The sequence below is a fragment of the Balaenoptera ricei genome, chromosome 1 (genome assembly GCF_028023285.1).
Source record: "Balaenoptera ricei isolate mBalRic1 chromosome 1, mBalRic1.hap2, whole genome shotgun sequence".
NCBI lineage: Eukaryota > Metazoa > Chordata > Mammalia > Artiodactyla > Balaenopteridae > Balaenoptera > Balaenoptera ricei.
Genome location: NC_082639.1, coordinates 96,652,886 through 96,718,904, shown reverse-complemented (window position 1 = coordinate 96,718,904; position 66,019 = coordinate 96,652,886). Strand labels below are relative to the sequence as shown.

The window sequence follows — 66,019 nt, the reverse complement described above, 5'->3', positions numbered from 1 at the left end:
TGTTTTCTTAATTTCACTTTCAGATTTTTCATCATTAGTGTATAGGAATGCAAGAGATTTCTGTGCATTAATTTTGTATCCTGCTACTTTACCAAATTCATTGATTAGCTCTAGTAGTTTTCTAGTGGCAGTTTTAGGATTCTCTATGTATAGTATCATGTCATCTGCAAACAGTGACAGCTTTACTTCTTCTTTTCTGATTTAGATTCCTTTTATTTCTTTTTCTTCTTTGATTGCTGTGGCTAACACTACCAAAACTATGTTGAATAATAGTGGTGAGAGTGGGCAACCTTGTCTTGTTCCTGATCTTAGTGGAAATGGTTTCAGTTTTTCACCATTGAGGACAATGTTGGCTGTGGGTTTGTCATATATGGCCTTTATTATGTTGAGGAAAGTTCCCTCTATGCCTACTTTCTGCAGGGCTTTTATCATAAATGGGTGTTGAATTTTGTCAAAAGCTTTCTCTGCATCTATTGAGATGATCATATGGTTTTTCTCCTTCAGTTTGTTAATATGATGTATCATGTTGATTGATTTGCATATATTGAAGAATCCTTGCATTCCTGGAATAAACCCCACTTGATCATGGTGTATAATCCTTTTAATGTGCTGTTGGATTCTGTTTGCTAGTATTTTGTTGAGGATTTTTGCATCTATGTTCATCAGTGATATTGGCCTGTAGTTTTCTTTCTTTGTGACATCTTTGTCTGGTTTTGGTATCAGGGTGATGGTGGCCTCGTAGAATGAGCTGGGGAGTGTTCCTCCCTCTGCAATATTTTGGAAGAGTTTGAGAAGGATAGGTGTTAGCTCTTCTCTAAATGTTTGATAGAATTCGCCAGTGAAGCCATCTGGTCCTGGGCTTTTGTTTGTTGGAAGATTTTTAATCACAGTTTCAATTTCAGTGCTTGTGATTGGTCTGTTCATATTTTCTATTTCTTCCTGGTTCAGTCTCAGGAGGTTGTGCATTTCTAAGAATCTGTCCATTTCTTCCAAGTTGTCCATTTTATTGGCATAGAGTTGCTTGTAGTAATCTCTCATGATCGTTTGTATTTCTGCAGTGTCAGTGGTTACTTCTCCTTTTTCATTTCTAATTCTATTGATTTGAGTCTTCTCCCTTTTTCTCTTGATGAGTCTGGCTAATGGTTTGTCAATTTTGTTTATCTTCTCGAAGAACCAGCTTTTAGTTTCATTGATTTTTGCTATTGTTTCCTTCATTTCTTTTTCATTTATTTCTGATCTGATCTTTATGATTTCTTTCCTTCTGCTAGCTTTGGGGTTTTTTTGTTCTTCTTTCTCTAATTGCTTTAGGTGCAAGGTTAGGTTGTTTATTCGAGATGTTTCCTGTTTCTTGATGTAGGCTTGTATTGTTATAAACTTCCCTCTCAGAACTGCTTTTGCTGCATCCCATAGGTTTTGTGTCGTCGTGTCTCCATTGTCATTTGTTTCTAGGTATTTTTTGATTTCCCCTTTGATTTCTTCAATGATCACTTCGTTATTAAGTAGTGTATTGTGTAGCCTCCATGTGTTTGTATTTTTTACAGATCTTTTCCTGTAATTGATATCTAGTCTCATACCGTTGTGGTCGGAAAAGATACTTGATACGATTTCAATTTTCTTAAATTTACCAAGGCTTGATTTGTGACCCAAGATATGATCTATCCTGGAGAATGTTCCATGAGCACTTGAGAAAAATGTGTATTCTGTTGTTTTTGGGTGGAATGTCCTATAAATATCAATTAAGTCCATCTTGTTTAATGTATCATTTAAAGCTTGTGTTTCCTTATTTATTTTCATTTTGGATGATCTGTCCATTGGTGAAAGTGGGGTGTTAACGTCCCCTACTATGATTGTGTTACTGTCGATTTCCCCTTTTATGGCTGTTAGTATTTGCCTTATGTATTGAGGTGCTCCTATGTTGGGTGCATAAATACTTACAATTGTTATATCTTCCTCTTGGATCGATTCTTGACTCATTTTTAATAAAATGATGTTCTACCTGTACTGCTAAGCCTTTATCTTAGTAAGTCTTATCTCTTTAATGATGCAGTCATCAGAGTGAATTTTTGTTAATAAAAGTTTTCAGCATTTTAAATTCTTCCACACAAACTTTTTGTCTTCAGCATACTAATTTGATAAAGATCTTTCTCATTTTAATAAGTTGTATGGACTAATTGTCAATAACAAATTATAGCTAATTATCTCTTTGTATTTTAAATATATTATAAAAGGAAGGTGACATAAGTACTTTTCCAGAATAGAACCAAGAATGTGAAATTGGAGGAAAAATTTTATGCTTGGAAAATATATTGAAAATGAATGACTTGAGAACTTCTGAGTGTACTTTCTAAGCACTCTCACCATTAAAGCATTTGGCATGCAACCTATCCCCCTCCTGCAAACATCTTTAATTTTGTGATAATAACTCAAATTTTGTAGTAAGAAAAATGGAAAATAGGACCCATTTTACATGGCTTTTCTAAAATCTCTAAAATTTTAGAGAGAATTTATGTCTTACAAACATTTAAGAGGATTTTTAATGGCTTATAATATTAACATAAAAGAGGACAATTTGAAGATAAAAGCAAAAACATAGATTACCTGAAATGTGTAGAACCAACATTTTCATTTTTCTTTCATCACAGTGAAAATACTCCAAATTCATTTTCAGAGAAAAACTTTCCAGAAGTGACTTCAAGAATTTTTTGTGGTTGGCCTCAGTTCATTTCCATTTGAGGTGTAGTTTTAATAACTTTTTCCAGGCTTTCCACTTTTATTTCCCCATCAGTGGTGTTTTTTAATTTCCTTTTCGTCGTTTTTTTGTTTGTTTTGTTAGGCTCCCTTAGAGCAGGATTCAAGTGGGCTGTGTAAGAAAAGCCATTGAAGACGTAAAAATAAAATTTTAGAATGTTTATTTATGTTTATTTTTAACCTTATTGTTTCAGATCCTAATTTTATTTATGTTACATGGAGTACATAAAATTATATGTATCTAATTCATAAATAAATGCATTACAAGTTTGGAGTAAAAAAAAACAACAACAACATTGTAGTTTTTCCAGCTGGGCTCTGTAGAAGGAAACTGGCATATACTGTGTGTCTATAGGGTGTCAGGTACTGGGCAAGATGCTTCACATCCATCCACCCCTAAATGCATGATGGGAGGCAAAGTGAGCCTATTTCTAGCAATTTCCATCTTAGCTCTGGCCAAGATATTGCTAGTCACTGAAGTGCTCAATGTTAAAGTCATGACCCCTGGAGCAGCTATGGGCCAGGTCTTAACCTCTAGTTGCAGTGCCACATGGAGTTCTCTTCATTAATGGCTATGAGAAGAGGAAAAGATTAATAATGTTTTAGTTAGTTAGTAAATTAATAAATAAGGCAAATAATATTAATCCTGTCTTCCAAAGGAAACAGCCTAACTCTGTCTCAGGTCAGATTAATTTATAATCTCCTAGCCTCTTACATACAGTATGGCTTGGTCAGAAGAGGATCCAAACATACATCAAAGGGCTGATTTGACATCTCACTTGGATGTCCATTAGCATTTCAAACTTAACATGTTACAAACAGAACTCTGGATTCTCCCTTTCTTGCCCCAAGCCTGCTGTTCTCCTGTTTTTCCTTATCTAAATCAATGGTATTACCAACCACCCATTTTTTCCTCAAGCCAAAACCAAGGAGACATCTTTTTTTTTTAATTAATTAATTTATTTTTGGCTACGTTGGGTCTTCGTTGCTGCACGCAGGCTTTCTCTAGCTGCGGCCAGCAGGGGCTACTCTTCGTTGCAGTGCGTGCGCTTCTCACAACGTTGCGGTTGTGGTCAGTGACTTCTTTTGTTGCCAAGCACGGGCTCTAGGCAAGTGGGCTTCAGTAGTTGTGGCACGCGGGCTCAGTAGTTGTGGTGCACGGGGTTAGTTGCTCCGCAGCATGTGGGATCTTCCCAGACCAGGGATAGAACCCGTGTCCCCTGCATTGGCAGGCAGATTCTTATCCACTGCACCACGAGGGAAGTCCCCAAGAAGACATCCTTAATTCCTCTCTTCTTCACCCCTCACATCTAGTCCACCCATGACTCTCCTACCAAAACATATTCTGGAGCGCCCTATTCATGATCATTGTCACGCTAGCCTTCCTCACTTACCCTCCTGCTGCCCTATAACTGGTTATCCCTGAAGCCAGAGCTTTTAGGGCCACGGACCAACTCATGTCACTCACTTGCTCTCAATCTGCCGTGGTTTCCCACCTCACTTAGATTTAAATCCTAACTCTTTACCCTAACATGCAAGGCCCACATGGGGCCAACAGGGATCTGCCTTCTTCTCTGACCTCATCTCCTACCACTCTTCTCCTTTAGCCTCATGCCCTCCATCCTATCTCCCTAGCATGCCAAGCTTGCTACTGCCTCACAACCTTTGCACCTACTGGTTTTCTGAGGGTGACAGCAGGGGTGGGGGAAGGAGAAGCCTGGAATGTCTTTGTATAGATAGTAATAATAACAGCATGCACACATATTTATGTGTGCTTACTGTATGGCAGGAACCATGCCAAGGACTTAAACTCATTGAATCCTCACAACAACCCTATAGGATGGACACTGGTATTTCTCCCATTTGGAGATGAAGAAACCAACACACGTAGAGTTAAAGTATTTGCTCCAGGTCACATAGTGTCTTGGGTCAGGGTCCCCAGAAAGCAGGCTCTCAGGCAGAGATCTGCAGTTCGGAGATGTTTTGGAGACTGTCCCTGTGCTCCTGGTAATAACATCTACCAGGAGGTGAAAGAAACAGGACTAGGTGGAGGGAGAAGTTGAACTGTGACACAGCTGCAACAGAGGTCTCAGTGTGGCCTTCAGGGCACTCTAGAACTGAGATGATCCCTCAGAGTTGTCCCACACTGGAGGCTAAGGGGCCAGGCTTTTAAATACCTGCACGGACAGATTCATGGATGGCAGACTGTCCCTAGGGAAGGGGCATGCATATCTTTATACATGGTAGCTTTCTTTACCAAGGGCAATAACTGGAGAAGGACTTAGCTGTGAACTACCAGCATCCAGCTTTCCTGGCAGTAGAAGAATGAGAGCCCCAGCCCTGGACGGGGAATTTGAGCAGTGCATCACAGTATCCAGGATACATCATGCATTTGTTTCTACTTTGTGGAGCAAATTACCCTAATACTTAGAGGATTAAAAAAACAAACATTTATTAGGACTTCCCTGGTGGCACAGTGGTTAAGAACCCGCCTACCAATGCAGGGGACACGGGTTTGAGCCCTGGTCCCGGAGGATCCCACATGCTGCGGAGCAACAGAGCCCATGTGCCACAACTACTGAGACTGCGCTCTGAGAAGCCCACGCACCACAACGAAGAGTAGCCCCTGCTCTCTACAACTAGAGAAAGCCCGCACGCAGCAATGAAGACCCAACACAGCCAATAAATAAATCAATAAATAATAAAAAAATAAAAACACTTGGAGCTTTCTTTTTTAATAAAAACCAAACATTTATTATGTCAGAGTTTCTATGGGTCAAAAATCTGGGGATGGCTTAGCTGGGTGCCTCTAGCTCAAGGCTGTTAAAGAAAAAATTATTCTGACACTTGTTAAAATGGTAAGGAAGACTTTATTCAGGACAATTGCAATAGGTGTCAATGCTATCGCAATAGGTGAGAGAGATTGGGTTCAACTCCAAATACGACAAAGACAGCTGGAAATTTGTAGCCAACAAGTGGAATGAAGGGGTCAGTGGATGAAAAATTACTTAAGAGGAGACATCAAGGGAAGGGGGATTCTTGCTAAGCTGACTTAATAGGATTCTTGCTGAAGGCAGGCCAGGATGATCAGATATCATGGGTAGGGGATGAGGAATATGATCAGATATCAAGGGTAAGGGGATTCTTGCTAAAGTGACTTAGCAGGATTCTTGCTACAACTAGGCTATGCAGGCCCAGCAAGGATGGGGGCCAAGGTCAAGGCCTAGACAAGAAGAAGGGTCAGAGAGCCTGACTAGAGTTTGGTTAAGTGGAGAGTTTTTGTCAAGGCCTCTCCTGAAGTTACAGTCTAGCTATTGGCCAAGGCTGCGGTCTTCTCTGGAGGCTTGACTTGGGAAGGGGGGAGATGGTGGAACATATTCAAATGATATTTAAGTGGTAAAATGGTAGGAATTGTGGGAGAGGATTCTGGGAAGATACAGTGGAGTAGGAAGACCCAGGAATCTGGCTCCCCACCTAGACAACATTTGCACTGGCAGAATAGTCTGATGTAATTATTTTGGAACGCTGGAGTCTGTTGAACGCTTACAACTTCCAAGGGAAAACTTGGAAGGTAAATTGTGGTGTATGCATGAGCGAAATATGGTACATACATACAATGGGATAGTATTCAGTCTTAAAAAGGAAGGAAATTCTGGGCTTCCCTGGTGGTGCAGTGGTTAAGAATCCGCCTGCCAATGCAGGGGACATGGGTTCGAGCCCTGGTCTGGGAAGATCCCACATGCCGCGGAGCAACTAAGCCCGTGCACTACAACTACTGAGCCTGTGCTCTAGAGTCCGCAAGCCACAACTACTGAGCCTGTGTGCCACAACTACTGAAGCCCACGCGCCAGAGCCGGTGTTCTGCAACAAGAGAAGCCACCGCAATGAGAAGCCTGTGCACCGCAAAGAAGAGTAGCCCCTGCTCGCCGCAACTAGAGAAAGCCTGTGCGCAACAGCGAAGACCCAACACAGCCAAAAATAAATAAATAAGATAAATAAATTTTTTAAAAAAAGGAAGGAAATTCTGATACATGTTACTACATGGATGAACCTTGAAGACATTATGATAAGTGAAATAAGCCAATCACAAAAAGGCAAATACGTATTATTACACTTATATGAGGTACTTAGAGCAGTCTAATTCTTAGAGACAGAAGTATAATGGTGGTTTCCAGGGGCTGGGGAGAGGCGGGAATGGGGAATTATTGTTTAATAGGTATAGAGTTTCAGTTTCACAAGATGAAGAGTTATGGGTATGAATGGTGGTGATGGTTCCACAACAATGTGAATATATATACCACTGAACTGGGCACTTAAAAATGGTTAAGGTGGTAAACTTTGTTATGTGTATTTTTCCACAATGAAAAAGGAAGACTTCAATTAAAATATCAGTTGAGGGAAAAATGGTAGGGGTTGCAGCATCTTCATTTTCATATTATTTAGTGAAACTTTCATCTGATTTTTTTAAGGTGCTTCTTTTATTTTTAATTTTTAAAATTTATTTATTTATTTATTTGGCTGTGCCAGGTCTTAGTTGCAGCATGTGGGATCTTTTAGTTGTGGCATGTGGAATCTTTAGTTGCAGCATGTGAACTCTTACTTGCGGCATGTGGGATCTAGTTCCCTGACCAGGGATCAAACCCAGGCGTCCTGCATTGGGAACGTGGAGTCTTAGCTACTGGACCAGCAGGGAAGTCCCTGTTTCATTTGATTTTGAGAGGAAAATTCGAAAAGAGCAAAGAGCTTGTTTGCTGGACATTAGGAAACCCACAGCACAGATAGGAAAAAGCCGCAAGTGCTGGTTTGCTCCCCATTGTATGTGTGAGAGTTTTCTCCTTCTCATATCTTACCATTAGATTTGAGATAAATTAGTCTTTCCTTGAAAACAAGTTTACACAAACCAATCCCCTCTGTTGACAAATTTGCGTAAAGCAAGCAGTGAGAGCTAGTGCACCTCAGAGGCGACTTTGCTCAGTTGACCTTCAGCTCCGTATTACACTTCCACTGACTAAAAAACACTTCTAAATGGCCCTTGGGAAGTAATTTGCCCAGACAGAAATACAAAGGCAAGAGAATCATTGAAGAGAAGGGCATTTTGTTTGGTGTTTAAGAGCTGAAATAGAGGAATCAGTAATGAAATGTGTGGTAACTTTCGTGATTTAAAAACAACCAGAGCACAAGGGCCCAACTGCTCATCAATGAATCTTTGGGGCCCCAAGAGTAGGTAACTCTGCCCCAATTTGGCTCTAGCTTCGAGAAGCAGAGGCTGGTGCACTAGGATGCAGCAGGTTCCTTAGGTGGTCGGGGCTTGCATTCAGGAAGTATTAGGAAAGTCATGGCACCTGCAGTTTGGGTCTTCATGCCCATGCTAAATTTCTTCTGCTTAGATATGAGTACCAGGGGATTACTGCCTGAAAGTACCCTTGGGGAGTCCCACGGTGACTTCAGAGAAGGGCCACAGGAAGCCAGAGAGACCAGGGTCAAATCCTAGCTCTACCTATCAACTGCACTTTGACTCTGGAGAGATATTTGACTTCCTTATAGCCCTGAGAGTTTGTTTCAGTAGGTCTGAGACAGGATCTAGGAATCTCTATTTTCAACCAGCCCAGCATATGACTCTGATACTAGAATCCTGGTTTGGGGCTGTTTCCTAGAATTGGTAGTACCTAGAGTCAAGCATGAACCCTGGAGCCAGACTGCCTGGGTTAATTCCAGCTCCACCAATTTAGGAGTTGTATACTCTTGGGCAAGTTACTTCACCTCACCGTCTCAATTTCCTTATCCGTAAAATGGTGATAAAGGTCGTACCTATCCCATGGGGTTATTGTGAGGTGATCTCAAGTATGCTAATTGTGTAAAGCATTTAAAATGAAGCCACTTACACAGCAAACACTGTGTTATTCTTATTCTAGAGCTACAAACCTTTATCTACAACTCCAAAATTAAAAGAATACTAAAAATCAAAAAGTCTTCCCCTAAAGTTTGGCACAAATTAATTTGGCAGCAAAACCTGATCTGAACTGACGGGAGGCTATTGTTAGTCTGTATTTATCCCTTATTCTGTATTAATAAACTTAAGAAATATCAACATGTTTGATTATGGAATGCTGCTCCACAGCCCCAGAATAGGTGTAACATAATAACTTGTATATTTGTGTATTTCCTAAAAATCTGAAATAGTCTCAATTTCAAAACACAGGAGTTTCAGAGAAGGGAGTGTGAACCTATATTTCATTATCCTTTGTTGGCCAGAGACCCCGTGTGACAACCATTGTGAGAAAACTCGACATCTGGTGGTTGCAGTGGAGAACAAACAAAAACAGAATAAAACAAATAAACAAAACGCCATTATTAAAAGTTCCAATAGTGTAGAGCTTCCAATACTGTATATATACAAAAAATTGATTGTAACTTAAAATTGATTACTAAGTCTAAATTGATTACAGACTCTAAATTGGAATCATAAATTTTAAAATATTTTAAAATTGCTTTATCAGTTTGCTGAGGTTTCCTGACCCCAGAGTGACTCCTAGCCAGGATGCAGGTGGATTTAGCATGTGCTACTTAGACTAGAATACTCTTTGTTTGATAGTCTTTACTTTCCAATGCTTTCATTCTCACTTTCTGCTCTGAGACTTTCTCTTCTTACCTAATAGAATGCAAATCAAATGCCTTTGGACACCTTTCCCTTTATACCTAACACAACCTTTATGCCTGGGGTCAGCAAACTTTTTCTGTTAAGGGCCAGTTTGGACTTTGTGGGTCATTTGGTTGCACCTACTCAACTCTGCCATTGTGGAATGAAAGCAGTCATAGACATTACATAAATAAATCAGGGTGGCTTGTGTACAAAACTTCATTTATGGACACTGAAATTTAAATTTCTTATAATTTTCACAAGTCACAAATATTAGTCATGATTTTTAAAAACCATTTTAAAATGTAAAAAATATTTTTAGCTTGTGAGATGTGCAAACACAGGCAGTGGGCCAGATTTGGCTCATGGTGTAACAGGGAAGAGCCAATTCTGACTCCATGTTGGATCTGTTTCTTTTACTTTAAGCTTTGCTTTTTGTTGCTTTTGATATTGTAATCAGATTACAGTCTATAGCTGTAAGCATACATAATGGCCTGCCACAGGGAACCCTGCCCCTCTGCCTGTTAAACTAAAAGGCTTTTGTTCAGCTCACAGACATTCTGACCCTGCCCACCTGTGAATGGCTGCAGAAAAGAAGAAATTAACACATCCCCTCCTATTTTTTTGTTTTTTTTAAAAGATTTATTATTTATTTATTTATTTATTTTTGGCTGTGTCAGGTCTTAGTTGCGGCACGCGGGCTTCTCTCTAGTTGTGGTACACAGGCTCCAGAGCGCATGGGCTCTATAGTTTGTGGCACACAGGCTCTCTAGTCGAGGCGCGTGAGCTCAGTAGTTGTGGCACACAGGCTTAGTTGCCCTGCAGCATGTGGGATCTTAGTTCCCTGAGCAGGGATCGAACCGGAGTCTCTTGCATTGTAAGGCAGATTCTTTACCACTGGACCACCAGGGAAGTCCCCATCCCCTCCTATTTTGCAAGATAAATGGTCTTTTTACTTTACTTCCTCACCTCCTCCCCCCTGTCCTACAAAAGAAACTGGCATCGAGAGGCCGATAAGATGGTTTTTTGGGGACCGTAGTCCGCCATCTTCTTGGTCTGCTGGATTTCCAAATAAAGTCGCTATTCCTTGCCTCAACACCTTGTCTCTCGATTTACTGGCCTGTCGTGTGGCGAGCAGAGTGAGCTTGGACTTGGTAACAATGGGAGGGCTATGGTTTGCTGACGCCTGCTCTAACTCAGGGTTTCACAACCAGTTAAGCAGGGATGTCAATTCTTATTGTACATTCTTTTAAAATTCAGACTTCCCTGGAATTTCCCACATTCAGAAGTTATTTGGCAGGGAAGATTCTGTTCAGGGAGCACTTTGGAGTGGAGCCGCAACCCTTATCCCCACCTTCCTGTTGAACCATCCAGGTCTACGTATTACTTTCATTGAGCTTGTCAAGTGAAATACTTTGTTTTGTGCAGGTGTGTAAAATATTGTTTTTCTGTTGCTTTCTTTTCCTTTGCTAACCCAGAAGGCTTAATACCTTTATTATTACTATCTGGTCTAAGACGTTCCTAAATGGAGCAAACAGATTTTTTAAATTTCCTAAATCGATAAAGCCAAAGTCTGATTTTTTTTTTTTTGGTTTTGGAACTATCATTAAAAAATTTTTAAAAAAAACTTTGCAATAATCAAACTTACAAAAACGTAAGTAGTACATTATAGATAATCTTCTCCTGACCCATCTCAGAGTCGTTGACCTGATGACCCACCACCCCCTAATACTTCATCAGGAAATTAACACTGATGTTACTACCACATAGTCCTCAGACTCGTTTCAACAACTGTTCTAATAACGTTCTTGATAGCAAAATGATCCAGTTCAGTTCGTTCAGTTAATGTACGTGTCTTCAGTTCTTTGGTTATTCTTTGACCTTGGTAGCCTTGGCACTTTTGAAGATTATAGGCCCGTTATTTTGTAAAATAACAATTTTCAATGTGCATTTATCTTATACTTCCTCATGATTACATTCAGGTTTTGCATCTTTGGCAGAAATATCACAGAAGGGATGCTGTGTTCTTCTCAATGCATCCTATCAAGTGGTGGAAGACTTAGATTTCTCCCATTTTGTTCACTTAAGGTGAACTCTGCCAGGCTTCTCCATTTTAAAACTCCTCTTTTTCCCATTGTACTTAAAAAATATTTTATGGAGAGGTACTTTGAAATTACTTACATATCCCATTCTTCATTAAACTATTCATTCATTCATATCAGTATAGACTCATAGTTTTCTCTTTTACTCAGTGATTTATAAGTCATTATTTGGATGCTCAGATTGTTCCAGATTTGCCCAGTAAGTCCCTTAAGGCTGGTTTCTGTGCCCTTTTGACATGCAATTATTTTTTTTTGAGTACTTCCTTGCTTTCTTGCTCATCTTGTACTTTTCCTGCCCAGCCATGGAATCAGCCATTTCTCCAAAGACTCCTGGCTCCTTTAAGTGGAGGATGTAGTGCCTGAATCTGGATTCTAGGTGTATGCACTGCACTGGAGGAAGAGAGGAACTGCTGCCCCACGGCTCACTTAGTAGACAGTGCTCCCCTATATATATATATATATATATTTTTTTTTTTAAAACAACAGCTCCTGTTTATTTTTTTATTTTTATTTATTTTTTTAATTTTTATTTATTTTATTTATGGCTGTGTTGGGTCTTCGTTTCTGTGCGAGGGCTTTCTCTAGTTGCGGCAAGCGGGGGCCACTCTTCATCGTCGTGCACAGGCCTCTCACTATCGCGGCCTCTCTTGTTGCGGAGCACAGGCTCCACACGCGCAGGCTCAGCAATTGCGGCTCACAGGCCTAGTCGCTCCGCGGCATGTGGGACCTTCCCAGACCAGGGCTCGAACCCGTGTCCCCTGCATTGGCAGGCAGACTCTCAACCACTGCACCACCAGGGAAGCCCTCCCGTATATTTCTTTATGTTGAAATTCATGAGTTCACACCAAAACCCAATACCCCCTATATTCAAACCCAATACCAGAGTTTATTCTAGTCTTTTCCCTTTCTGATGTGTAACATCTCCTCTAAAAATGAGAAAGCTGGCTTCCATTATCCTTAATATTTCTGCTCATTTAATCAAGTTCCCTGTTCCTACCCAATCCACCATTGCCATCCCTCCCCTGCATAGATGCCCTCCCCATCCCAAGTGTAGGATGACTTCCAGCACTAGGCCACACCCCCAGCTCCTACCCCCACACACCAGGCTGGGAACCCATGGGGATGCCTGCCCCACCTAATGGTGGAATTGTGGGTAAAGGAAAAAGGGGAAGGGGAAGGCTGAGTCTTGTTGAGGTTTTATGTAAATTCCACAAAGGAAGAGATCTTGGTTTTCACTGATGTATCCCAAATACCTAAAACAGATCCTAGCACATGGTAGGCAATAAAAAACACCTTGAAAAATTTATAAAACTATAGGGTCAACAGTTCATTTAAATTCTTTATATTCATTTAACTTCAAGATATTTCCCCATCATAATAGATTAACTTTTTATAACTATAAAGTTATTAGATTCAGGAAACAGTTAAAAAAAAAGGTTAAATCTCTGATTAGGCAATGTGAAATTTATCTTAAATTTGGATTTATGTGCATGGATAAAACCTCACAGAACTGCACTGAAAACATCAACATTGTTTGGGACCAATTTAACAAAATAGAAAAGGTATTACTTCTGAACAATATTAACAGATACATTGTTAAATCAGAACACATGGAGACAACTTCAGAGATGGATACAGGTATGGGGGGGGCTGAAGCTCACATAACTTTGGAGGCATTTTTTAAGGAAAAGAATTAGGTACAGGGTCTTCTAAGAGGACTGTGTAAGTGAGGAGCCCTGCATTTTAGGCAGCAAGTCTGCTCCTTGAAGGAAGTCAGAGTGAAAGTGTCCAGGCCCAATGCTCAGCACAGAGCAGGCATACAAAATTTTAAGATATTACTGAAGAACTCTGCATGAAGCCTGTTCTTCTACATATTAGGTCCTAAACAAATCTCTCTTAGATACTGCTAACTGACCCCTGACTTGTCCCTTCTTAGAAAACAGGTTGTAATGAAAGTTTTGCTGTTCAACCAGGAATGACACAGGATTCCAGTAAGATCTTATCATTTTAATTGATTTTAATGATTATTGCTCATCTGCAAGGATTAATATTGCATTCATTAAAAATCATTCAATACAAAATAAACTTGTTCCTCCCAAGTTGCTCTCTACATGCTCCCTCTGATGCCAGACATTTCCCCACAGTGTCCTTTGTTACATGGCTTGACAGAGACGGAGCCCTTACCTAGTATTTCTATGGACACAGTAATAGATATGGGAGCAGGGGGCAGGCCAGAGGGCAGCAGGACCTGGGCCCCTTCCCTCCAGCAGAACTCACACGATGGATACCACTGTTGGCCAGGTTACCTCCCCTAAAGGATGTGCTGTTCTGATTGGCTGGTTAAACGCCTTGGGAAAAAGGGCTTGAACCATTAGCATCTACAGAGAAGAAAGCATGGTCACACTGGCAAGGAAGTGGGAAGGGGCTGGTTACGGAGAAACAGGAGAGGGAAAAAAGTTTTGGCAAGATCACTGACCCCTGCTAGGAAGTCACAGAGTGAAAGCTTTCCTTCTTATATTTCTATTTTAAATTAATGTCTGTCTTCTCTGATCAATGGCAATAGGGAAATGAAAATTTCTAGTATCTAGCACTAATGCCTGACCCAACTTTGAAGGATCACCAGCTAGAACAAGTTGAGAATTTAGAATCCTGGATAATTATACACTTAAAGCTCATGAGCATAAAGCTCACCTGACCATGCAGAAATGCTGGTAAGCAGGGTGCATGGCATGGGAATACATCTCTCTGATCTCTGAGGATTCTTTCAGAGTGTGAGCCAGGACATACTGATTATTTTCTCTATGCACAAACTGCTCTTTAAGGTCTCAGTTCATAAACTTTCTGTGACATGTGTCAATCAAAAGTGGTACTGCTTCTGTAAAACTAAAGTTACATGGGTCCTAAAGCCCCAGACAAGTTATACAGAGCTAATTCCCCTCACCCTGACCCAATTTATCCTTCCTCCTCCCATCCACATCTACCTCCCTTTAAGTATTTTAAATTGCAGAAGCACAGCTGATTAGAAATTTGCTCTTAAAGGATAAATCCTAAAGACAGAGCTCAGTGCTGTATACTGAGTAATGGCTCAAGAAATTTGCTTTCAGCACAAGCTGATGGGGCAGAGCTGATAAAATTTACTGTTACGGCCCCAGTTCATTGATGCTATAAACTATGGGCTAGAAACTGAGGGATTATCAGAGTTTGAGATCAGCATTTCTCTAGACTCAACTCTGCACTTTTAGCTCCAAAGGTTCAAAAGATAAACTGATAACAACTAACCACTCAAGCAGCTCCTCAGTATTAAGACTAAACATTTTTCTTACTTAAAAAAACAAAACAAAAAAACAAAAACCAAAAAACAAACAGAACAAAAACAAACAAAAAAAACCCAGAAATAAATGCTAGGGGACAAAATTCAACTTAATAGAGTACAGTCTGGATAAAAACCTGGAAAATGAGAGGGTCTGGTGGGAGTGGAGGAAGGGCTGTACTAAATCCAAGTGGGCCTACCAGATCTTAACAAGCGACACTCACTAGTACACATCTCTGAACCAAACATACCACCTTTACACAGGAAACAGGGCTTGGAACATCTAGGGGAAATTAACATGCACCACCTATATATAACCTACCTGCCTGGTAGGTACCATCCCTGCTCCTCTGAAGAAGTGAAAGAGCACTGATTTCAGCAGCTAAGAAATGGGCTCTTTTAAGGCAATTTAGACATTGCAGATTGTTCCACATAGAAGGTACCTTAGCATTTCCTGTTAATAAGGTACCCAATTAAGACTATGAAGTCCCCAGAAATGGTAAAGAAAGAATCACCTTTCTGGGCTGGGAGAGTAAAATCCTTCTTTAGTGACTAGGGTGAGAAACCTTGAATCTCAGTTTCATCTAAAGAGCCATGAAGCAAGTTCCTGTGTGGTCTGCAGAACTTGGATAATGAGATGAAAAAACAAGAAAGAAATTACAGGAAAAAAAATCAAGAGGAAAGGATTAAGAAGAAAATAAAAGTTTTCTTAAAAAATATTTCTTTTAGAGTTGTGTGGTTCATGTGGACTGGTCCTTGGTAATACGGTCCATTAGTATCTGTAAAGAAAGAGATTGACTGTTTAGTACGTGTGTCTTCCACATGAGAGTTCCAAGAAAAGAATCCAAAACAGAGAACACTCTCCAGGGTCCTTCCCCTGCCCAGGCCAGGGATTCCTGCAGTAATTCCCCAAGGATTATTCCTCCCTGTGCTTCCAAAGGACTTCCAACAATGCCATCTCTAGCTGTATCTCCTGCTCCCTAATACTATAAATCAGTGGTTTTCAACCCTGACAATACATTAGAATTATCTGAAGAAGTTTTACAAAATAAGCCGGGGCCCCATTCTAGACTAACTCTATTAGAATCTCTGGGGGTGAGGCTCAAGCTCCAAAATTTTAGAAAATGCTGACTTCTTTACATCTACTACTAGATATACAATTTCTCTGTTTACCTTGTTAGTGTGAGGCAGAGTTCTTGTACTCTTCAAAATTAGCTATAACCCTATTTAAGAAAGCTGGCTAGCCTGCATGGCTTAATATTGGGGAGAAGAGCTTTTCATTTACTTTCTCCCAAGTTACCTGTAATAATTGGGTTTGAATGGCCCATTTTTGTTGAGTCCCAGATATTTTGCTTGGTCATCTGTCAGCTCTGTCAGGTGGGCATCAAATGATGGCAGGTGCAAGCTGGCAACGTACTCATCTAGGAAGAACAAAGCGGCAGGGGGGCAGACTCCATTTCAAATATGCCTCTCAGGGCATAACTTCCCCCTATTTTCATCTGAAGCTTCTTTGAGAGAGAGGACAAGGCTTGGAATAACTTTGAAAGAATCTAACTCAGAATATTTGCTTAATTTAAAAAAAACCCTCAAAGTTGCCTTTAAGGTTTTTCTCTCAGTACATCCAGAGTGCATTTAGAAAGCCATTTGCCAGCGGGACAAAATGGGCCGACTTGTTCCTCCCCATTCTTCTCTGGCAAAGCTTTTGGGTTCACCTCAATGGCCAACATACCATGTACTATTCTCACTTTCCTGCAGCAACTTCCTTAGCTGGATTATAGTCAAATTATGAATCAAAGTGGACACCAGTAAGGTCAAAAGAGTTAAGTCATCAACATTTACTTACGATAAGATCCATAAAGGTCTCAAATCTTAGGATCATGGATTTCTAAGGCAGCTGGCACAAATGTATTAGTTTTCCACAGATAAGCTTCCTGGGCTTTTACCTTTATGAATATGAATTGAAAACCAAAAACCAAAACCCAAAGGTAAGCTGAGGTAAGCTGTTGAAGGGGACAACAGCAAGAAGTTTTTTAGCTTTAAGAGGACAGGGGTTTGGGCTGACCAATGAGAGGGGAGGTTGGCACCATATTCAGAAAGGTAAAGAACTAAAGATGATGCATTATGTCACGTGAACACAACACAGTTGACCCCTGGAATGACAGAAGACTGTTTGTATATCTCATAGAAGATGGACAATAAAAACTATATTTCTGTTTCTCTCATTTGGGTCCCAGGCTATAATCAGTGGTAGTAAGTTTAATAAACTTCATAAAGCTACTCAGGATAAGAGCATCTACCCTAAACCACTGTGCTAAAGCACCTTTACTCATTAGCTGTAATTCTTACTACAATTTTGCAATATATTTAGTATTATTCTCACTTTACTGATAAAGAAACTGAGGCTCATGGAGATTAGAACTTGTCCCGAGGTCCAAAAACCACTAAGTGCTAGAACAGGGATTAGAATCCTGACTCTAAATCCAATGCTTTTCATGATATTCATTTTACCAAACCATGCAACAGTCTGGGGATCAATATAGGTTTCTACTGCTTTCACTCACCCATTTTCTTAGGAAGCAAGTATACATCTTGTTTGTATCGTCCCTCAGGTGCATTATAGAGTTCTATCAGTGCCAAAGCCTAAGGCGGGAAAAGAGGGTCAAAAAACACAAAAACACTTCTTAGGGACATTAAAAAACAAAAACAGAAGAAATAGATTTAACAGGGTCTTGGGGTAAATACTGAAGTGATCTACCACAGTGGCAGCACGCAGGACTTGGACTGTGGTAAACACCAGCACACATCACAGGAGGATTTACTGGTGTTTTTGTTTAGTTCCTAATAAAAGAAGAGACTAAATACAACTGAGCTGAAACACTATATTCTAAATTAAAACAGCCAACCAAAGGGACACAAACACTGACTCTGCCTGACTGATTATCTTCTACACTTGAGAGAGCCTAAATCTTGACAATTTGTAACCTGAAGAAAACAGGTTGATAAGAACACAGGAGGGCACACTCTCACTGGAACTCTGATCTAGGTCCAGTTCCACTCATCTTAGCGCAGGCTAAGCCGGCCTTTTGTCACATACCTGTGTTGTAGCTGTGATGGACAGAACAAAGGTGGGAACTGTGGAGCAGCTCAGATTGAGCAGACGACCCTGAAACGTTGAAACAGAGCCCTGGTATGAGTTGTGTTATCCTTCTGTCATGTCATGCAAGTCACGCAAATGCAGGAAAGGACTTTATACTCCTCTAGACTCAGTTAGTAGAGGAAGAATTACAGTTCCAAATCAGGACTCTAGGTTTTATCTTATTTTCTGCAAGTCCATCTGAGTCTGACAAACTGAAGGATCAGCTGTGGTCAGGAAGTAGTATGTTACTTAGTAAAAAGTAGATATTTTTTGAGTGATTCTATTTTGGAGACCAGACTATTTGAGAAATATACCTCTATCCAAAGATAGAATTCAGGGAAACATAGGCCGAATATGTTTACCCTGCCGCCCCTCCCCGGATGGCTCTAACCATATTGCTTGTGCTGTACTGCCCGAACCCTTGTGTGTGTGCACCTCTGCCAGAAGGACGACGCGTTTGCCATCTGGCCAGATGACATGATCCACCTGAGAACGTACTCGCTCCCATGTCAGCTCCGGAGTGCGGAGGCTGGTCTGAAAGGAAGAGAGCGCAGTTGACTGGCTATAATGGAAGGAAGCAAAAAAAGGCCTAGCAACAAATCAATGAGAGAAGGCTTACCACATCAATTTCTGTGTTTGAGTGGCCCATATTGCATACGATACAACTGTTTTTCATGCGATCCAAATGCTCCCGTGTCACTACATTCTTATTTCCTAAAAGTAAAGGAGAGTGGCTGAGGAAACAGATCCTGGCGGGGAAAGGTACTGACTGGCTTTCAGTTAGAACAAGGGAGAGAGGTTTGCTGGCACTAAAGAGCATGTATACACTGTGAGGAAAGAAGTGTGCGTTGCATAACAGCTCCTTAGGCTCAGTTATTTGGTTTTAAGATCAAGCAGGATAAAAAGCCATCAAGGAAAAAGGCTCTTTGTTCTGGAAAATATGTTAAGGTTCTGATAGTTTACTCTAGTTCTCAGACTTTTACACAGAACACAGGTCTTACTTACTTTATATAAAAGTCAATTAGATCATTTTCAAGATTTAACCTCAGAGTTAATACTCCTCCACGTACACCAAAGCACTGACACTTACCTGTGCAAGTTATTACGACATCAACTTGCCGGATGACTTCATTTAGCTTTACCACCCTGAACCCATCCATGCTGGAAGAAAAGGAAGGAACACTATGAGCAAAAGCAAGGAGGCAGTGGGACAGAAGCTGGTCACAAAATGAGACAATTAAATGTCTTTCTAAAGTTAAATCCAGGGCTACCTCACTGGAATGGTAGTAATAAGCTGTGCTAAACTATACACACTGGGCTCTTCAGACTCCCCAAGATTCCATCCAGGAAGGGAAAATACCAAGAAGCTCTACGAGTGCCCTATGATTACAATGCAGGGAACAGAGCAATTTAGTCTTCTCCTTCTTTGAGAAATTTCTCCAAGGAATGGTTAATACAACAATCAAACTCTTAGAAACATAAAGTCCCTGGAGTGAACCTAATGGTATTACCGCTGTTCTTACCAGGCCTGCAGAGCACAGATGGGGTCAATTTCTGTGATATAGACAATTGCTCCGAGGGCCTTGAGAGCAGCACAGCAGCCCTTTCCCACCTGCAGAGCATAAGAAAGAAGTCAGGTCCATTCAGGCACAGATATTTAGTAGGCAGGTAGGTTCTCTGGGAGATGGGAATTATTAGCCTCCCTGAAACCATCAATCATCTAGCAAGTCTTTGCAAAGATGCTCCAATCCAAGCAGAGGAGAAACAGATCCTGATTATGTTGTGACCCTTAGAGGAGTGATTTAGCAGACATTTCAAGGGCTTTAGCAAGGGCTGGAGCTTGGGATAGTAAAAGAGATAAAGGAAATAAAAGTATCACCATCAAGGAAACAAGACCAAGGAACAGCAACTGTAACCTCTAGTTTCTTGTTCCAGGAAAACCTGATAACTATCACTTGAGAAACATCTCACTCAAGGACAGCCTAGCAGCTCAGAAACTTCTGTGGGTCATTGTTTATGACAATAAATAAAATCTCTTGTCATCTATTCTAGTTCAGAGATAATCAACTATATGTCACTTCAGATTTTACCCTTCACTCCACTATAAGTCACCCGTGGGACCAAAATGCTACATATTTACTTGAATTATGTCTCACAATGAAAAGGTTACTGTTATAACTGGGGGGAAATGATGCCAACATTCCATAGCATAAGACAAAGTGGTGAAATCTAAAAACTCAATTCGTTCTATACGTCTCTATTCATAAATCTGAATAAAGGACTTTTGCTACTATTTTGAGACACTTTATCTAAAAGCATATTTTAAACCCTGCATCAGTTTACACTGACAGCACAAGTCTCCTTCACTCAAAATTTCTAACAAGTCTGTGAAAAGGCAGACAATGAGGCCCAGCTACTTACCTCACCATAGCCACACACCACCACTTGTTTCCCACCGAACATTACATCTGTGGTCCTCTTCAGGCTGTGGAAACAGACAAGCCTCAACTCAAACATTATTAGCTCAAATACAGTTCCTCTGAAAATTAGAAGTGTGGGCAATGCCCCATAAGAACTTCAACTGGAAGTTGGCTGGGCTCAGTATGAGATAGAATGCCTCTAATAAACTTTTAAAGCCATAGGAAGATCAGGGGGCAAAACTGGAGGGATATCAGACTAACATTATAACCCAAGCCAAATTTACCCCCTATAAATTTGAATAATTATACATTTCAACCTACCCATCTAAAATGGATTCTCGGCAGCAGTATAAGTTATCAAATTTCTGTTTGGTAACAGAATCGTTGACGTTCATGGCTGGAACACAGAGTTTCCCAGCTTTGGAGAGCTGATACAGCCTAAAGGGAGAAGAAAGCCACAAAAACAAAAACAAAGTTAGCTGGTAAAACACAGTAGCTGGCAAAGTCTGCCTAATTCTCTTCAAGCTCTATGCTGCCCTCCCCAGTCTTATTTATTGCCCAAGAATATTAGTAAACAAGGTAATTCCTTGTTATCCCTCCTAACTTCTTTTCATTTTCTCTTCCCCAACTCCCACCCCCTTTTTTTGGAAGGAAAAAAACCTTTCAATTGAAGAAATTTACTTCTCTTTCATAAAAGGGGATACATTTCCTTAGACCAGCATTTTCTTAATCTTTAAAAAAAACCCATGCCTACTTCTGATAAAGATTATCAATGATTCTGATATGGTTCCGTGTGTGTGTGTGTGTGTGTGTGTGTTTAAGCATGTGTAACGTGCCCCCAAATGAGAAACACTTTCTCAGATATTTTTTAGGTATTCCAACAAGCAAATAATATTTTGCCCAGTATTATTTTTTGTAATGTGTATAACATATAGTTTTACAATAGATTTTTTTCGTATTTCAGATATAAAATTATAATCCAAAATTGAATACAGTTTTTCAAGATATATTCACTCCCTACCTCCCAGCAATGACTGAGAATCACAGTGGAATAAATGGGAGAGAAAATGTCTGAACTAGAATCTGAAATAACTTCTTTTTAGGGTCTCCTTGATTTTTTTCAAAGGTAAATACTCAAAAGTTTTATCTAAGGAAGATACTCCCATTTAGTTACAAGCCTGAAACATAGCCCTAAAGCCTAAAAGAGACCAGAAGAATCTGCTGAGGCAAGGACACAAGGGGCAGCTACTCCAGAATCTGTTACCTGTGAACACCAGTCACGCTCTCTTCCACAATGCCTCGGATCTTCTTAAACACGTTTGGATACTTCTTATAAACCCAGTGGGTTAAGTCTCCCCCATCATCCAGGATCTATAGAACAGCCAGAAGACTTCTATGGGCATTCAGGCTGCTAGAGCTGGGGGGAACTTTGAACCCACTTTCTGCACTAGTAAGAGAGCCCTGTATGTTTTGGAGAGCACTCCTCAGAGCTCCTTAGAGCAGGTTTAGACAGTGGAAACACAGTCAAACTTGTTGGTGTAAGATGGTTAAAAGGATTCCTAAGTTTGTTCTAGGCTATGGTGAAGAGTAGTAGGCTAATCACAGACTCATTTTTTAGTCTAGAGCCCTGATATAAAGCCCCTTGGAACATAAAAGGAGAGCTGGGGCAGGAAGGAAAGAAACCAGAATTTTACTCCAAAGAGGTACCATATCATTTTCTTCTATTTCATTCTGCTGTGTTTGAGCCACGTGTGTTCAGTTGGTCTTACCCTTCCCCCGCCTTTCCATTCAGTACTCAGACCCATCCTGAATAGGTATCAAGCTAACCATTTTGGCAACAAAGTAAGTGCATAAGACCAAACATCCGAAACATATTTAGGGAACCATGCTTTGAGGGAAAAAAGGAAACAAATCCACTGTCAAAAGTGTAGGATGAATACGCATTATTACCATGTTGGCTTGCCACCCATCCAGGTTCACACAGCGGTCAATACACCACCAGAAGTCATCTTCTGACTCGCCCTTCCAAGCAAACACTGCAACTCCTGTAGACATGGAAACAACTCAGCTCATTCCTCTTTGGGGGAGTGTCCTATACCAACATCACTCTCTGAGATCCAGGTGAAGAGAAAAAGGCTAAGAAATTATGCTGGAAAGGAAACAACTTATGGAGGGCAAAAAGTCAAAAAAGCATCTTTAGTTCAGAAATTAGTTAAGAATTTAAGGGATTTTTGTTTTTGAAAGTATTTTAGAACCTTAAAATGTTATTCTCTTTGGTCAATTTTATACGTGGAACTTTATTCTAAGGAGATAAAATGAAGTGGGAATCAAAACAAAGCTGTTCACTACAACATTATTTATATTAGCAAATATCTTGAAACAACCTAAATGTTCCACATTAGGAAAACAGTGAAGTAAAATCACATGGCCATATGACTTTTATAAATGATGCTTTCGAAGTTTTCAGTGACATGGAAACTACTTCTGAAAATGTTATATTTACGTTATAAAATTGTATATATACTGAGACTTATTTCATCTCTGTAAAAAGTGAATAGAAAAATGGAAAAATATGTCAAATATTCTCTCTGTGTAGCAGGATTTTAGGAGAACCTCTTAAATTTTCTGCAATAAACATCAGAAAAGAGTAAACAAGAAAAACAAAAGTACTATACAGTTGCTTTCTGAGGATCATAGGAAGATGGGAGAACCTTAAAGAAACTTCAGAGTGATTTTCCTTTGGACATTTTAACAATAAAAATTGCTTTATGTTTAATTGAACTCATAAGTAGTTCATATATTTTCAATGCAATATTGAATACCAAATTATCTAATGAACTATCAAATAGATGGTACTTCTTACTTGTGTTCTCTCAAAAGTGAGGAGACTTTTGTGAAAGGAGACCAGCTGAGCTCATACTCACACAGCTCACATAGCTTAAAGTTCTTTCTCATTCATTTAACATTAGAATTGGGCATTTCCCCATGTATTAGATTCTTTACAAAGATCATTTTAAATGACTATACAGTATTCCACTATGCATATGGACCTTTATTAGCCATTTCCTTCCTGTCGACACTTTTATTACCCTCCACATTTTGTAGCCCCTAGACATACATGACACTGTAAAGATAGTTCTGATACGTAAAAATTATGTTTAGATAATTATTTTGCAGCAAAGTCAGTGAAAAAAGCTGAGCTTACCAGCCTCAGCCAGTGCTGCAGCCACTTCATTCTGAGTGGAGTAGATGTTGCAGGCAGACCAGCGGCACTGAGCCCCCAGGGCACAGAGTGTCTCAATCAACACCTATACAGATGGACAGGAAGACAGAGTGAGGAGGAGGAGGGCCAGACTTGAGTGGTAATTAAGAGAACCAATGCCCAGCAACTCGGCAGCAACAGGTGCTACACTGGGAAGTTACAAAAGGGTGTGGAATCCACTAGTTAGTACACTGCAATCTAACTGTACCCCCAAAATGGTCCCACAAGTCTTAATAACATATTTATAACAATCGTATTCTTGCAAATCAAGATCTCCCTAAGTCAGGGTGGTTAAAAGTAGGTTATATCTATACAATCAAAGTAGAAAACCCCATTATTGTATAACTGGGAGGTTCCACTTAACAGTTAGCACTTGGAAGTTAGATAGGGAAGGAAAAGCAAGTAAAAAAAAAAAGATAAAGTGTCCCTCCCCACCCCCACTCCCATCAGAAGACCATCACTTTTCTCCCAACAAACTCACCGCTGTCTGGGCTGTGATATGTGTACAGCCCACTATTTTAGCACCAGCCAAGGGCTTCTCCCCCTGAGCACGTTTCCTGAGTGAAATCAGAGCAGACATGTCTGTGAAAGAACAGAGTATTTGAGCTAGGTCTGCACTAGCAATATCATTAATTCCTGCCCCAGCGACATCTAGGGCTGGTCTGGATCTGTTGAGATATGGTGAGGTAAGGAAGAAAAACTCTAAGCACATTATTTTTTTTTTTTTGGCCATGCCATGCGGCTTGTGGGATTTTAGTTCCCTGACCAGGGACTGAACCCGGGCCCTTGGCAGTGAGAGCATGGAGTCCTAACCACTGGACCGCCAGGGAATTCCCTCTAAGTATATATATCTGATGCCTGGCAGCTTCAACTGCAGAACAACAGCAGTGAGTTGTCATCTAATCACTTGGAATTTCTCTCTTCCTCTACTGTTTCAGCCTTATATGTACAGGGCTCATATGTAGTCAAATTCTCAAAAGTGATCGAAATGGAAGGTGTCATCATTCATCTGGGAGAAGAGGGAAGTAGTCATGGCATTGGCTAATGGATTCCTATATACTACAATCATCAGACCAGGAAGAAAGACTTTACATCAGCAGAAGCCACTTGCTTCTGTTTTTCTACGCTGTCTAATCCTATTCTGTCAGTTTGTTTGAGTTCTGTACTCCTGCCCAGTATAGAACATGCCTCCAATGTGAAAGCAACAAGAGTAAAGAGACATTATTGGGAGTGGGGCTGGGTAGAGAAACCAAGATTTAACTGATTGTCAGTCATTTTTACTCTTGCTCCAGCAGAAGGTGCTCAGGATCAAAGACCAAAAGAGACCCTAGGTCACCACATCCTTAGCTGAAAACCCTCCCACATTTGCTGCTTCTGGGAAATCTGGGTCTCTGAGATTGGCAGCTATGGTAGGATCCCGCAGAACTAACCACCATGTACTGATCCAGGACTTGCTGACTCTGCAAGCAGATCTTTGAATATGATATCATGCGGGAGGAAAAGAGAAACTACTCTGTGTAATTACCACATGCTGAGAACAGGAAGCAGCAGGGAGAACAAGAACAAGAATCCTGAGGCTCAAGCTCCATACAGATAGATTTGTTTATATAAAAGTCCAAGATACTGGAGTTTCCCAGGAGACTTTCAAGTTAGCTTTCAAGCCTTAAGTTGTTTGTGCATCCTGATGACTAGCAAGTGGGTTGCTTCTGGTCCCCTACCCACTCCCTTTCTTTACCTTGCTCTGCAATCTCAATCTCCCGGCGTCCAAATTCTGCCTGCTTGATGTTCTTCACACAGAAATTGCTGCTGCCCTTGGAGTTGGTTTGCTGCTTTTCTCGGGGGGAAACCTCATCATCAGAGCTATCTGTATAGGACGCAGCTAGAGCCAGGAAAGAAAGAAATGAGGAAAGAAAAACCTCAATGGCCCCAACTCCACAGAGTGCAGTCACCAAGGGACTCTCATTTAAGTTAAGCGAACACTCTTAATTGGAGCCACCTTTTACGTCTCTCTCCGTTCTACTCCTCCAGGGTCTAAGAAACGGTATGAATGAAACTGTTGTAGATCTTTCGGTATTGTGGCCCTTTTACCCCCCCGCCCCCGATGACTTTGCCATTAGTGCCTGTGATAAGGAGCTATTGATCCCAAACCTGCACCAGCTCAAGAGAACCCCTCAAAATAGGGGCACTTGGTCCCAACTGGGACTGGAACCAGACATGGCAAAAATGGAAGAATAATTTAGGGCATATAAGGAATGTTATTTCTATAGATCACTAGTTCTCAAACTTAAGTATCTAAAGCATCTGTCAGAATCACATGGAAGGTTTGTTGAAACACAGATGGCTAGGGCCCCACTGCCACAAACTCCCATTCAGTAGGTCTCAGATGGGACCCAAGAATTAGCATTTCTAACAAATTCCCAAGTGCTGCTGATATTGCTGTTGAGAGGATCATACTTTGAGAACCATTAATGTAAAAGAATAAAAACAGTAAGATAACCTTATCTTATAAAATCTTATAAAGAGATTTTACACTAGGTTGCACTAAGGAACACAGAAATGACACAAAAGATGAGCAGCACTGGTTCTATTGCCAGCCCTGAGATCACTCAAGATGTTCAACTTTAAAAAGCAGCTTCACAAAAAGCTAAAAATGTCCTTTCAGAAAGATATGCAGGAGAATATAAAACAATCACTCCTTACCTCTCAAATCACTTCTTTTCTCTCATTGAATATTTTCCTGATCACCGTCTCTGCCAGTATACCAGGTCTCTCGCTGACTTCTACATACACATCCTCCTCTGTCCAGCTAACACAAATACTACTAAAGGTTATCTATCCACTAGGACAATTTAACTCTATCACTAAACTTTTAAAAATGCTCCATTAGGTCCCCATAAAACATGGCCATCAAGATCTTTAAAGACTTCTTAAAGCTTCCATCACTCATCCCAACTTTTTCTCTTATAACTCAATCTTCCAAATTTTTTTCTCTTAGCTATAATTAGCCTGCTTGTCACCTATCACTTTTTGTATCTGTCTCACTCCAAGACACCTTTTCACTTATGATAGCCATTATATTTTGGAACCTTTTCTTGCACACATGCTCATAGTGAGACTGCATATTCATTTTTTTCCGTACTTAACCCTGTATATCACCATTTGTACTTGTCTGCCTATCTTGTCCATAATGGGTTATCAGTGTCACAGGGCAGAGAATAAGTTTTTAAAAATTGTCTACCCATTTCTTTTTTTTTAAAACAGTCCTTATACCTCAAGCCCAGTCCTAATGTTAGTAATACAATGCAAACAAGATTATGGCAAAAGAAAATAAATGGCTTTTGGTACAAATTCCTTTGCTGACATTCATAGCAATCTATGACCTTGAGCAAGCCTTTTAATCTTTTAACAATGTTTCCTCAGTTGAACAATGAGGGGGTTGGATTAGATGCCCCATTTCCTCCAGTACTCAAACTAAGATTCTATATACTCTTCCATGTTAATTTTCTAATACCCGCCTCTAAAGCTGAGAAGGGCACAGTTCAAAGCAGAAAAAAAGACTGCTTATATAGGGTTAAGATAGGAGAGGAGAACTAAAAAGAAACAGCTGGAGCCACATTAGTTGGACTCTTTCCCACTCCAGAGGTTAACAGGGGAAGATATTTCAACATAAAGGGTAATCTAGTAAATAAAAAGAGCTAAATACTGATTTTTATTGTTGACAATTCAAGCAGTCTTAAAGGCAAGAAAGAAAAATAGGTGGCAGGGTATATCTTTAACAAAGAAATCAGAAATTATGCTTCCAAAGTACACCTCTTCTTCAAGGCCAGTTCCGGCAGCCAAAATACCATTGATTTTCTCCCTTCTCAATGTGGGTGAATAAACGTGGGAATGGGAACCGGCCCAGTACTACCAACCAGGCACTGGCCACAGACCACACACAGAGACCATCCGGGAGGAAAGTCTCAAGATGACAAAAGCTTCTCCAGCTACAACCCTGGCTGGGAACATTCCCATTGCCCAACCACTAGTTATCAGCTTTCAGCACAAAGACGGGCAGTCCTGACATGAGGCATTTTCAGATCCTAGATAAGTGAAGAGAACTGGGTAGAGCACTAGCTCAAGACTCTGGAAGAGGGAGGAGAGATCAGAGAGAACAGGAAGTTCACACCTACCAGAACTGTAGCTGTCAGTGGAGGACTGAGAAATAGAGCGAGACAAAGATCGTCGACCAGTCTTGGTGGGGAATTTGGTGAACTCCTGCATGTCATCAGCAAACTGGATTTGCTATAAGAGGAAGACAAAAAGTTGAAACTTACAACAAGGGTTCTATGAAATGTTTCATTTTTAAAGGCCATACATTGTCTCCCCTAAAAGCTAATATTATCATGTGGCTCCTACTAAGCCAGCAATTCTTCCACCAGAAATGAGGGCGGAGGACGCTATTCTCTGACTCCTCCCAAAATGCCAATTACTATCTCTTCCCGATGGTTTCAGCAGAATTTTGTGGGGAGAGGGGGAGGAGAGAGAGCTTAAGATCCAACTTCGTTTAGCATTTGTCTAATTTCACAGGTCTTCCTTCCCACGTTCCATAAAGTTTTCTTTTCTCTTATAACCCTGAGACATTAAACTCTCTACCCTTGCTCTCAACTCTATCAAAAAGCAGGCATAATCTCTTAGGGCTTCTGCTTGTTTTTTATTTCAGAATATTCTCTTGTAGCACATTCTTATCCTGAAGTTAGCAATGGTCTTGTTTTTTGAAAGAATTATGAAGAGATGCCTTAAATGGTGATGGACATTGGGGTGCTAATAGTCAGAGTCTGATCATGTACCTATCCTTCACAAAGCCAATGGAATATTGCCAGAACCTTCTATACACAGTATAGAAGAAAATACCAGAATATTCTAATAAAAATTTAAAAACACACATACCATAGTAAATTCCAACTAATTAGGACTAATTTGAAGGAAGGAGAAAATAATGACTTGGTAAACTCTGTATTAAAAACTTTCTTAACCATAATTCAAAAAGAGTCATGTACCACAATGTTCACTGCAGCACTATTTACAATAGCCAGGACATGGAAGCAACCTAAGTGTCCACTGACAGATGAATGGATAAAGAAATATGGCACATAAATATGGCACATATATACAATGGAATTACTCAGCCCTAAAAAGAAACGAAATTGAGTTATTTGTAGTGAGGTGGATGGACCTAGAGTCTGTCATACAGTGAAGGAAGTCAGAAAGAGAAAAACAAATACCATATTCTAACACATATACATGGAATCTAAAAAAAAAAAATGGTTCTGATGAACCTAGGGGCAGTACAGGAATAAAGACACAGACGTAGAGAATGGACTTGAGGACACGGGGAGGGGGAAGGGTAAGCTGGGACGAAGTAAGAGTAGCATTGACATATATACACTACCAAATGTAAAATAGCTAGTGGCAAGCAGCTGCATGGCACAGGGAGATCAGCTCGGTGCTTTGCGACCACCTAGAGGGGTGGGATAAGGAGGGTGGGAGGGAGACGCAAGAGGGAGGGGATATGGAGATATACGTATGCATATAGCTGATTCACTTTGTTATATAGCAGAAACTAACACAACACTGTAAAGCAATTATACTCCAATAAAAATGTTAAAAAAAAAACCTTTCTTAAATGAAATAAGGCAGAAACAGATAACTTTTGAAGGATACTTGGAAGACTGGCTTTAATAAATAGCAAATAGCTTACAATTAACATTACTTATAGTTAAATTAATTAGTGTTTCTGAAGTGTAGGAAAACACTTCTATTAACTGGTTTAAACCTTCCTCCTAAACTCCTGTTTAAACTCTGATAAACCCTTTCTTTGAAATATAAAATAAACCTCGACCTCCTCTGAAAAACAGAATGGTTTGAGAATCTGAATCAAGCTTCTCCTCACAAGCTGATTAAATCTGAAAAGGTTCCCATGGAGAATTCATTAAGCTAAGTTTTCAGCAAATAATATCTGGAAATGTAACCTATTACAGATTAAAATCTTCTCTCCATAATGCTAGCAACCTGGTTATAGGCATTTTGAAGCCAGGAATAGTAAAACGCCCATTAGTTACAGCTGCTAAACATTCCCCTCCTCTGTCATATGTACCCTCCAGCTAGGGTAGCATCTGGTGGCAGTGTAAGAATCAGGCACTGTGCAGCCTAGGCACAGGCAGCTAATATGAGCAAGGCGATTACTGAATTAGTAGGATTCTACAGGTAATGAAGCAGTAATCAAGAGAACACAGACTTGTGTTTTTACACCAAGAATCAAAGCAGAGAATACTGATGTCATAGATAATACTACTGGGCAGCAGTCCTGAAAGAAAAACTTCAGTGTACTTTCATTTTAAACCTACCTTGGCTTAACATCCAACTGGGCAGTTTTTCTTTAGGTTACTTTGTGAAATACAGAGGAGGCAGAGTCCACAGACTGTATTTTTAAGTCTAAGGATAGATCCTAAAGGAATGGAAGGGAAAGAGAGCTACATATCCTGGCATCTAGACCAGGGTCTTGCACATAGGAAGCATTCAATAATTATTTGTAGAATGAGTGAACCTTTCAAATTTCTTTCTTCTATAAGATCAAATCAATTGAATTTCAAAAATAAATAAGTAAATAATAAAGATTCAAGCTAAACCACAAACACTACACCTGAACTTGATTAACAAGTATCTTCGTACACCTGAAGAAGCAGCTTTCTTAGTTTAGGTGCTAAAACTTTAATTAGCTTAAATGTCAAAAAGACAACTGCCTTTCAAACCCAAAACAAACCAAAACCATTTATTGAAGTGGCCACAAGTCAGCATCTGCCCTTCTAGATAGGATTTCCCACTGTATGTTCACATGACTTCTGCAGTCAGCAAAGCTAGATTTACTGAAGAGATTAATCCAGGACCAAGGTAATGACTTTCAACCCAATATGCAGTTATTTTGGTGGCAGAAAAAAAGTCAAGAGACCATCAACACCGTTTAACACTCTCCAGAGGCAGCTCTTCCTCCATCAGCTTCCTTGCTCCTGGTCTAGGCAGCCTATTTGGAAGTTGCTCTCCTCTAATGACTCTTACGATTCCCTCCCTGTTCATCTTTTTTTTTCCCCAAAGGTTCTGGGTATATTCCCAGACACCACCTACCTGGGGGTAGGAAGGGTGGGGAAGGGAAATGCAATAACATTTGCAGCTTTTTTAAATAAAAAATATAGACAGCCTGCTGTGTCAAGACAGAAATGTATTTCTTTAGCAACCTAAGAACTAAGAGTCATAATCCCACCCTGTAGAATGGGATTAGGCTTCAGTAGTCTAAAGCTTAGCAAAATCTTTCCCATCTAAAAATATGAGACTGTTGCAAGACTGCTGCAAGAAGCTTACTAATCACTGCAGCACCTCATCTCTCAGATAATGAATATGGTCCATATTTGAGGTGGGCAGAGAGTTAACTCAGGCCATGACATAAATGGGTCGTTGTCTATTCTTGCAGCATTTTGATAACCTCAATGCTTATAAATAAAATGATTCAGCTACACAAAGATACATGATAACCTTGTCTTCTCTGCCACCCCAAACTACTTGCAGAAGAGAACCTATATCAATAACTGCTGCTGTGAAATGCAGCTTCTCTGCTAGTTTCCATCAGGTCTGCTAGCTCCACTGGCTCTCTTCATAGCTAGTAGCTCTGTCTTCTCCTTGGTGAAGTACCTCCTGGAGTGTTGGTCACCTTCACATTGTAAATAAACAGTGTTGCCAAAAGCAATTTACAGATATCACAAGTTTTCTCTCTAGTGAAGCCAGATCTCAATAATAGCCTTCTAATTGGGTTGGACTCGCTGTACTTAAGCGAAACATGGTCAGTTAGTTGAAAACAAAATACAAAAAATGACTACAAAGTCATTCTGTTTACATTACTTCCTATTTATCATGATTTCTTCCAATCATTATTAAGTCTTAATTGGTATGCTTTCATGTTTCTTCAAATCTAGAGCTGTAAGGAATGCCAGGTCTAATATGATGTAGGATGGGGATGAGGAGGAGGGAAAAGAAGATAGTTGAAGTCCAAAAAGGATCTGAAAATCAAAAAGTCCTATGTTAAAGAACTATTCTGTGTTTCAATACTCACCACCCCATATAAACAGCCTTACCCACAACAAACACACCAGTGTTCTATTTTTTTGGCCGAGCCGCATGGCTTGCAGGATCTTAGTTCCTCCACCAGGGATTGAACCCGGGCCCACGGCAGTGAAAGCACTGAGTCCTAACCACTGGACCGCCAGGGAATTTCCACCAGTGTTCTATTCTTGAACTAATATCAATCATATATGAGAAAGGTTAGAATATCAGATTGACCCATTCTGCAAATAGCACATCCAAATACAGAAGTGTACTTGCTGTGCCTTAGCGACTCAATTAAATGTCAGGCCAATTTTATGTGCTATTTTAGAGCACCTTTTAAAATAGCTTGGTGGGTACAATGGTTGACTCTTCTACGTGATACTGAGAATGGTACAAAAAGCTCTACTGAAGAAACAATTTGGCCTATGGTACATCTACCACCTAGTTCTAAGTCTAGTGACAGAGTGAGCTAAAAGAATTGCTCTACAGAACTTAGCAAGAAGAAGGAATCATAGTCAATTGATAACAGCTATAAGATTCCAGAGAAGAAAAACAGTCGTATACTACTTGTTTAGTTGATCTTAATTGATATTTTTTACCATCAGAAGCTGAGAAGTTTACTTCCACAAACACATGGTCTATCTACTCAGATTAAGTAGCTTAATTACACTTCCTTCCAAGGTCCCACCCAATTTTGGCTTCTAGGTCCTAAATCAGAGAATTAACAGCCACCAGAATTCCGCTATGACACTATGGCCAGTGGAGGGTGATCAGGATAATATTCAGAGTATTACTTTCCTTTAGTCAATACATCTAGTAGGCACCAACTAAGTACTCAGTGCTATTTCAGGAAAGATCTATGGAAGATCTATGAAAAGATCTATGGACTCCTTCCAGGACTCCTACCACATCTTTTCTAATCCCCTTTTCACACATCTTCTGGCTAATTTATTCTTTCTTCCACAGATTCTACTCTCACCTGCTCTTTTTTCAGAGGAAATGAAGAGAGTATGGCTGTCAGCATAAAAAAAGTCCAAGACCTTTTTTTGATACTTACCACTGATCAGTCTGATTCCCATTTCAGATGAATCCAAAGAAGCAGTTATCAATAAACACCAACTTCTTGGTATAAGAACTATTTCAGACTTTCAATCAGGCAAAAGAAATTTCCCAAAGATGAAAGGCATCCCTTTCTCAACTCGTGGCCCGCAGGTACACCAACAGAAAACAGCTTATCTCAAGGGAATCAATCTCAGGCCACAGAGTCGAATCCAGAGCCACCTCCAGTCACTTCTTCCATTCCCTGGTGCAGAAACCAGTCTTCTGAGACTCGGCAGGTTTTGGCTGCTCACTGTCCTCCTTCCCAGTCTCAAATTTCTTTAAGTTCTCAGTTTCCCCAGATGGGGCCTGAGTTTCTAGAGGGAGGGGGTAGGCAATCTAATCACAGCACACATCTCCCTCCCTCACTCCACCGGGCTGTGTCTCAACAGTAACAGGATATAACACACACACACACACACACTGCTAGAATCCAATTCCACTGTCAGAAGAAACACTCCTTTCAAAATGGGACTCAACTTGATCTTTCTTCAATGTTGGTGGAAGCAAGGGGTGTGGCAAAACCAGGGCCCACACTGCTGAGTCACTTAAGTGGTGAGGAAGGAACATAAAGCTTGAAAAACTCTGCCAAAGAGTGGTTTTACCCTTATCAGCTGCCCCCCCTCTCTTCGTATCAGAGAGCACACTTCATTGGTTTTCTATTATCTCCTAAAGTGCTCTAGTGAAAATGAGTGATCTAGGCCTCCAACTGCCAACTAGAGGTAAAATTAAGAGGTTTAAAAAAATGGCAACAAGTAGGAGGAAAGCCTTCCTAATCTTTTGAAAACCACAAATTACAACAGAACATAACATGCAACCGGACTATGTTTCAATGCCTATTTAGCTATCTACCTGTCCAATTGCCTGGCCAGTCCCAACGTTCCTCGTCCTCAATCCGTCTACCAATATTATATGAAAACATTCCAGTCATTCTTCTTTTTCTCCTGACACTGAATTATCATTAACTCTAGGGTTGTTTTTTTTTTTTCGTTGCTGTTTTTTGTACAGGTGACTGAAGAAATCTAGGTTCTTAGAACATACCCATGACTTTACTGATACACCAAAGTTCCCCCCGCCGCACCCCCCAGCACCAGTTGCACTTTCTATTTATTTTTCTAACTTTATTATGATGATTTTCAACATAAAAAAATTAAAATAATATAATGAACATTTGTATACCCTCCACCTAGATTGAAGCTTTCCATTTTCCATATTAGGTTTCTTTCTCTCTCTATATACATACAAACACATGCATACTTTCAAACAGTCCTGCAAAAAAAATTTCCAAATATAAAAATTCATAGTAAATTCTTCAGAGTGCATCTTCTAACAAAGATATTCTTCTACAGAACCACTATAACATTATAATACTTAAGAACATTAACAACAGTTCTGTATCATCAAATATCCAGTCTGTATTCAAATTTACTTAATTTTTCTCAAGTATATCCTTCATAGTTGTAAACCCGACTCTTCCAACCCAGGATGGAATCAAGGTTCACTAAATGCATTTGGTTGTTATGTTCTTTTAGTCTCTGCTAATCTAGAAGAGTTCTCCTGCTTCCCACCTGCCCCAGTCCCTGACCCACCCCGCTCTGTGATACTGACTTTTCCTCCCAGAGTCCAAGCCAGTTGCCTTATAGAATCTCCCATATTTTGAATTTTTCAGACTGTTTCCTTCCTGTGAACTGGATGTTCAGTTTTGGGGGTTGGTTAGAAAGAGGTTAAAATTTGGCAAGAATATTTCATAGTTGGTGTTGTATACTTTACTTCGCAGCGTATCAGGAGGCACATAAAGTCAGGTTGTTCCACTACTGGGGACACTAACCTGAAACCCTTGGTTAAAGTGACGAACATCAGTCTTTGAAAGGAATATTTTCTCCTTTGCAAGTAAAGGTTAATTTGTGGGGTGATCCTTGTCAGCCTGTGAATGTCCTGTTCCCTAGTGACTTTACCATCTGTTCATAATCCTTGCCTGAGCCAATTATACTGGGGAGGAGGGGGTTTATAGAATCATGATTCCTATCATTCTTTCCACATAGATTAGGCTGGCATGTAAAGAAAAGCTTTTCTTCTTTCTCTTTCACTTTTTTTTTTTTTACATGTCATTCATATTTTATTTATCCAATATGTTACACTCAATTATATGAGTGCACTGAATGCTCCAATTGTCCCAAACAGGGCCACTGGGAGCCTCCTTTAAGCTGACTCTTCTGTTCTTTTGACATGATCCCATTTAAATGATTCCTTTCTTTCCAACAAAAGAAGATATACCAGGCTCATCTTGTTCTTCCTCTGCTTCAGACCTAGAATCAGTCATTTCTCCAGGGAGCCCTGATTTCTTTCAGCGGGGAAAGGTATTTAGAAACTAAAATCTGGATATAATGTCTGCCTATTGCTATAAGAGGTGTCAGTGCTTCTAAGTTCTTTCAGTAGAGAGAGAAATTAATCTTTTTTGTTTTACTCATGAGTTCATTTTGATACTTCTATTTCAAATTTAACATTACCATTTCTTAAACTTTTAATTTTCCTATTTGTATCTTTTTTTTATGGTGACAATCTTGGTCTCTAATAGCAATACAATATTTACTTATTTGCTTTAGTCTATACTACACATAAAATAATTTCAAAATTACAAGACTAATATTATTATTAACAATAATCTATGCAGTGAAGTGTCAATATTTCATTGAAGTTCTTTTTTTCCTTAGAATATATTTCACAAAGAGTATGCAGAGTCAAAGTACTTTTTTCTAGGTGATTGTGTAATCTTCCTGATACGTAGTTAGGTTCATTTGTTTCTGTTTATATGCAATTTTAAGATTTCCTTTTTCTTCTCTTAATTTTATTTTTTGACATATAAAACACATCTCAACAATTTTAAAGGCATACTCAGAGAAGTCTCATTTCCATTCCTATCCCCCCAACTCTGTTCCACTCTCCCCTGTTTTCATTAGTTTCTGGTTTAGCCTTCTTATGTTCATTTTTTGAGGTAGGAAAAGCAAATATGTATTTATATTCTTATTTTCCCTCTTACTCAAAAGGTAGCATGCTAAAATATTCTGCACCTTGTTTTTTTTTTTCACTTGGAAATCACTTTGTATTGGTTCAGAGAGTACAAGAATCAACAATTCTTGAATGTCGGGAAAGACCAAGCCTGGTTACACATATATACAAACCTTACATGTTTGTAATAAAAAGTCATTAGCCTTAATTCGCAGTCCTCTTTAAAGCCAATACTGATTTTAAGTGAAGCTCACAAGATGTTAAACTTGCAAACCTTACTGCAAAGTATGCTGGGATATTCTTTAAGATGAAAACTTGTCAACTGCTTACAAATTAGGCAAATCTGTATTCTTCAAACAAATTGCTGTGAGAAGAAAAGTTAACACTGAAAGCAAGTAATCAGTGGATAGCTCTAGAAGGAAGATGGAGTCTGGCATTTTGGAAGGTGGCCACATAGACTGAGTAAATGCCATCTGTGTAATTTCTTAGCCTATCAAGTTGGAACAAGATTGGAGATGTTGTAAGAACAATTCTTCCTTCCTTGATCTGGAAGTCTAGCTTAAATAAACTTGAAAGCCAATTACATCTTTGAAATTTAAACCCTCTTTACATACTCACTTGAGTGAGTGAATCCCACCTGTGATATGGCAGAAGAAATACAAGTAGCTCCCAATAAGTAGCAGCTGAGTCCACGAGGGTCAGCATTCAGAACCCTAGACTAATACTCAACAAAGGTTAATGAGACATTTTTTTAAGTCACCATCCACTGCTTCCCATCAAGTACACGCTCAAGGGAGGAAAAAGCCATCAAAACTCAATATTAAATAACATTATCTGACTTTAAAGACCTAATGTTAAATACTATGTAGTAACAGGTATTGCTTCCAAAGATAAGTGGGCCAATGGGACTCTTCAGAATCCATTCTGTAGTTAGACTGGATATTTTCAAGTTCAAAGGACAAGGTGAAACCACTTTAAAGACCAGCTGCAGCAAGCTTTAGTTTCCACAGCTCTTAAAAACAAAACACAAAATATTAAGCTTCTAATACATGGACAAGACTCTATCAAAGATAATCAGTCACATCAAAAACATGATTGTAGGGACTTCCCTGGTGGTGCAGTGGTTAAGAATCCACCTGCCAGTGCAGGGGACATGGGTTTGAGCCCTGGTCCGGGAAGATCCCACATGCCATGGAGCAACTAAGCCTGTGCGCCACAACTACTGAAGCCCGCGTGCCTAGAGCCCGTGCTCAGCAACAAAAGAAGCTACCACAATGAGAAGCACGCGCACCACAACAAAGAGTAGCTCCCATTTGCCACAACTAGCGAAAGCCCGCGCGCAGCAACTAAGACCCAACACAGCCAATAAATAAATAAATAAATAAATAAAACATAATTGTATTTTTCATTCTAGAGAGGCAGTATTTGCCATCCTTCTTGACGTTCTAACTTGAGGTGTTTACGTTCAATTTTAGATAAGTCTCAGTATAAAATAATGACCTTAGATAGCCTATAAGAAACAAGCTGGTTGAAAGAAATTGTAGGCTGAAACTTCTTCGGAGCTATTGAAAAATAAGAGCTACCTGTTGTTCCAGAATGAATACAGTACAATCCCCCTATTCTCTCTGCCTCCCAGACCTGAAGACAAAAGTTTGGGTTTTCCTGATCTATGACTTTCTGATTAGCCATATTCTAATGAGTAAAGTGGACAGATGAGCAAGGATAAAGGTCTCTTGCTTTTGGCTGTATGGTAAACCAAAAGCCAAAATCAACTCTTGTATAGGAAAAGTTATTCAGCAATTTTACCAGTAACACTGCTAGAATATCACTGATCTAAATGTTTTTCAAACCATTTTTGTTTAAATCTTGGCATACAAAGAACAGGTAAAACCACCGGAGAGCACTCAATTAGGACTTTTTACTTAAAGCTGATTAGCAGTTTGAAATCCACACTTGCTAGCATGGTGAAAACCAAGGTCCTGAATGCCTAGATTTCTATGACTTTCTAGTTTAAGCACCTGCTTCAACATTAGTGGCCGTGGCTAAGATTTTCTTATAGAGGATTTGTATTTTCAAAACATTCTGGAATCCTTTGACTGCTGGATCTACCCTTCACAGATGACAAAACAGAACAGGGGTGGGAGTTAAGTAACTCACTCAAGGCAATTTGCTACCAACATTAAGATTAACAACAACAACAACAACAAACCCAGTAAGCAAAAAACAAAACAAAAACAAAAAACCCCCCTACAAAAACAGTACTATTATCCTTCTTTTGTAACAGGCTGGGGGAAACAGCAGCGTTCCCCTTTATTTTCAAGGGGTTAGTTTACAGAACAGTCTACTATTGCACTAAAGCTTTCTGACTTACAGTATCAGTTGAACATGGTGAGCTTTGGGGAGGGAAAAGAACTCTCAGTTCCAAAATCCAGACTGGTTTTGGGAGAAGTGAAAATGATGCAAAGAAAAGTAATATTAAGTTGCCAATGAATTGCCACTGAGAGATACTGCTCCTTAGACTTGGAAAGGGTGAAGAGAGAATAGGAGAGCCCAAACACTGTGGAAGCAAAAAGCTCCACTCTGGCATATGCTTCAACTGTCTTTTGGGGATGGACTAGGGAGGAGGAGAATGTACAAGCAATCTAATCCTGACACTTTACTACGATGAAAGAAATGACCCCAGAGCTTCCCATTGGAATCAAAAGCAATTTAAAAACTCCACCTGGTATGTAAACCAATTCAAATGATTGTGCTAATTTATTTCCCCTAGTTGAACTACCTATAAAGTAGAATTATATATTTGTAACTATATAAGCCTAAAATTTTAGACATGAAATTTATTTTTATTTTTTTAGCTGTATCAAAGCAAGAAAATACCTTATGACGTAGATTTCTCCCAACAGTGAGTATTTACTTCCTTTTAGGAGAATGCCCCTTCTGTTGATATTTTATATTTGGGTTTTAATGTAATTTGGATTGGATATAGAGTTTATCCTTTACCCCTCTACCCTTTTTTTTTTTGGCCGCACCTCACGGCATACAGGATCTTAGTTCCCCAACCAGGGACCGAACCCGCACCCCCTGCAGTGGAAGCTCGGAGTCTTAAACGCTGGACCGCCAGAGAAATCCCTACTGCTCATATTTTAAATAATTTCTGCTTTCTTTTAAATGAGAAATATCTGATCTTTTAAAAAATATGTAAGTAGGACAGTTAAATGTAATTTATTTAGTACCTTTCATGTAAGGAGGAAAAGTTCATGTGAAAGATTTAATATTTAAATTTTAGATACTCTTAAACCTTCCAATCCTTAGTGTCCCTAGTCTTTCAGAGCCTCTTAAAAAAATATAGTAAGTCCCCTACATACAAACCTTCAAGTTGCCAACTTTCAAAGATGTGAACGTGTTTGCTTGTCCAATCACGCAAGTTAGTTCACGTGTCTGGCAAACGTTGTGCATCCCCTACCAGTGGTTGTGCTTTTGTGTACTTTACTGTATAGTACTGTATAAAGTACAGTAGTACAGTATCTTTATTTCAAGCCCTGGATGTCCAGAAGCAAGTGTAAAAGTAGCAGTGATGTAGCTGGTACTGCTAAGAAGAGCCAAGCAATAACGACGGAAACAAAAGTGAAAATAATTGAGAGAGTGGAGCGACAAGAGGAAGAAGTAACTGAAGAACCAAAGAGATTCACAACCCAGGAAATGGCAAGGGAACTTCCTTTATTTGACGAGGCACTGTTAGTTTTTGAGGCACAGGACCCGAACACAGAATGGTACACAAAGGTTGCAGCAGCCTTCAGAATGTTCAGAATGTAATCCAGTGCTACCGTGTTACCTATGATGAGAAAAAAAAGAGCTACTACCCAGACATCACTGGATTGTTTTTTCAAGAGGGTAGATAGAATTGTATCTAGCAAGGAACCAGAACCTGTGCCATCAATGTCAGGCATTTGAGTGAAATTGCAGTTTGCCCTCTGTCTCCTGTTGCTGACGATCCTTCAGCTCTCCCATCTCCCACCTCCTCTCCCTCCTCCAGTCGGTAACTCTTCTTGCCTGTTCACTCAATGCCAGCCCCTGTATGCCAGCTGCTGTACTGTACTACTGTACTTTTCAAGGTACTGTACTGTAAGATTAAAAACGTTTTCTTAAAAAAAAAAAACTCCACCTGTATTTACTTATACACAGAGGTTTTCAATTTGGTATGGTTAAAACTGACCAATGATTTTTTTTTTCTGGTTATCTTGGAAACCTGCTGGCTATTTTCATAAGATATGACGATGCTTTAAAACATGCAGCAAAAAATATATTTTAAGTGTGCTTTTTATCAGCGTTTATTTATCCTGTGCAGAACAGTGATGGGGGAACTTTTCTTTCACACACTAACACTTAGTATAATTAGAGAACATGCCCTTAAATTGAGAACATTCTACTAGGTTCCTTTCTCAACTGTGGTGTACCACTCAAACACTACCCACTTCAAGTCACTTACTTGCACTTTATAACATGTCTGAAAGATCTAGTGAGGTTGGATTTTTCCAATTCAAAGTGAGCTATAAGTAAATTTGGGAACCTCCCAGTAAAATTTTTAGATAAAGATACATTTTGTCATTGATGCTTTCCTACTTTCTGGTACCACTTCTCTGACTCTGCTACAACTAAAAAAAAAGTTCTTGTAACGTTATTAATTTTATTGAAGTATTCTGGACTTAACTGACATAATATGTGATTATTATGAATCACATTATTATGTGATTATAAACTGAATCTTGGTTTCATATCCATGGTAGACATTATATAAAGTACTCATTTAATGAACAAAGAAAAAAATCCTGGCTATATGGTTTTTAAGAACAGTAGAATTTTCCCAAAAACTCAATAGTAGGTTTTAACTATATAGCTTCATAAGCTGAACAGAACCTCAAAATAAATCTAAACAGACCCAGGAAGTGAGGTCCGAAATTCCTTTGATCATTTTAAAGGGCTTCTTTAGAAATAGAAAATAAAGATAATTGGTCGTATGATTATATTCTACTAGATTAGGTAGCTTTGACTTTAATGCATCATTGAGCAAACAATGAGATGTCTTTTATATTAAATAGCAGGTTGTAAGGTTTCACAGCAAAATAGTTTTTCCATATGCTGGAGAGCAGTTACAACTGGAACCATCTAGAGCCTCCTGGCCCCTCTGGGGAGGACTGTGAGCACTGTTCTCTAATGGGCTCTGAATTCATAGAAGTTTGGCCTGGAAGGCCTTGAGTACAGCACTTATTCAGCAACCCCTCAATGTGGGTCTGGAAAGTTCTCCTTAGACTTAGGCAGAGAAACAAGAATATCCCTGTAAAGACCACCTCAAGAGGTCTTGGCCTGTGGTTATACTAAAGGCCAGATTTCAGGGAGGTAAAGGTAGAACTGGCATAGAACTCTGCAAGCTCGTTGTGCTCCAATCTCTAAATCTGGCTGTGTCTTTTCTACATAATTCTTTCTCCTGTTGCCCCAGATGAAATTTCATTCATATTTCTGTAGTACATGTTACACACTGTACTAACTCTGAGGAATGGTTCTGCCATTCATTCAAGTCAAACACCAACTTTTCTAGGGATAGAGACATACTAATATTGGTATAAATAAAGCAAAGCCTTATCTGCCATCCCCTTTTTACCCTAACGTCTATTTGATAATAAAGCAATAGTGACAGACCCCTTCAGGACTAAAAAGGAATCTTTTGTCTGGGTCTCACATCTATTCACTTTGGCTTAAGGAGGAAACTGCTCTCCTGGCTACCTGGCTTACCAGCTTAGTTAACTGTCTTTCTGAGCTCTGCCCGTTTTTTCCTATCATCTCTCTCTGATCTTTACTCTTTGGCTATTTCCTCAGTCCCTCAATCAACTCCTTCTGTGATTTTCTATGTTTTGAAGCCAGAATTTCACTAAAAAGTCCTCTCATGATCTTTATAATTTTACTATCTTAATCCAGGAATTCACAATATAAATTATCATGTTAAGGAAATTCTCATATTCTGACCTGATTTTTAATCTATTGAGTCCAAGAAGCTCAGCCAACCAGAAACTAGATGGGGACAGAGAGTCAAAATCATTCTTGACATTTCAAAGAGAACACAGACTAAAGAAATGCTATTGGTTTAGTGGAGGTCTAGCCATTCCTTATACTTTTTCTAGAGACACCCTTGAGTTCTTGGCAAATTGCCTTGGCTACACAGATGAAGAAACCACAACCCAGTCCTGCTAGGAGATAAAATGCCCATACACCCAAACTCATGACCTTGCTTTATCCCAATCACGACATTAATCAATTCTAGGCAAGCAAACTGTCTAGGTTTTTAGCCTGGGATCCATGGATGGGCTTCAGGCTGCCAACTCCCCCTTATATACAAATTGTTACATATATGTAATTTTTCTGGAAGATAAGCACAGCTCTGATAGGGCTCTAAACTCCAAATAGTCGGGACCACTACACCAGACTCACATGACCCAAATAATAACCTCATAAGAATGTAAATGCCACAGGATAGATATGGACCTTTGTCTTGTTCACTGATGTACCCTAAGTGGCCAGCACAGGTCCAGGGACACAGTAGATGCTCAACCTTGAGTTGACAGGGATGCATGATTTCTGGTTATGGCTTACTCTGTATACCTTGGAAAAGAAGAGTAAGTATAGGCTATTTTCAGGACCTCTTTTATGGGGCACAAGATTTCCCTCATGGCCAAAGTCATCCGAGATAGGTGGTGGCTGCATTACCATCCAAATAGCAGATTTCACAACAATTTTGGCTAGCCTTGCTAGATAATCTAAAAGAGTGGTTCTAAATCTGGGCTCTCTCAAGTTTAGCTGAGAAAGCTGTTCCAAAATGCAGATACCATCCCATTTTCCACCTGCCCCTTACTCTCAACCCCTCCCCATTCTGATTAAGTAGGTCTAGGTTAGGGACCCGGTTACGAATATTTTGAAAAAGCTCCCTAGGTGACTCCCTAGCTAGCTCCCTAGCTTTTATTCCTTCCCACTCCATGAGGAGGACTGATCTGAGACAATCTAAGCAGGATCTGAAAAAGCAAACACAAGCACATGGAGTTTACCAGGCTCTTGATAAAGTGACTCAAGGAACACAGGGAACAAATGAGTTAGATAGTCTTGTACAGAAATAAAACAAATAAGGCCAAGGAAGTAGAAAATCTGCTTTTAATACCAACTCCATCTATCAGCTACAGACAATCATTCAGATGGATCCACAAGGGTTTAGGAGAGCATGACAAAGAGCCTGTCTGAGGAAGAGAGACTGTACTTTTACAATGGGTTTGTCCAAATTGGCAAGGTGCTCTCATTCCAAACATGCCTAGTGCTCAGCTAATCCCCTCCCTGTGAAGTCAGAAAAGAATGTGCAGAATTCTGAACCCTCTACTCCCCAAATAGGAGGGGTTCCTTCTCCTGAATGCAAGGGCTGAAACTAATCCCATCAACTCTCCACTCCTAATTACAAACTAGAGAAATGAGGTGCCTCTCAACACAGGTTCTCTCCTTTTTTAATTTATTTTTGAATTTTATTTTTTATACAGCAGGGTTCCTATTATCTATTTTATACATATTAGTGTATATATGTCAATCCTAATCTCCCAATTCATCCCCCCTACCCCCCCGGTGCTCTCCTTCTTAACCTTCCTGATTTGTAAACATTCTTTACTCCACCAAATTTAAAACCAAGCCTTTTCCAACCTCAATTAATTCTCAACTGGCAAATAAGAACAGAAACCACCACCAGAGTAATGTTTCCCTCTGGGAAGTCCCGGGGAAGGGGTGCCATAGGGTCAGTCCATCCAGTATGCATTTTCCTTGGACTTACACTTAGAACACCATGTTCTCAACCAGCTTGGTCTCTTCTCTGTTACAAACCTGAAGTAAACAGATTCTACAGCAGCTACAAGCCTGTTACCAAGGCCACTGTATTGATCAGTATAATTAACATTCACAATTCATCTAGTCCAGCATGACAAGCCAGCTGGGCTATTCTCTATAAGAGCTGAACACTGGGAATCTTCACGTCTTGCTTGCAAAGAAGTCTGGTGCTCTGGACACTAAAAACTCAAGTACTGAATTAGAGGCTGGATGCCACCTGGCCACCCACAGGAAACTGAATTAGTTACCGGAACAACTGAACACATTTGCCATTTCTACAAAGCACAGACTTCTACTTCCAAAGCAGCAAAATTCTGGAGGTCCCCCATTCCCCTGAAGCCTGCCTAGGTTACATACTGTGGGGAAACAACCTACACAGAATTCTCAGTGCCAACCAGAGCCCAAGCTCCTGATTAGGGCAAGCACTGGCCCAGTTCCCTGAAGACTGTGACTCTGAAGAAGGTGTGTTTCAAAGACAAGGGCACATATAGCTTTTGAGCACTGAGCTCAGCCTTTGGTGCAGAAGAGGCAGCCAGGGTTGCAGAATGAGAAGAATCAGAAGTTTGCTCAGCACTGCCAGGCAGAGCTGTTGTTTATTACTTTTAGGATTCCAACACAGATTCCAAAATGAAACTGTCCAACTCATCACTGGCCCCCAAATCTCAAACACCCTAAGAGTAAGCTTAAATCAAGAGTAAACCAGGATACCAGTTTCAACTGTGGGCAGTGTCCCTAATGCTAAGGGTTTAAAACTTGGTGGGAAATTCAAATTACCCTTCCCATTATGTCATAAAGACACCTTTAAGCTTCTGGCCTACTGCCTTGTGGTTCTCATGCTACTGGGCTAAGATTCTCAAATCTTAGCTCAAAGATTCTCTTACCTATTTCTGGCATTATAAAGGGATCTACGAAGCTGTTAGAAATTCTCATCAATTTCTCACCTGCAGTTCTTGGTACTCCGTTATCACTCACGTGGGAGGGGGTCTAAGTTAGAAAAACAACACTGGCCAGCTGAAGGGGAAAGTGAGCCAAAGCCACCATGTGAGTCCAACTCACTTCCTCCTAGGGACAAGCATCTCAAAATACTTTACTCAGTAAACAATTATTGTATTATGTACCAGGCCCTACATACTAAACCTATGTATGGGATATGATCCTTGTCCTTAATACTGTTGGTCTAGAGAAATCAAATGAAAAGTAAGATTCAGATATCACCGTCAGTCTTGAAAACAGTCTGAGAAGTACTACATTGAAATCAAACCTATTTCTGAGAGACACAGAGGAGCAAATTATTTTGTTTAGTTTTGATACTCAGTCTAGTGAGTCCCCTATTCTAAACACTGCTATGGAATCAACTCTGGAGATTTAGGGGTACCAACAGTTCCTATGAGAGCAATGGGGCTGAGATAGTACAAAAACTCCCAAAAGTTGCTGAAACGCTGGTTTCAGTGTGCATAAGCTCCTCAGCTGAACCCTCAAGGCACTGATAATGAGTCTCCTGGGAAGCTGAGGAGCATCCCAAAGAGGGGGGTGAAAAGAACACCAACAACCTCAGCTTTGTTCCAAGGACAAGCTGCAAGATGGCAAGTTCATCTCAGCTGTTTCTTGATCTGTAAGGGAGAGAGATACAATGGCTTAGAGGCCTGGCCTTCTAAATCAGGGCTTTTAAAGCCAGGATCCAGAGATGAGTTTCAGGGAGTCCCACAAATCCTCTGAAAGTATAAGTTTTTGTGCTCCTGAATTTTGCCGAGGAAAGAACAGTGATTTTTATAAGATTTTTAAAAAGGGATCTGTGACTCAAAAGATTAGGAACCACTGTTCTGGAGTCTCTAATCCAGTGACTATCTCAGGAGCATTCCCTCACACTGGCAAAAGAGAAACCTATTTATCTACCTTTCACACAGATTTGTCTACTTATTGACCTCCCTTCTGAAGTTAGCAACAGAGGCGGGGGCGGGGGGGTGAACTTTGAGAATTCAAAGAGAATAGCTCTTTTCTACATCTCCAAAATAAAGCTAACTGTCATGAGAGCCCAAAAAGGTTTTCCTTAAAGCCTTTGAGTAAGGATACAATGTGCGGTGGTCAAAGAGGGCAGAGCAGAATCTGTCCTATTGACTTTCCTGACAGGTCTCCTTTTTGATTTCAGGATCCTAAAACCATAATTGGAATAGGTCATAGCCCAGAAACTTTGACTTGCAGTCAAGCCAGTCCTGGGGTAAAGGGAAAAAGTAATTCCCATTATAATACCCATGGAAATCTGTCCTTCAAAGGTTCACCTTAATACAATTAATAAGTACTAGAAGAGTAGGAGCCATTTATTAAAAACAGAACTTCCAAACTCCTGACATTGCTCAAAACACAGTGGTATGAACAGCTTCATTCAGGAGGCCAAAATGAATGGAACAGGGTTACACTCATCTGCTCCAGGCCTTCAGCCCCTTCATTCTGCTACTCACCGGTTCACCATCCAGCTCACAGAGCTGCACACACTGCAGATCAGCACATTAGCATTTTCCTTGGCACCTTGAGCACACAGGCGCAGTGGGATTCCACTGATGCCACTGTACACACACAGGCTCAGGAAAGGAGACAAAAATACATAAACAACAGGGCTTGCTCTAGCTGGGCAGCTCTTCAGATTGTAAAGAACTAAACCTGAGGCAGGTCCAAGATGAACAGCATGGAACAGTGAGCAGTCCCAAACCCCTCCCGTTTAAGCCTCACTGCTAGCACACAACTAAGTACAGGGTGTCCATTTTAAAAGAACTGAACTGGTTTGGGCTGGTAAAGGAGAACACTTTAAGCCCATTAAGCCCTAGAAGTTAAGTACAGAGGCACATTAGCTGAGGCATTGGGGCTTTCAAGACAAGAAAGCAGGAACATGCTTTGCCGTCCTAGATTTGTGGTTCTGTCAAAGTGCTTTCCCAATCTCTCCCCAGCATTCCAAATAATACCTTTCACCAGTAGTTCATTACACTGATTTATTCTGTGTCCTGTTTGGGTAGTAAATGATTAAGCCCCACTGTATATTGCTAAGCAGTACCAATCATTATATACATTCTGAGATTAAGGCACCTGACTGTATCCTTTAGAAAAACTGAACAGAGACAGGAACAAAAATGAAACCAGTATGAGTGTTAACAAAGGCAAAGGGTGCTCCACCCTAGCTCTGTAATTGCTATGGAGCAAAGGCCACACATTTCTGCAAGAGAAAATCAGTTCCACGTAATTAAGAGCAGGCTGTTTAGAGCAGAGAGAAACAGTACCTGAGTGGGTGTGAGGGAGTTGGAGTACACAGGGCTGGGATCTGAGGGTGACTATATACAAACATAAGGTCACAGCTCAGATGAGCCTTTGGAATTGTTTCATGTGATTCAAAGATTCTAGTTTGGAAAGACTCCCAAACTATTGCAGGTTGAGGAAATAAACTCCTGGACTCAGGCCAATGTCCGACAAACGCCCACATTCTATGGGTACACTGTGCATTATGGGGAATGAGGTGGGGGAGTGGTCAGGTAGAACACATCTCATTTCTATCACAAGCTCTAAACTCTCCCACTGTCTATGTACTTCCTGGAAATCAACAAATAGTCTAGTGTTCAACAGGCATAAGCTCTACATAAAATAACATTTTTGTCAGGGAAATTTCCTGTTGAAAAGATATTCCAATAGAAACATCTTTGTTTTGGCTCTTTGAGAATATTTTGAAATTCCAATAAAGCAGGGTACTTTTCAGAGTGTAAGAAGGCACTCATTGACTAGCATGCTGGGATAACAGGCATAAACCTGAATTGTACCAGGTAAACCAGGACATATGGTCACTCTAGTTATAAAGGAGTAAGTACACTAATTAGTATTTACTAAATGCTAGTCTCTTCAACAATCTTGTAGGACTATCATTAGTCCTCATTTCACAGGTAAAAAAATGGAGGCTCAAACAGGTTAAGTCACCCAGCTTGTCCAAAGGTCACACAACTTTGAGATGGTAGAGGCTGAAGGTAAACCTCACTCCACAAATCAAGTGCTTAACTTACATCATACTACTACTCCTCCTCACAGTTTTAAGAATAAAAAGGGGGAAGTTAAAGAGGTCTCAGGTAACAGCCAAACAACAGTGGGATAGCAAGAGAACTACCTGAATGAGTCAAAGGGAAATACAGAATCAGAATAGAATTCACAATTCGATGTGAATTTTAACTACTTACCACATGCAAGACACCGATAGTGCTGACAAGAACTGGAAGGAAAATTTGTGGTAGGAATCTGTCTTTAACTTTGGATTCTCGGATTTCAGGAAAAAACTCTGGTCTGTGCAAATGCACTGTTCTTCATACATGAGGAGGATGCGTCTGAGCCACCACAATGGGATGTATTCTGAATTATTACACCCAGTATAAGGTTGGCCCTTCTTTATAAAATTTTAATATTCAAATTTCCAAACTTGAGAAACAGATAGGTATAAATGATTGTCCTTTATTGGCCAGTTCCTTTAAATAACAGCCCCAAGAGAGCATTAAGGTGCTTATTTACAGATTATAACTACTTGAGGTGACAGAGTAAACTTTTAGGAGTCACAGGCAACTAAAGATCTACATGATTCTATGTATCAAAATATCTTTTATAAACAACTTTACAAGAATATTATATTGGGTAACACACACTGGATCCAAATGATACCCTCCTGATGAAACAAAAGGTACACATTTATCATCTTGCCAGCAAGGTATCTAGACAATGAACAGATTTCTGTTACAAGTTAAAAATCTAAAGGAATTTACAACAAAGTAATATGGAAACAGTGCCTAATGAACTAAACAGAATCAAATAAGAAAAAGAGAGGTAATCAATATCTGGGGAGAAATCTAAAAGAGATAGGATCTTCTTACACCTCTGACTCCTGTTCAAAGACTGGCACTAAAACAGTAGTCATTCTAAAGAGAAGTAAGAGATACTAATGATGTGGAGAAGATAGGAAATGTCAACCTATCAAATCACTTCTCAGTGAATCTAAGAAGTACAGGTGTAAATTCTATAAAACTGCACCAAGAATTAGCCATAACATAATCCTGATAAGAAGAGGATCATCCTAAACATCTAAGCATTACCACTAGGTCTCTACCTGGTATGCTTCCTAAGTCTCAGCTGACCCTTCTGATGAATTACTGCTATATATGCTTTATTCAAATATATCCTACAAAGAATATCCTACAACCAAAATTGTTCTGTTGTGTTCTTTTTCTCCTTTCCCCTATTGTGCTGGTGGTAAAGGTCTGACTGTACAGATCCTAGGTCAAATGCCTAATGTATCACTCTAGAAAGTCACCCCAAATGTTCAAAAGTACAGATGCTCTGACAGACCTTCCAGAGAAACATGTCTATCTTACGAGGTTTCATCAACAAGCTTGGGTTTACTCCATGAAAAAAAAAAACTTGACACAATGTCAATTTCCAAAGGCCCAAGGACAAATATCACAGCTGTAACACAAAGTAGCAGAAAAAGAGGGATAAATACCCAGTTATGATGGGGAACTAGCTGACTTATTTGGTTTGACTGATAACTGCCAACATTAAACAAGGATTCTCTTCAGTTGTGGTACAATGTACACCGCCCTTACAACTCAAGGACTCCTTTTCTCTCCCAAATCTTCCTGGCAATTCCATCTGAAAGTGATTGATTCCAATCACCAGTGACAGTCATGAACAAGCCTTAACAGGAGAATCAATACTATAGCTATTAATACTGTCCTGTGAAAATTTCCTTTAGAACTTACTATCAGCAGAAGTTGTCTCCCTGAGGAATTGGTGTGAATTTCCCATGTCTGCTAATGAGACTATAATTCTGATTCCTTTTATCCTCTGGCTCCTAGGAAGCTTAGAGTTGCATGTGATGATCAGCCTCATCCACTGTCTTAGCCCTCAGGGTTAACAATGTTTTTTTCCTTTTTTCTATAGTTTGGACTTCCCATCTATATTGTGTGTGTCCTGTGTTATAAGCCATCTCAAATGCTCATTAAAGACAGGGAGTGTAAGTATGCTAATGGACTTCTTTTTAAAAACCACTTTTGCTATCTTAGCTCCCAACACACACCTATCTGCACTTGTTCCAAACAAAAAGCACTTATTTGGCAGATGAGGAAACTGAGGCACAGAAGCTCACTTGCTCAAGGTGGTACCCATTTAGTTGGCTTTTTGACACTCAGATCAAGCTCTGAATCAAACCAAAACAAGTCCTATTATCTACACAGTACTGTGGTAGATCCCAGGGCATACAAAAAGGAGTAAGTTGTGATTATAGTTGAAGAATCTTGCTATCTATGCTTTTAATTGAACGACATCTAGTCTATCCCAAAGTGAATAAAACTTCACTAGTTACAATGGAATCTGATCTGACTGAAGACCATCAAGGTCACCCTGAAGTAACCTATAGCCTCCGACTGGCACCAGAAATGTCCTCATTTCCTGAGGGGCCTCAGGGCTTGGAATGATCCAAGGCTTACTTGGTCTAGATCCACGCTGGAATCCTCACAGGCAAAGGACAGCACTATTTGAAGAGGCCTTTTCTCACACCATTCAATACATGCCAAGATAAAATTTTTTCCTCTTACTTTGCTCATGCTTTCTCACATTATCAACACATGGCAGAGGTACAAAAGTGACTTAAGTCATTATGTCCGATTCAGCTGAAGTTATGAAAAAACAGATTACTTAGGACTTGCAATGTGACCTTGACTAGTCCTCGATCAACTCATTAACTAGATAAATGCCTTTCATCATCACTAGAGCAAGGGTAATTAGTCATCATAAAGCACTTTAATACAAAGTGCTGTGTAAATACTAAACAACAAAGCTCAGAAAGAGCAAGATTAATAAGAAACACAGGGGTACATTTACCAGCAAATGGAAACTTACAACAGGGTCTTCCCACATTCCTGGCAGAGACCACTCCTTTCAGCTAATGGAATATGAGTCTCTAAAATCATTAGCACTTGGCCTGACAATAGTTCACATTAGCAACATTTCTCCTTGGAAGAAAAGAAGAAAATTTATTCCTGGTAGGCAGCCATAAAGACATCTCAATTACTAGTTAGCCAGATGGACAATTACTATTTGAGTACCTACTATATGCTAGGTACAGAGCTAGGCACGACGGATACAATGGTGAACACAAGTCTCTGCCTTTATGGAGTCTACAATCTACAATACAAACTTTGTCTTATTAATAGTGGCACCTGCAGAAACAAAGCCTTACTAAAATAAAGGCAAGTAAGAAAAAAGATGCCTAATCCCTGAAAAACTAGACAAACAATAGGCTAATGGGGAGAGGAAGAGTTCAGGGAATTAGGTTACCAGGGATTTCCCATTCTTTCCCCTAACTCATCACAGGTACTATCCATATTCCATTAGCTTATAAAGACTGTGACTTTGTCTCCACATAGTGCAGATTACAAAGGTTTACTGCTCCAACAAAGCAGTCAGCTGAACTGAGAGCACTAAAAATAAGGTCAGTCAGACTTCTTAGAATCAAGGGATCTTCTACAAAGTTTTTTTAGGCATTCTATTGGTAAGACCTAAACTTTGTGGGAAGACAGAGCTCAAGCACACAATGGTGACCTGTCTTTTCAACCCTGCATTTGATTTCTGGACTGGTAGGTTAATTTCCTTAAAAGAAGAAAAAAAAAAGCATCTCTCCCACTTATGACAGCTTACCTAGTTCAGCCTGAAGAACTGTAATTATTCCTGCAAACCTTGCTTTGTGCAGCTTATACAAGCAGTGCATCCCATCAAACACTGCAGGAAGAGATAGCCTTGAAACTCTGTCTTTATATAGAAGGGAAATATTTATCCAGGTTCTTAACTGGTTTCAGAAAGGTCACCTCTCTGCAAAGGTTCTCTGGTCTACTGTTAACTGGGTACCAGTTATGTAGAAAATCAAGATGTGTTTGGCAGCAAATGCTCAGAAAGCACTAGGGATCCCAATTCCACCACTCAGAGAGCTGGTGAGATTAAAACCTCCAAAGGCTGCCACTTAATCTTCCATAATAAGAGAATTAGAAGGATGTCCTTTGAGCTCAACCCACAGCACAACAGACTAAACCTGTTCTGCCTCAATAAGTGCAGTAAAGAATGAGCAATCGTTCCTTACCACCCACCCCTCCAACCCACCCAAGCTCCTTTCTCAAGGGATGCCTAAGTGATCTATTCACATGACTCTACGATCAACCTGTATCCATGACAGTATCTGCTGTCACCAACCTCCAAAGGTTAATTTCTTAAATATGTCGAAACTAGACGACCACAGAAGATAAAAATCACAGTTTTCTTTTCAATTTCATGCTGCCCTCATCGTTTTCACCTGCATAAAAGAGCTAGCTCCACGCATTTTTTTCATCTTGCCTCCAAGATCGCACGCAGTTGTTGGATAAGCCGGCCACTGCTCCCAAAGAAGCACTATCAGATTTTCACACTCACCTGAGAGGAGATTTCCCGTACACCCTCATCCCGAGACTGGTCACTGGGGTCACTTCGTTCACCCCCTCCCACTCCCGTCTTCGAGGCCCTTCATCCAGGAAAAGTCAGCCGCAAATTTAAGGCCCGGCCCTGTCGGGTTTCGAAAAGATCCCGGAGGACTTGGGCCGAGGGACAAAGAAAAGTGAGGTCAGGGTCTGCCTTTCCAGCTCGGGATAGGCCTGGGGCCGCTCACCCTCCACCCCTCACACCACCTCCGTCGTCCCGGGTCCCTCAAACCTCGCCCCTGAAGTCCCGAACTAGCTGGACCCGGGCCCGGGGCTCGCTCGCGCCCCTTCCGCGAGGCCCCGGCCCGGACCCCCGCCGCCACCCAGAGCCCCCCGCACCTTCTTGGGCGCCTTGGTGACGGTGGCCATGAAGGAGTACTTCTCGGCGTCCTCAATCTCCTTGGCCTGCTTCAGCTCCTCCCCGACACCGGGCAGCGGCATCGCGTCAGGCATCGACATCCCCCGGCCGGCCCGGCCCGCGGCTGACCCGCCGCCCCCGCCTCTTTCCCTTACGGGCGCCCGCCCGCCTACCCGCGCGGCACCCTCCGACACGCGCTCGCCCACCCTCCTGCCGGGGCCCCGCGCCGAGCCGCGTCCGGTGCTGAGGTGCTGGGGCCGGCGCCTCGTCCGCTCGGCGGTCCAAGACAGCCGGACAGCGACGGCAGCGACAGGAGCACCCGAAGCAAGCAACGCGGAGCTCCGACCGGCCCGCGCCACCACCTCCGCCGCACGCAAACACGCACGCAAAGTAAGGGTAGAGGGCGGTGACGCCACGTCGAGTACTGGCAGCTCCCGGCGGGCAGGGGAGAGGCGGGGAGAAACGGCGCTCTGTCATGACGTCACCACTCTGGACTGGGCCGCCGAAGCCACCCCTTTTTCCTAGCTCGCTCGTGAAGAAGCTCCAGGGGTGAGCCGGGCCCTTTGTACCGCCAGGTGGCGCCATTAGCCTTGTGAGCGGCGCGTGGTTCCTGCAAGGTTGCCGCGGAACTGGAGGGCCTTTGGACTGCGGGGTTCCAGGAACGGCCTCAGAAGGGCGTAGGGATGCTTGTGAGCGGACCAGAGCCCCACACGACACAGCCTACAGCCAGTCCTAGGAAGCTTCCGGGGCCCGAGATAGCCCACTCACTCACTGCCCCCTCCCCAGACCCTTTGAAACAGAAGCCCCTTCCCAAGAGGCAGCGTTTGCCTCTTTGACACCGTAAGGGTGGGCAGAACAGACCCAGAGCAGTGTGGTTTCTGCACAACTCTTAGTGACCTCCTCCACCACCGTCTCCGCTGGGCCTTGCTTGTTTACAGGACCTTCGTGCCGCAGAGCTGATGGGATAGGGCTAATGATGGGTCAGAGGGTGGAGAAGGAGGGGTGGGGAGGGGAAGAGAAGTCGTCGTGTCCCTCCCCCCCCCCCCCCAACTCCGGATCAAGCATTATACTCTAACAGCTTCCAGGGCTGCACCAGGGTATTCATGGACTATTCACGTGCTATTACTGGGCCCTACTATGTGCTACCCCTGTGCTAAGGCCCTGGGTAGTACAGATGTGTGTAATACATTTTATGTTTCGTTAAGCTTTAGTCCAGCTGGCAAGGCAATGTCAGCTAAGGTTGCTTGTCCTTTGACGTTCAAATGACATTGGCTCAAATTCCCACGTCCTGTGGAAAGTCCAATGCTCCCCCCCTTCCCTGATTTCTGTGAATTACTGGGGAGACTTAGATCTTTCAAGGTTACCTCTGGCTCTAGTTTTCTGCCTCATCTAAAGCTTTAGTCACTCTTCTGGTCTTGTGGCTGTTTCTTTAGTTCCTGCTGTCAATTCAAATATGGAAAACAGTCCCTTCTGCTTTCAACCCGCACCCCTATTCCAAAACAACCACAAAAATAATGCCGTAACATGTAGCAGAACTTCTAATGAAGTTTTGTGGGCCACAGGGGAGAGGTTACATCACACCACAAACAATTTGAAGTCACATTTCTGAAATGTTCTGAAAAGTTATTTTGGCTATCTCGTCACCCGGGACTTCTCATTAGCCACACCGCCCCACAAAGCTCCCTGGCCCATGGTCGTTTCATCTCCCTTCCTCCTGTTCCTCGCTTCCCATCCCTCCACCTCACCTTCCCCTCCTTGATTGACGTTGGGAAGCCAGATTCCTCTCTACTCTGCTGAGTGTTCCAGTCTTCCCAGGGCCCTTTTCTTAAATTCCTCCCATCCCACCTTCTTATATCCAGAAACCCAGCAGGTCTCTGGCAGGGTCAGCTCTTTCAAGAAAGAAGTGATTTGAAGAAACGTTTTCCCCACTGGTTTACATTCAAGGTTAGGAAGAGTGTGAAATACTTGCTTCTGGGGTCCCAGAACTCTTAGAGAATCCCACGTTCCAACCACCCAGCCCCATGAGGCTGTCTGTTTGAAGTAGGCTGTGGAGGTGCCTGGAAGGATGCACTTCTGCAGATCTTCATCTTTAACTGTTAGGATTCTCTCTTCTGCCCATTCTTTCAAGCCCCTTGACTTCCCTCTCAGAAGTATTCCTGTAGCAGAAGGGACAAAGAGATAGGGGAGCAGAATACCAGATTGATCCATGAGGGTGCCAGACTGGCACTTTTCTTCTTATTTCCCAGCTGGGGCCAGGAGCTATGCCTGCCTGCCCAGGACTCTTTGGACATATGGCCTAAATAGCTTTCATCCTGTGGGTTTGCCCAAACTGTTGTCAGAGTCCAGGGATCAGAGCTGCCTGCTTAGAGAACAGAGGCAGGGCCAGCTGGAACAGAGGTGAAAACTCCACATCCCTTGAATAGGAAAACATGTGACTTAGGTTAGCTTATTTGAAAAAGAAAAAAAATAGGTGTTTTTGTCTTTTGGGTTTGATTTTTAAAACTCCCGTTGTCTGAGAGCTTTGTGTGTCAGCCCCCCAGCTCTGCCATGCATGTTAGCATTCAGACTGCAAGACAGCTGGGGACTGGAGTTCAGCCTCTCTTTTATGCCCCCTGCACCAAGTAACAGGTTTTCCCTCACACTAGGCTCACAGAATTGCCTGCTGCTGCTGCTGCTGACGATGGTGACGACAGGGCCAGGTCTACAGGAAGCTGTACCTTTGCAGTCTGAGGCAAAAGGAGATCAGCTGGTGTGACTCCACTTACATGAGTGCCTGGCCCAAGTAGAGGCTGGGGAGGCTGACCTAGAGGAGTCAAGGTGCTTACATTGAAAGCGGGAGGGCCAGCACTCCCTGTCCTGGTGGAAAGGCAGCCAGCCTAGGTGGTTCATGTCAGGCTAGAGCCAAGGGCATTCCTGGAAACCAGCACGCTGTGGAGGACATGGATGGTCGCCGTCCCCTCCCCCCCGCCATGTGTGGGCTGGAGATCAAAGGCTCACCCAGTTGGAGAGTGTGACGATATAACATCGGCGAGAACCACCGCATGCTCCCCCCGCCCCCACCAGATGACCCCACATGGCCCAGCTACGTGCATGACTGCTCATGGATGGAAGAAATGACCTTCCCACCCAACCTGGCCCCAGGTCTAGCTACCAGCCTACTCACCCACCTATCTGAGATGAGCCTCCGCGCTAGGTCAGGTGGGTGAGTCAGAGCTCACTCCCCTGAACGGCACCATCCAGATGACAGATGTGGCTACCAGGAGCCAAGGTTTGAGAAGAGCAGGGACCTAAGGACAGGTACACCTGTTGTGTGTGGTGGAGGGAAGTCTCCAAAGGGTCTAGAGCCCAGAGGGACCCTGCTCTAGAAAGGAGTAGCCTGAGGAGAGAGGTGAACTGGGAGATGCTGTTACCAGAAATATGGTAGCAGGAGGTACCGTATGTGGGCTGGGGCTGGTTAATCAAATTCACTCTTCTGTCTACCCCCAAATTTACCCTCCACATGCATTCATTTCTATTTAATTCATAAGATATACCCTGAATGCTGAAGATGTGCTGCGAGCAGCACTAGATGTTGGGATGACAGAGACAAGTGAAGTGCCGAGCCCTACCTGGGAGTGCTGGTGGGGTGGGGGGATGGGAGGGTGAGCAGGAAAGGCTTTGCAGAGAAGATGCTGCCCCAGCTGATTCTTGACATATAAGCAGCTGGACAAGGCAGGAAAGGGATTCCAGGCTGAAGGAATAGCCTGAGCAAAGGCAGGGCAGTGAAACAGCCTGGCATATTATGGGAACTATAAAGATTTCAGTGTGGGTGGGGCATAGGGTGCAAAGCAGGGTGGAGTGAGAGCTGCAGCCGGAGCCAGATCCCACGGAACCTGGTGAGCTGTGGGTGGCTGGTGGTGACGTCCCCCGGGATGGTGAACACAAGGAGGAGGAGAAGCAGGTCAGGTGGAGGGGCTGCTAAGATCAGGAGTGAGCTTGAGACATGATGAGTTTGATATGTGTGTGGCGTGCACTGTCCCAGAGGCCCAGGGGAGCCTGTGGTGGCTGCTGCCTGCTGGCCTGGCGTGCTCTCCCTGGAGCCCATTCAGCTCCTGGGGTCTGAGCTCCACTCTAGCCATTTCCTTTCTGTCCCGGAGCCCCCTTGTTGCACAACCCTGGGAGGCACAGTAGACACAGTAATTGATGTGAAGGGTGCCCCGAAACATGACTCCAGATTGCTAATCTGCCCTGCTGGCCCTGAGGGGATGCCCAGGGGCAAGATTCCCAGCTGCACCTCTGTGGCTCTGGACGCTGGCTCCCCAGGTGTGCCAGGCTCCTACTTCCCACAGCTCCTGGTTCCCTACTTCCAGCCTCCTTCCCTCCCCTCTCTGCAATCCCAGCCCTGTTGGGAAGAGGCTCCCGAGGGCCAAAGGCTGAGAAAGACTCCTCCTTCTCTGTCTCCTCCTCTGCTTGTTATGATCATATGTATTATTTATTTTACTATTTATTATTACTTTGAACATAATCTTTAGAGGAAAGAAAAACCTGTGAAGATAAAAATCTCTTTAGGTCTCCTTAAGTTCACTTCTTGTTCTTCTCAGTTTGCAGAAGCTCACTTTTGCGTACCTGTGATTGGTAGGTACATGTCATTTTGCGTTCTGCTTTGGTCAGATTACAGTATTTCAAAAACACGTTACCACATACAGAGATTGTTTACATACTTGTCATTGTCAGTGCTTCCCAAGGGTGCCATCATATTGCCATAGGAGCTTGCTTAATTGTTTTCTTATTGTTGTTTGAGTCGTTTCCAACTCAATGAAATATAAACAGAGTGTGCGTCGGGGTAGGAGTCAGAGTGGGAATGGCTTTCAAGCAAAACGGACAAGCTAGGGTTGCAGCATCAGATCCTGCCAGAGAGAAGGAGCAAACATGTTAAGCACTGGGGTCGATTGTCCTAGCTGTAAACAGGGCCTGGGGGAAGGCACATTTTCGCCGTCAGGGCATGTGAGGTCCATTGCCTGGACCTCACGATGGCTGACTCATGGGGAGGCTGCATGATATGGAGGGAAGCTGGGCAGATGGAGGTGTGGCCTCAAGTCTTGACTCTACTACTAACTTGGCCACTGGAATCCTGAGTTTTTCTGGGCCTCTGTTTCCTCATGCAAAACAGGGTGATAGCTCTCCATCTGAGGCTTGTGATGATCCAGTCCAACAAAATAATAAATATAAAAGAGCTTTGAACAACTTGCAAGTATTGTGCAAATGTAAGTTATTAAGATGTGGATCCAGGCTAAAAATCTGGAGGGGAAAGGAGTTATTGTCGAGAATTTGGAACTCTCCCTGTGCCTTGCTTCCCAGCATGACAAGAATAAGCAGAAACCTGATTGCTGCAGAAAAGGATTGTCATTGCTGGTCCTGAGTACTTGTTTACACTGGGATTGTACTTCCTTGAAAAGGTAGGCTGGACCTGCCCCAACCATGAGCAGATGTTACTTCACTGGCCCAACCTGGCCCCGGGGTATGGCTACTGTGTGTCTAGCAGCCCCTCGAAACTTCCTCAGATGCTTTCTTTGGGGGGTTGGACCAGAGAGCCTGATGTATCTTTCTTTAGTTTCCAAAGCTGCAGCCCATAAAAGTTAAGGCTGAGAAGGCATCCAGTAATTGTAAACAATGTTCAAGGAATCTGTTCTGATGATTCTTTGTGCTACTTTGTGTACTTTTCAGAGTGTGTGTGTGTGTGTGTGTGTGTGCGCGCGCATGTGTATGTGTTTGTGGTGAGGAGCTTACCAAAAAAGGACTCCAGAAATTGTGAAACTGACCTTGGCTTTCAGCCCCTGCCCATGTGTCTGCCAGTCAGTTATTTATTGAGCACCGGCTCTGCTAGGTGCCAGGGAGCCCAAAGTCAACAAGACAGACACAGTTCCTGTCCTCATTGGGCTTAGAGTCAATAGCAGGCCTTTGTCACAAAATCTGGGTCCCCCAATACCTTCTCAGAGAGGAGCCCTCCTCCTCACTCTCTCCATGTGCCCTACCCTGCAGAGTCCTTCCTAGAAGTGAAAGTCATCCTCTCCCTGCCCCTGAGACGGTGCCAGGCCCCAGGTTGGGGAGAAGGACAGCAGTCCATCCCCAGAGATCAGATAGACTTACCAACCCTTGGAGTTGCCCTGAGTCTTTAAGAAGCTTCTGGAATACTGTCTCCCTGGCAGATATCCTTTCCCAAGACTAGGGAGAGTGGGCTGGCAAGGTGGAGGTGCCGGTTTGCCGAGATCAGGCGCTGCAGGGCCTATCTGTGCCTCTCACAGGTACCGCCTCTCCACCCCCTGCCTGCCACTTGCTCCTTGCCGGGCCATTAGGTACCCTGTTGGGGGCTAGTAGAGGCGTTTGCCTCGATTGGAAAGGCGCTGGGACTGGATGGAGTGGGGCAGGTGGAAGCGGCAACTTCCCAAATCTCAGGTGGCCAGGGTCTTGCCCCCTTCACCCCAAAGGCCCTGCCCCGTGGCTGGTTTGTTGGAGCTGGAGGAGAGAGAGTGGTCAGCTGTTGGTTGTGTGGAGGCCTGCTGCTGGGTGGGAACCCGCCTTCCTCACCCTTTCTGGTGCGCAGGGCGGGCCCTATTGCATCACCCTTGGAGCCTCTGCTCCGGCTTTGCAGCCAGCTGGGCCCCTGGAGGAGGGACTCTCCCTGTTTTTCAAAAAACCGTTAACCATTTCATCCTCCTAGGCCTCCCTATAGCAGATCTGGATTCCCCAGGCTGCCCCTCATGCCTGTCTGTCCAGGCCTTAAAAACCCCCCTTCTACTTCACGATGCACAGGTGTTCTGCCTGGGCAGCCTTTTGAGGGTTGAAGGTTCCACCTTACCCAGTGCACGCCTGGCCTCTTCCCCAGGAAAGGAGTTAACCTCCCTCATCCCCACCCTAAGCATTTGTCCCATTCTGCAGCAGTGAGGAATGATTCGTCAGCCTCTGTCATGAGCTCATGCCACTTCCACACTCCAAACAGCGTCGGACAAAGGGTCAACACAATGTTTTAGACCAAGAGGAAGAGTGGCGCAAAAGACAGCGTCTAGGAGCTTGGACATTGGCCTTGCTCCACAGCACCTCTAGCCATTTCCTACAGACCTGCTCGGGCCTTTACCCTCTTTACAGGGACCAGGGAATGTGTGGGTGGAGCGACGGTCCTAAGGGGCCCAAGGGTCTGATGGAAGAGAGTCCCAAGTACACAGTGTTTCCCTGCTCCTGTAGGGGCTGGGAGAGGAGGCATGGGGGGTGGAGTGGGGACAGGAGGAGTGCAGAGAGGCCCTTCCAGTCAGTAAGGCCCAGGCTACATTCCTGCTCAGGACTTGCATCTCCCAGCCCCAGCATTCCCCTCACTACCCCACCCGTTCCAGGGCCTGAAATAGCCTGAAACTTCATCCAAGCCTAGGCCTAAGTCCCAATTTTAGTTCCACAAACATTTGGCTGCACCATAACTTGCAGAATCCTGGGCTGGGTCCTGTAGGGGATGTAGAGATGAATGAGGCCCAGCCTCTGCCTTCAGGGAGCTTGTAAAACATACCCTGTGACTGTAGTCAAAGGCATGAGATGTCTGTGGGAGAAGAAAGAAAGATGGCTTTCTGTGGAAGGAATGGGAGCAGACTTGTGGAGGAGAGTTGTTTTTGTTGAATCGCAAAGAATGAGTAGGATTTCAACAGGCAGAAATAAGGGGCACTGATTCTGGATGGAAGGAACAGCAAGAGCAAACCTATGGAGGTGTGAAACTTACAGTATGTTCTGGAACATGGCCCGAAGTCTGGTTTGACTGGAACGCAAGGGGAAATATTGAGCGATTTACAGTTTCCATGCATGTGTCATTTAATTTACCAGTGAGTTTGTCTAGCCTTCTTGCAGGCCGAAGGCTCCCAAGAAGCAAAGACCTATTGGTTCCTAGAACTGTGCAGGCCAGAAAATGGAGGCCCAGAGAGGTTGATGAAACTTGCTTGGAGCTATACAGCACATTAGTGATAGAGCAAGGACTAGGACCAGGTTCCCCCACCCTTCTCTGTCTTGGCTCAGTTCAGGTCCCTTAGTCCAAGGAGCTTAATCCGTGAGCTGACTGACCCCTTAGGAGGTCAAGAAGACGTTTGAAGTGAACAGCCATGCATCAAGGATGAACACAAAGGTTTAGCCACATGTGTGTTCCTCATGGTGTCGCATATAAGCGTGGAATGAATAGCCCCACGACACTCGATGGGAAAGAAAGGCCAATATTCTTTATTTTTCCTAGTTTATTTAATCTGGTCCCAAGCCCCATCACAGTTGGTGAGAAGTTTAGGATCACTATTAGGGCTTCATCCCTTGGCTCATCGGGTTTTACAAAAAACAAAAAACAAAATCCCCCAGACAAGCAAACAAGGAGCCTGGTCTTGTAGAGTTGGGGCAGCCGGTCCTTGTTCAGTGGAGATGGCCACAGTGTCGCTGCTCCTTGTGCCCCGTGTTGAATGCTGGTCCTTTCTGTCTGTGGGCACTGCTTCTCCAGGCAGGCTGCTAAGCCACCCACTCACAGCGGCCTCTCCCAACAGCTGGCCACTTAGTGGTCTTTCTTCCTGCCTCCTCTTCACGGCCATCTTCATACCAGTTTTTGCCATCCTGAGAGGTGGGAGACTGTGTGTGTTCCAGGTGGCTCTCAACTCCTCCCACCTGTGGACGCTCATGATCCCCCACCCTCTGCTCAGGTACTGGAAATCACTGCCCCACAGGTAAGCCTACTCCTGTTCCTCAGTTGGAAAACCAGCCCCAATCCTCTGTGACCTCCAGGGCTGGAAGTCCCAGCTGCCCTCCTGGGAGGATGTGGGGAAAATACTTCGCATTCTTTTTGGAAGAGTCCGCAGCCAAGAAAATCAGATACGACTGATTTCTCAATCAGGTTACGCTGCCACATTAAATGTTCAATTAATCACCCTGTCCTACCACCAATAGTTCAGCAGTAGGCGACCAAAAATATGGTAAAGGTCATACTGTACAACATGGGGACTGTTGAATAACATGGAAAGATGTTCACCATAGAATTGACAGCTGAAAAAAGCAGGTTTTAAAATAGCATTACAGTGTGAACCGATTTTTTGATAAACATAAAATTATGTGTTTATACAAAGGAAAAAGAACTGAAAAGGTAAACACCAAAATGCTTATGTCCTCTGTGTTGTGAGATTACAGGTCATTTTTATTTTCTCATTTTAGCTTGTTTTTATTTTCTAAAAATTCTACAATGAGTGTGTATTGCCTTTTTGGGGTGAGTAATTTGAAGAAAACATTAATTTTAAATGATAAAAGTAATGCATACTCATAAAAAAATCTAAAGAAACAGATGTATGTGGGACACAAGTGCAAGTCCTCTTGCCTGTTCACTTCCACACTCCAGGCTTAGAGTGAGGAACTTCACTCCATGTGCTATTTTTTGTATTTTCATACAGGCATTAAGAAAATTGCACAAATAGGACTATCCATATTACTCTACAACAGTTTCCTAGTAAAACTGACATAACAATGTTACCTATATTATTGGGGGTTTTATCACAATTGAGTTAATATATGTAAAGCGCTTAGAGCAGAACCTGGCATATAAAAAGCACTACATGAATTTTAAGAATTTTAGTGTATTTATTATTTAATTTCCCATTCTACTTCACAGACGTCCCTTTATATTAGGACTATATCAATTTAATACTTAGGAAAAATTAAAAATTATTTTTTTGAAAATTGAAACAAATAAATAGCTGATTTCTCATCTGTTCCTCCCACCCCTTGGAGATTGGCTGCCTGGTGGAAAGCTCCCCCTTTGTTGCTTTCACATTGATGACCTGGGCTGGCATTTACCTGAATGACCATGGGCCTCAGATGGGCAATCTATTCAGCCAAATGCCATGTTTACCTAGAGGCCTAGGCTTATCTGAACTATTTACACCTTTCTGGAGGAGAAGGAAGCCGAAATGCCCTAAGCCCCCTGGAAATCTACGTAGTTGTGAACTGCACAGCGACCTTGGCTCACCTGGTTGGTAGATTTTGTCCAGGTGTGGCTGCAAAACAGAGGAAGAAAAAAAGAGATCAGGTTGACAGTGCAGCTGTAGGAAAATGTAAACATTTGTTGCACCTTAAACATTTGTAAACATTTGTTTTCATCAATCACTGAAAACACGTCAGCAAGGAAGACCAGTTTTAATAATTGGCAATAAGATAGTGAGATTACAAAAGTCAGTTATCACTGCAGCCAGCATGACTACCATCTGTATTTTGGATTCAGGAGCAAAACATAGGAGAAATTATATCCAATTCACAGGCCAGCAAATATGACTGTCTCAGAACCCAGAAAGTATCTTTTATGGGATGTTTACCAAATCTTTGTCATTTCTTAGGTGCTATCCTTTATAAAATAAAGAACTGGCTCATTAATAGGATATCATTATACTCAAGCCAGAAAAAGACATCACAAGGAAAAAAATTACAAATATCTCTCATGAACATAGACACAAAAATCCTCCACAGAATATTAGAAACTAAAATACAACAATATAATAAAAAAGAATAATATACCAGCCCATGTGAGGTTTATCCAGAGAATGAAGGGCTTGTTTAATATCTGAAAATCAATCAGTGTAATTTCCATATTTACCATTTAAAGAAAAAAACAATATGATTATAGCAATTGATGCATACAAAGCATTTGACAGAATTCAGCATCCGTTTATGATTTTAGAAAAGATATAAAAGGAATATGGATTACAAAGGAAGAAATATTACTGTCCCTATTCACAGAGAAGACCAAAGAATTCTCATACACACACAAAAAAATCACCTAGAACTAGTAAGTGAGTTTAGCAAGATTGTAGAATGTAAGATCAATACATAAAAATCAGTCATATTTCTATACACTAGCAATAAAAATTGGAAATTAAAAATGTTAAAACTAATACCATTTACAATAGCTAAAAAATGAAATATTTAAATATAAATCTCCTAAAACATATACAGGATCTATGTGCTGAAAACAATAAAACACTGATGAAAGAAATCAAAGAAGACCTGAATAGTGGAGAGACATACCATATTCAGGGATTAGAAGACTCAATATAAAGTATAGATTTAATTCTCTCCAAACTGATAAGTAGATTTAACTCAATTCTAATCAAAACTTCAGTGGATTTTTGGTAGATAGATACACAAGCTGATTCTAAAATTTATACAGAAAGGTAAAGGAACCAGAATAGCTAAAACCGTTTTGAAAGAACAACAAATTTGGAGGAATCACACTGCCTGATTTTAAGACTTACTTCACAGATACAGTAATCAGAAGAGTGTGGTACTGGCAACAGGAGAGACACATAGATCAGTGAAACAGCATAGAGACTCTAGGAAGTAAACACACAAATATGGTCAATTGATATTTTACAAAGGTGCAGAGGCAATTTGTTGCAGAAAGGATAGGTTTTTTTTTTCAACAAATTGTGTTGTAGCAGTTGGACATCCATATGAGGAAAAGCAAACCTCATACCTTATATAAAAATTAACTCAGAATGGATCATGAATTTAAATGTAAACATAAAACTACAAAACTTTTAGAAAAAAAAAATAGGAGAAAATCTTCATGACCTGAGGTTAGGCAAAGAGCTCTAAGGCTTAACAAGAAAAGCATGATCCAAAAAGAAAAATATGCATACATTGGACTTCATCAAAGTTAAAAACTTTTGCTGTAAAAGAAACAATTAAGAAAAATGAAGAGACATGTTACAGACTGGGAGAAAATATTTGCAAATCATATGTCCAACAAAAGATGTGTAGAGTATCTAAAGAACTCTCAAAAGTTTCTTACTTGACAGTAAGAAGGCAAATAATCCAATAAAAATTAGTAAAAGACTTAAACATTTTATTAAAGAAGATAAACAAAGCAAATAAGCACATGAGATGATGTTCAGCCTCATTAATCATTAGGAAAATACATATTAAAACCTCAGTGAGTTAACACAACACATGTTAGAATGGCTAAAATAAAAATACTGACAATACCAAGTGCTGATGAGGGTGCTCTTGTATAATGGAACATTGTTCCAATACATTGTTGGTAGGAATGCAAAATGGTGTAGCCATACTGGAAGACAATTGGACAAATTCTTATAAAATGAAAGACAAATGACCATATGACCCAGCAATTGCATTCATATGTGGTTACCCTAGAGAACTGAAAACTTATTTTCCTATGAAAACCTGTACAGGAATATTTATAGCATCTCTATTCGTAATTGCCAAAAATTGAAACAATCCAAATGTCCTTCAATAAGTAAATGGATTTTAAAAACTGTGGTTCGTCCATACAATGGACTAAAAAGGAAGAAACTATTGATATATGAAACAATCTTGATGAATCTCTGAGGCATTATGCTGAGTGAAAGAAGTCCCTCCTGATCTCTTTTGATTATTGTTAGCATGGTATATCTTTTCCCATCCCTTTAGTTTTAATCATATTTATATTTATATAGAATCTATATTATGTTTAAAGTGGGTTTCTTGTAGACAACATGTAACATGTAGATCATTGACATTTAAAGTGATTATTGATATAGTTGGACTAATATCTACCAAAATTTTTACTATTTTCTATTCATTATCCTTGTTTTTTGTTCTTATTTTTGTCTTTTACTCTTTTTCTGGCTTTCGTAGTTTTGAGTATTTTTTATAATTCCATTTTTCTCTCTTTTCTTAGCATACCAATTATACTTCTTTTTAAACTTTTTTTTAGTGTGCCCTAGGGTTTGCAATATACATTTACAGCTAATCAAAGTCCATTTTCAAATAACACTATACCACTGCAGGAATAGTGCTGTATCTTCTAATAACAAAGTATTCCTAATTTCTCCCTCTGAACAAACTGTTATCTATTAGATCAATTAAGAATAGCAAAAATAAAAATTTTAATTTTACCTCCATTTATTTCCTCTTTTTTTATGTATATCTGAGTTTCTGACCTATGTAATTTTACTTCTCTCTGAAGAACTTAACATTTCTTGCAAGTCAGATCTACCAGCAACAAATTTCCTCAATTTTTGTTTGTCTGAGAAAGCCTTTATTTTTCCTTCATTTTTGAAGGATAATTTCACAAGGTACAGAATTCTAGGTTGATGGTTTTTTCCACTCAACACTTTAAATATTTCACTCTGCTGTCTTCTTGCTTGCATGGTTTCTGAAAAGTCAAATTAATTCTTATCTTTGTTCCCCTATAGGTACAGTGGTTTTTTCCTCTGGCTTCTTTCAAGATTTTTTCCTTCATTTTTGATGTTATGCAGTTTGAATATATTTAGATGTAGTTTTTATTGGTATTTATCCTGTTCTGTGTTCTTTGAGCGTCCTGGATCTGTGGTTTGGTGTCTGTCATTAATTTGGGGGCAAGT

At 41.4% G+C, this 66,019-nt stretch overlaps 1 protein-coding gene across 2 annotated transcripts; it reads right to left on the bottom strand.

Annotated features, from left to right (window-relative positions):
* Positions 1–13,486: 13,486 nt before the first annotated feature.
* Positions 13,487–53,010, bottom strand: AHCYL1 (adenosylhomocysteinase like 1). Of its 2 annotated transcripts, XM_059927438.1 has the most exons (17): positions 52,610–53,010; positions 27,788–27,899; positions 25,351–25,494; positions 24,097–24,197; positions 23,559–23,661; positions 22,304–22,398; positions 21,618–21,724; positions 20,675–20,791; positions 20,355–20,418; positions 19,457–19,545; positions 19,024–19,094; positions 18,553–18,647; positions 18,369–18,467; positions 17,892–17,960; positions 17,359–17,437; positions 16,098–16,218; positions 13,487–15,576 (listed from the first exon to the last, which is right to left on the bottom strand). In XM_059927438.1, exons 1-17 carry the CDS (start codon positions 52,727–52,729, stop codon positions 15,570–15,572), a joined length of 1,593 nt encoding a protein of 530 aa, XP_059783421.1. In that variant the 5' UTR covers positions 52,730–53,010; the 3' UTR covers positions 13,487–15,569. The 2 variants fall into 2 exon arrangements, with proteins under 2 accessions (XP_059783421.1, XP_059783427.1); XM_059927444.1 differs by lacking the exon at positions 13,487–15,576 and having other exon boundaries at positions 16,094–16,218.
* Between the last annotated feature and the right edge of the window lie 13,009 nt (positions 53,011–66,019).

Bases quoted from the DNA above. Each gene is read 5' to 3' on its own strand.
- AHCYL1 (XM_059927438.1), bottom strand. From the start codon at position 52,729: ATGTCGATGCCTGACGCGATGCCGCTGCCCGGTGTCGGGGAGGAGCTG. The intron at 20,419-20,674 runs GTAGGTTGAAAT...CTGTTTCCACAG, and splicing joins CGAGAATCCATTTTAGATGG to CCTGAAGAGGACCACAGATG. The intron at 19,095-19,456 runs GTAAGAACAGCG...CTTTTCTTCCAG, and splicing joins ATCTGTGCTCTGCAGGCCTG to CATGGATGGGTTCAGGGTGG.